Source organism: Notolepis coatsorum (assembly GCF_963971535.1).
Source record: "Notolepis coatsorum genome assembly, chromosome: 7".
Taxonomy (NCBI): domain Eukaryota; kingdom Metazoa; phylum Chordata; class Actinopteri; order Aulopiformes; family Paralepididae; genus Notolepis; species Notolepis coatsorum.
Window position 1 is genome coordinate 139,011,412 of NC_140171.1, and position 72,089 is coordinate 139,083,500.

The 72,089-nt window shown below is 44.0% G+C and overlaps 1 protein-coding gene across 1 annotated transcript; it reads right to left on the minus strand.

The window, feature by feature from the left end:
* Positions 1-4,700: 4,700 nt before the first annotated feature.
* On the minus strand, positions 4,701-35,433 carry tlr3 (toll-like receptor 3). The gene is made up of 5 exons (XM_084318580.1): positions 35,173-35,433; positions 11,714-12,212; positions 10,206-10,400; positions 8,194-10,043; positions 4,701-7,311 (listed from the first exon to the last, which is right to left on the minus strand). Exons 2-5 carry the CDS (start codon positions 12,179-12,181, stop codon positions 7,080-7,082), a joined length of 2,745 nt encoding a protein of 914 aa, XP_084174706.1. The 5' UTR covers positions 12,182-12,212; positions 35,173-35,433; the 3' UTR covers positions 4,701-7,079.
* Positions 35,434-72,089: the final 36,656 nt, after the last annotated feature.

Below are 72,089 nucleotides of genomic sequence, written 5' to 3' on the forward strand. Positions count from 1 at the left end.
AGAAGAATATCATCAAATACAAGCTATGACATTAAGTTTGTTCAAAACCTTTTTGTCACAGTCAAGAGGGGCAGAACTAACAACTGTGAGCTGCAAAGAACACGTGGGACAGATGTAGCAGATGTTACAAAAACAAATGGCTGCACACAACCTTGCAGAGGCCATACATCCAACTAATGGAATAGTTTAATTAACTTTAATTAACAGATTGCAGAATGGGTACAGTACAGTACAGCTCAATACACACAATTGTTAAGGGGATGCAGACCAGAGAAAGACTTTCGACTTGTTTACATCAGGGTCCCCCATTTTCAATTCGTAATGAAATTGCTATTATGTGTCTGCATGAACACACAACTGTAACTGTACTCAAAAATAACAAAATAAGGGTTGTCTCAGTTCACAACTATATTGGTCAAGTTTTGGGTGGGACTTGTTTGCGTCCCTACAGCTTCTTATTCAATTGAGCGAGATGCTCGGTTATGTCACACAGCCAGTTTGCATCTGACAGTTCAGACAATATTTCTTCAACCCTTTGTTACCTATTCCGCCTGGATCTTTTTTGTATTTTGGGCTGTAAAATTGTCAAAGAATGTCTGAGGAGTAAGTGCTTTTGGCTTTTTTCCTTTGTTACTTCATCAATACCTCAGATGTTCAACATACATGTATGTGTAAGAATGTGTAATAACTAAGGCTGTCAAAGTTAAAGCTTTATTAACGCATTAACCCACAATTATTTTAACACTGCTATTTTTTAACCCAATATTAATGTAAAAAAAAATAAAAATGTTTTACCTGAGCTCTTGGGGGGCCACATCAAATGACGTGGCGGGCCGCATTTGGCCCGCGGGCCGTGAGTTTGACACCTATGTGATACATGGTTTGAGCCAAAAAGTATACATTTAGTCTTTCCTACATTCAGAATCAATTTGTTTTTTATTACCCATTCCAGAATTAAGTCCAGATCCTTTTCCAATTGCACATTTAGCTCATCCATGTTGTTTGATGACATACACTGTAGAATCATCAGCAAACATAGCTACACTAGCCATACTGAGGACAAGTGGCATATCATTAGTAAAAATAGAGTAGAGCAACAGTAAAGTAGAACCATACCGTCAAGACTAGCTGTATTGCCATGTATTTTGCATTATGTTAAAGGAAAACTCCAACATTTTGGGAAATTCGCTTATTTGCCATAAACCCTGGAGTTAGACAAGAAGATACATACCCTTTTTCTTCTCTGTGCATGCAGTAGGAAGACACGCACCGTTAGCCTAGCTTAGCGTCAGTCACTGGAAGTAGGTTCCTCCATTAGCCTAGTTCCAAACGTCTTCCTACTCCTACTGCATGCACAGAGAAGAAAAAGGTATGCATCTTCTTGTCTAACTCCAGGGTTCCCAAAATGTTGGAGTGTTAAGATACATACCTTTTTCTTCTCTGTGCATGCAGTAGGAGTAGGAAGACGCGCACCGTTCGCCTAGCTTAGCGTCAGTCACTGGAAGTAGGTTCCTCCATTAGCCTAGTTCCCAACGTCTTCCTATACTCCTACTGCATGCACAGAGAAGAAAAAGGTATGCATCTTCTTGTCTAACTCCAGGGTAGATGGCAAATAAGCTAATTTCCCTAATTTAACTAGATGTGTGCTTGCAGCCTGCACAGTTACTTAAAACCCTTAAGAAATCATCATGGATGGTGATTTTGGTTTATTGTGCACAGCAGTCGCGGACTGGGACCATAATTCATAATAAAACAAACAAATTTCCTCTCCAACCTCTCCCAGAAGCAGTCGCATATCTACTCCTCTCCCACCCTCCACAGAACACCTCAAGGCCTTTCTCTTACCCGCCCGGAGACGTCCGTACCAGCCCTCTACAGCTCCTTTCCCCAGAGCCTGGATCTGCCCCTCGCTGGAGACGCTCGGCCGTTTTGACCTTTTTCTTTTTACAGCAGAATCAACTCGACTCGACTTTTGACCGTAATATGAATCTAATAAGCTGGGCTTTTACAGCGATTGATCGCATATTCTCGACGAGGAGGCAAAATGCGGATGACCCATTATGCCCTCTTGGGAGCTATCAGGCGGGATACACCATAAATTCATACGGGACCTGGCTCGCGATATGCTTTTTCCCGTTGGAGATAAACGACGTTGAAGACGTATATCTTCTAATTGACATGCTGCTCGGCTTGGGCTCCGTCAGCTGTTGGATCTGGTACTGTCTGAATCTAATTCGGAAGAAGTTGATTCCCATGGCCAGGGATATGGCCGGGATCAAAGACAACCAAATGGAACTGTATAAAAGGATCGCTGACCTTAATACCCTGCGGGGTGATGAACAACTGAGCTCCAAGACCATGTTGGAACGGGGCGAAATCTACCATGTAGATGAACAATCGTGCTTGAAGACAATTCTTGAGAGACTTGCTTCTAACCACACAGAGGAACTGTCGCGGTCTCAGGCCATTCTGGACATCACGTCGGAAATTAGAGACGTGAAAATAAAGATGCCACCGTACCGTGCTAATAGGGGGTATGATGATGGTGATGATGATTAAACTAAATTGACCCAATTTTGACCATATGGCAGCAATTTGCCTTAAGCTGCATGTATCATCTCCCCCCCCCCCCCCCCCCCCCATCCCATTCTGCTGTGAAACCAACCAAGGTCAAGGTCGGTGCGGGGGAGCGATTCCAGGGAGGCGATTCCGGGGAAGGAGGATCGAGCTGTGCTGTCTGGGGGAGATAAGATTGATGAGGCCCCCGCCCCTCCCTCCACCCCCATTCTCTACCCACTCCTCCCTCCGCGAGTATGTCTGGCGCCCACGCCTTATCTAGGACGGCTGCCTCCGACGCGCGTTGGTGGGGGCCCTAAGACTGTTTCATTACCCAATTCCTGTCCCCCAGTCTCCCCCATCCCTCCCCTCCCTCCATCCCTCCCTCCCTCCCGCCACCTGGCGCGACAATGCCTTGTTTTACTACTCGGTGTTGATGCTGCCAACTATCGCATACGGCGTCTCAGGCCTCCTGTAGATGACATGTGTTGAATTTATGCTGTGCCATTGTTACTGTAAAAATGTAATGATTGAGCTGTATGTGTGTGTCATGAATTTCCCCAAGGGGATTAATAAAGGAATATCTTATCTTATCTTAAATTTAAAAATAAAAAAAAAGCATTTGCCAGTCTGCCAGGGCAGCCAGGCCATCGGGAAAACTCCCGCTGCTCCCGATGGTCAGTCCGCTAGTGGTGCACAGGGCTGTAAAAAGGTTTGAAGGAACCTTTGTGGTGTTAGGGTCACCAGCGACCCGTTTCAACGTTATAATATGTAATAACTACCATGTAGTTGATTTGATTAGAACAAGGCTTTATGATATCCTCCACAACACATATATAAGCACAGCAAAACTATGTTTTCACCATTTTGAAGACTCTGAAGGTATCCGCAGAAAAAACGGTATGACTGTGGTGTTAGGGTCATTCTTGACCCGGCAAGGTAAAACTATACTATAAAAATACTAAATATAAATAAATTAAATAATAATAATAAATATAGTAAACTTTTTTTTTCAGAAGTTATATTCTAATATTGTTCTATTATAGTCAGAAAACATTATCTATGGCTTTCACATTTAGTATATTATGATTGAACAACCTCATTTTCATCTTAAAAATAAGGGACATAATGGGTCTCAAGGGCCATAAAATCCAATTACAATGGGATTATATGGTTATGAATGCATATAATGTTAGTTAGGATGTAGTATTAACTATATTGAGTGATACTCCTTTCTTTTTAGTAGTCAGGACTGAGTTAGACCCCGGGTCAACATTGACCCGCTAACAACGGTCAGTGGTGCCAATTCCTAACACAACATGAGGGTTAAGAAAGTGTCTAGTATTTATTTCGGGCCAAAGAAATCCCTGAATGCATGAAGCTACTTTCAAGGTCCTCTTGGTAACTTGCTACTTTGTTACGACTTGGAACAAACAAAATGCCCAAGCACTGACTGCCGTTGGTGAGTTTCTGTAGCCTACTTCAAACTACTTTATTTTCCTTTCGGAACTTCATTTGTGCAGTGGTTAAAAGACAAACATAGTCACAATACATAGACACTCACCACTATAAAAAACACCAACTACATTAAAACTACAGTAAATAACACCACTATAAAAAACACCAACTACATTAAAACTACGGTACTTAAAAGCATGATATATTCAAATCCATATGGAGCAATTCCATATGCATATTAATAATACAGATGATATGCGTCCATCAGGTGGAAGGGGACTCTATTGTTAAGTAGTCCAACATCCACGGGGGGGGCAGTCCGGCCTCCACCAGACCTAGGTGTTCAGCAGTCTGATGGAGGTTGGCACGAAGCTAACTAAGCCCCTTTTATTCAGTGTTGAAGCTCTGTTTCGGCGGCCTGAGGGCATTAGTTTGTAATGGGTGTGAAGGGTGTGTGTGTTGTCCTCAACTATTTGAGAGGCCTTCTTAACTGTCAGTTTCTTGTAGTGGCTCCTACTACATATTCATCTATGAACAATTATCAAAGGATATGGTATCACTGTGCCAAGGGTGTCTTGACCTTTTGGAAGGTAATGGATATTTGCGGAGTTTCTAATGTTTAATCTTTTAAAATGTTAAAAATGTAAACTTATAATAATGAAATTAAATCATGTACAATATAGGAATAGTGAAAATTCAAACCTTTATTGAAATGGATACAAAACTAAAATGATTCCTCTATGAAGACTAATAACACTTAAAGAACGAGTATAATGAAAGTATTTTTGCATTGTTTAACAGAAGGCATGTCAATATAAAGTTACCCAGAATATTATAGCTGTGAGTATTGTGGAAATATGACTAAATCCCCTTGAGAAACTAACAACCTGGTTGGCATCATAATCAAACTGTTTCAGAAAGACAATCTGCTTCCTGTAAAAGATTGAGTCATGTACTCTGTTACCCCGATTCGCCCGTCAAGTCACTCACACTGGTCCCATGAATTATTATTTGAAAGCTTCCTCTATTACTATGCTAACTTGCTAACTATCTCCTTTCAATGACCAGAGGGCCACTCCCCTTTACCATATTGACTGAGCTCAGAGAGGGTGCAGTATAACAGTTATGACAAATCAAATGATACATCTGAAGCTGAAAAAATTACCCTTGTATCATTAACATTCCACGATAAGCGTTTTCTGACTGAATTACAGTAACATAACTGTGGTTCTTTGAGACAAAGTACACCAAACCAAAGAAAAATGCAATGTGGTACAATAACCACTAGATGTCAGCAAACACAATATATAAAAAGACTTAAGATCCACAAATGTATTTATCCCAAGCTCTAACCAAAAACATCTGTCAACTACTTGACAGCAGTCCCATGTTTCAACTTCTGTTTAGGGGCTACCCTTTCATTTACACTAGATCTAAATTGTAATGAACTTACAAAATTTGAATTTGAATTTAAGGAAAGACAAGTGTATTGGTTTAAAGTCTGGTTGACCTATACATTTACATTTAGTCATTTAGCGGACGCTTTTATCCAAAGCGACTTACAAGTTCTCTACGACAAGTCAGCAGGAAGGGTACAACTCTTACAGCTGAGTAACAATGTTCATCAAACAGTACTGAAACGTGGGTGCTGCAGTGTTGAGTGCATAGTAGTAAAGACATATTACTGTAGTATAGTAGGAAGAGTGCATGATAGATATAGATATAGATTGAAGAAGTGTGTTTTTAGTCAACGCCGAAAGATTGGTCGGGTTTTGGCTGTCCTAACTGTGGTGGGAAGTTCGTTCCACCATTGTGGAGCGAGGAGTGAGAATAGACGGGGAAATACATTTTACTGTATTACCAAGAAGTGTAGAAAATGATAGTTTATTCTCCTCCAAGAGGAATTGATTGATTGATTGATTGAAAACCTTTATGCAACCCAGTAGGGAGATTCAGGTGTCCATCACAGCATCAACAGCAAGTATATGTTAAAAACAAAGGCAGACATAATAGAGCTAAAATAGAGCTCAAAAGTGGTGAAGGAGAGAAATAAAGTATATTTCAGCCGGTTGTTGTTATAGTCCACATATCAGATGCTCTAGTCCGCGGCAGGTCGCCCGTCCTGACCCTGTCTGGTTGTGGAGCGTGATTGGGACAAAGGACTGCCCGAAGCGTTTTGTGGTATGTCTGGGGAGGATGAGTCTGTGGCTAAACATGCTCTGCATTGCTGTCAGCTCATCATGGAAGGGGTGGCAGGGGTTCTCAAGGATAGCGTACAGCTTCCTCCTCGTCCTCCCCTCTGCCACCACCGCCAGACTGTCCAGGTCCGCTCCCACCACAGAGCTCTTTACCGGTTTGTTTAGTTTGTCTGTGTTGGTATTGCAGAAAGAAAAGAGGTATTGATTCACAGGTACCGGTATCGGTTCAAATTAGTGCCGTCAGGCGATTAAAACAATTTATCTAATTAATTACAGGATTTGTAATTAATTAATCTAATTCATCGCATTTTAATCGCATAACCATTTTAGGCCTGATATTCTATATTCTATAATCATATTTCAAATTGCATGTGTCCGGATGGTAGAATTCAGTACTGTATCTACAAAACCTTCTGTTTAATCATCTTCCATTTATTCATTTGCTTAGATTTTTCAGGTCTGGTCAATTTTAGTATGGTGTTATTCACAGTCAAAAAAAAAAAAAAAAAAAAATGTAATTGATATTCTCATTTGGTTCATTACAATTTACTCAAGCCTAGTAACAGACACAGTATTTCTGACACTGGGAATACATTCCCTGAGATCCATAGTCCCTAGAATCAGATACCGAGAACAAGCAAATGGACCATTTAAAAAAAGTCTGTAAATGTTTATTCCACGTTATTATAGAATGAATGATAAAAAAAAATACATTTTGAGTTCATTTTCATAACGCGATAATTTGCTGTGTAATTAATTCATCTAATTAACACGATAAACTGACAGCCCTAGTTCAAATGTGAAGGGTACCCAACCCTACATGCACACATCAAGCATTTCATTCAAAACAGTGACTCTTGATGCCAACTACTCCTGTACTCTGTTGGTCGTGCCGAGTGCTATGCAGAGCTTCTGGTGAAAGGCCGGCACCCTCTCCTGATGGACGGGCCAGTCGAGGACGCAGCGTGAACGCAGCATGCTCCGGCGCAGGAACAGGGAGCGGGACAACCTGTAGTCCTGGATGTCCTGTAAGAAGACCAGCAGCACAGAGTCCCTACTGGCCTCAATGACCTGGTGAAGGGCATGGTGGGCTTGAAACCTGGTTGTAGAGAGAGAGAGAGAGAGAGAGAGAGAGAGAGAGAGAGAGAGAGAGAGAGAGAGAGAGAGAGAGAGAGAGAGAGAGAGAGAGAGAGAGAGAGAGAGAGAGAGAGAGAAAGAGAGAAAGAGAGAAAGAGAGAAAGAGAGAAAGAGAGAGAGAGAGAGAGAGAGTGCACACATTGTGTAAGTGAGCGAGTTAGTGAGTGAGTGAGTGAGTGAGTGAGTGAGTGAGTGAGTGAGTGAGTGAGTGAGTGAGTGTGCACATTGTGTAAGTGAGCAAGTTAGTGAATGAGTGTGTGAGGGAGAGAGAGAGACTACTTTTAAAAATGATTGCGCTAAAATGCACCCAATTAACAAAATCCTTTTATAAAAGCACAATATAAAGCATGCAAGAATACCACCCATTTTAAGAATTCACATATGTCCCAGAACAGCTCAGTCAGTGTTTGTGAACACGCAGCGCTCTCTCCTAAAGCTAGAAATCAGAAAAGAGAACCCTCCAATCGATGATGTGACTGGAAAGTAAAATACGGGGCTGTTCCAAACAATTGTAAGACCTCTTACACCCAAATTAGATTTTTTATTCTGGTTCAGACCTTCTACCAATGCTATAATGTAAATCTAATTTGGGTGTAAGAGCTCACACAATTGATGGCCCTATAGAGTCAAAGCCCCCATTCATTGTCTCAGAAGCAGCCCCAGATTTCACATCCCAGATTGGAGGGCTCCGTCTCCAATTCCTAGCTTCAGGAGAGAGTGGTGTGCATGTTCACAAATACAGGGCATTGGAAGAACATAATGTAATTTTTTTTAATTGCTTGATGCTTTCTGACTACATAAATGTAAAATACTGTACATAATAGTAATGACTAACTTGACTTACCGTCTACACCAGGGGTCTTGAAGGAGACTTTCGGTGACGACGAACACGATTTTCCTGGATTTTCTCATATTATCCACAATGGATGTCAGACGCGACTCACCAGGAGCTGAATCTCGATCTTCTATACAGAACTTGTAGTTTTCATTCTCTAGGGGGAGCAAGCTTCTCTCCACCCAGTTACAGTCACTCTCTGCGTGGATGACGTAAGCGTCGTACTGAAACTCTCTGCCCTCTTCCGATCCGGCATCGCTCAAACCTAATGTGCGATTGACCAGAATGTTCCAGTAGAACTGAATCTTCCATCCGTGGAATCGTAGCAGAAACGCTCCCACGATCAATGTCATAACCGCAGTGGTGCTACATATATAGAGAGCCTGAAATGGGGTCATGTCTTTGCAGGAAAGCGGATCAAAGTCCATGACGGTATGGTTGAAGTAAGCGAGGGGAGTGTTGCACATATACTCGTTACTGAGAGCTGGTACGCTGGCGTTGGTTCTGTTCAGCCACGCTACAAACCAAAGCATGCTCCCGCAGGTACAATCAAAGGGATTTCGGTCCATCATCAGATGGCTGAGGTTAGCGAAAGCTGGCTTGAACACTTGTGGCCTCACAGCTGTGATCAGGTTCTTCTGCAAACCTAAAGATTCCAGTGAGTGCAGGTCATCAAAGACCGTGTCCTTGAGACTATTTAGAACATTGTTGCTGAGGCTTAGTTCACGAAGGTCACTCAACCCTCTCAAAGCCTTCACGGGGATCTCGTCCAGCCCGGTATAGTCCATGTCCAAGGCGGTCAAGCTACGCAGCCCCCTGAGAAACAACACTGGCCCACCCGGGTTGGCGCTCTTCCACAACCGGGCTAAGTTGTTGTGTTGGAGCTTCAACACCTTCAGATTCACCAGTCCATCGAACATATCCACGTTGATGTTAGCGATGTTGTTGTTGCTGAGGTCGAGGAGGGTAAGGTTGGACAGGTGGCGGAACGGAGACGGATACAGGTCCAGGCTGCCCGTTAAAGCTTTCCCCAACATCAGTGCCTGGAGGCTGGGCACGTGTGTGAACGATGTGGGGCTCAGGGTAACCGTCTGGTGGTTGTCGAAGAGGTCGATTTCCTGGACCAGGCTCAGGCCTCGGAACTCTTCTCCTGTCAGAGTTTGCCGGATGAAGTTGTGCCCCAGCAGAAGGGTAGAGAGGTTTCCAAAACTAGAAAAGGCCCCGGGACCTATGTGTGCGATAGCTGTGTATGCCAAGTTTAGCGTCCTGACAGGCGATGCCCTAAGTGAGACAAAGGTCCGGCCAGTGATGTTTTTAAGGGATGTGCATCTGCACCACCTCATTTGGAGGTCACAGAGACTCGTCAAACCTGTAAAGGTGTGCTCCGTGATCTCTCGGATTGCAGTTTTCACTAATATCAAACTCTCCAGTGAACTTAACGGCTGGAAGGAAAAGTCATCAATAATCGGGGTGGAGGAGGTGTGGCTTTTCACCAGAGCACTTGTCAGGTGGAGTTTTTTAAGGCCGCCTAGCCCCTGAAAGGTGAAAGTGGTCAGGTGCTTGAGATTGTTCTCATCTAGAATCAGAATCTCCAGTGTGGACAGCCATCGAAATGAACCTGGTTCGATTTTACCCATACCATTATTTGCTAAATCCAGAAAGGTGAGATTTGTCTTCTCTAGCCCCCTAAAGGTGGTATTTGTAAGCGTAACTAAGCCTGTCTTCTGGAGAGAAAGGCTACTAATGGCAGTCCCAGACAGCTGCAGGCAGAGGTTAGAAATGACCAGAGTTCCGAGTTTGCTCCGATCCATGGTTAAATGATGTATGCCTGCTATGGGCTTAAAGCAACCAGGCTCAAACTGAAGGGAGAAAAAAAACACAAGACAAAACTGGGGATTTAATACTGTGAATAGATATAACAATATGGGCTATAGCAAGGTGGAAAGGGGAACAGAGGAGATGCGCTACATATAATTTTGACAGCATCGTTTCATTTCCCATTTCTCAGGGAACTTTTGTACCTTTTTCAGTGGCAGAGATGACAGGTTGAGGAGTCGCAGGGAAGACGAGCGACTGAGGAAGGAGAAGTCATCTTTCTTCAGAATAGCGATGTCATTTTCAGACAGGTTAATGGTCACAAGGCTGGGAAGCTGGGGCTGAGAGCCCAGCCTCCCTGACACAAGGTTGTTTTGGGATACATCAAGAAAAGTCAGGCTCTGCGGGTAACACAGGGAAGAGTCGAGAGACAATGTGAGTTTATGTACTGCATGCCAGAAAAACACACAAGAGTAGTATTCTTTAGCTGTGACCAGCAGTTAACTCCCGCCTGTCGGTCATGTCCACAAAAATGTCCCCACCTTATAGCGGCCACAGTTTTGGGCAGGGAGGTCAAGTGAGGGTCATTATGTGTGTGTTCATGCCAATTGGCTAAAAGTGGGCATGGCAAAGGGAGTGGTGGCCTATCGCAAAAAGGTTGCAGCTATTGCACATTTTGAGCTTGTTTACAATACACTCAAAGCACTGAGGCACACACAATTTCATTGTCATCTGCATGATCATCATCATCACCACCACCACCATATGATCATCACAAAACTAATTATCTAATAATAATCACATAAGTCACTAATCAGGCTTCTATCAACACAACTACCAAAATTATTCTCTCTCCAATTATAATCTTCCCCATCCACAGCACCACATTTAAAGGAACACGCCAACTTTTTGGGACATTTACTTATTTGCATATAATATATCTACCCTGGAGTTAGACAAGCAGATACAAACCCTTTTCTTCTCTGTGCATGCAATAGGCTTAGGGAACAGACGCGCCGTTAACCTAGCTTAGCGTCATTCACTGGAAGTAGGTGTGCCAGTGTAGCCTAATTCCCACCAGTCAATCAATCAATCAATCAAATTTATTTGTATAGCACGTTTAAACATGACGCTTGTCAACCAAAGTGCTTCACATAGCTAAGCTAAGTACAAAGAAAAGTATAAAATAAACAGAAAAATTAAATAAAATCAACGGATAGACAAAGGAAAAACAGAACAACATGTCAACAAGTACGGCAAGAGTCAAAGTGAGTCAGGGAAGGCTAGGCGATATAGGTGGGTTTTGAGTTTTGATTTAATAGACCAGTCACGAAATACACTCCAAATCTTTCCTGTAAACATGTTGTGACCTGTGTATTTACCAAGTGGAGAAATAAAAAGATTTGACATTTTTGTTTTCTAAGCAGATATATACTCTGAATTTCTTTTTGACGAACCACTGCTGCCTGGGCGCAGTGATTTCATCACCTCAAAAGCCCTGCTGCTTTTTGAAAGACGGGGGTTTTGAGGTGATGAAATCACTGCGCCCAGGCAGCAGTGGATCGTCAAAAAAGAAATTCCGAGTATATATCTGCTTAGAAAACCAAAATATCGATTTATTTATTTTTTATCTGCTTGTCTAACTCCATGGTAGATGGCAAATAAGCTAATTTCCCAAAAGGTTGGCGTGTTCCTTTAAGGCACCCGTGTGTACCTGTAGAGCAGAGAAGGGCTCTCCCTGTAGCTTCAGCCTGTTGCTGGTCATATTCAGCTGTGTCAGATCGCCGCAGTGGATCAGATCCCTCTCCTTCAGCAGATGCAGCTGATTGTGTTCCACGTTCAGCCTCTGCAGCCTCCGCAGCGTCTGACACAGGCCCTCCTCCAGCCTGCTGATGCTGTTGTAGGCCACGTCCAGGTGGAGCAGCTCGGGGTAAGGCACCAGCGAGGCGGCGGGCAGCTTCACCAGCCTGTTGTGAGACATGTCCAGGCTAGTGATGTTTCCGGGGAGGTCGGGCGGGATCTCGCTGAGGCTGCGGTGGCTGCAGTTAGCCTTGTTGCCGTCGTGATCAATCAGGCAGACCGTGGTCTCCTTCGGGGAAGCCGTGCAATAGAAAGGCCCGGTGTTCAAATAACAAAAGGTGGTCAGCCATGGTAGGAGGGGGAGGATGTGAGGGAAGTGCATGGCTTCTTCAAATTACCTTTTGACCCATGAACTGTGAGGGGGAAAATACAGAGGAAAACAATGGAAAACATGATGATGATTAATTTTTGTCTCCTTCAGGTTGTCACTGACATTATTTTCAAAAGATGTTTTAATAATATTAGCTTGATATGCAAACCACTTGAATCTCAACGTGGTTGTACTCATCCAGCAGGTTGTTTAAGATTACGAAGGTTGCATTTTGCACCGCGATTTGGAAATGTTAAAATGATTAGGTATATCTTTACATTAGGAATTGTGGATTGTTCTCCTGTGGACGTGCCAGAGCACCACAATCAAATGCATCCTGGTTATAATAATAATAATAATAATAACTTTATTTGTATAGCACTTTTCATACAGAGGTTGCAGTTCAAAGTGCTTCACAACAGTAAAAAAAATACAGGCATAAGCGAGCATAAAAAGATAGACAGGTAGAATCACAGTGTTTCACATTAGGATCTAGCATCCCAATAGGCTCTCCGCTATGTACCGTTATGAAATGTAATGTCTGTCTGAGTTAGAGAACATAAAGTTGGGTGCTGCAAACCAGTGTGCTCCCCAATTAAAGCCGGCAATGCCTGGTAGGCCTGCCACGATAACAAATTTTGCTGGGCGATTAATTGCCCCCGAAAATATCGCGATAAGCGATATTATTGCGACCGGTTAAAAAAGAAATTTTGAGAAATTTATTTCCCAAAACTTTTATTTTGAAGCCCACCGCTCCGTCTTTTCCGGTTTAAGACTTTTATTTTGAAGCCCACCGACCGGACCGGAAGTATTGTTGCGATTATCCTAGCCGACAACTTGTCTCGTCTGGTTGTGTTTTTTAGTTTTAACGTTAGCTACTAACGTTAGATGCAGCTACTACAGGCAATCAACGATGAGGAGGACGCGTCAAAGCCGTATATAATAGAATAGCTGTGGTGCGTAGGCACTGCAGCACGACTCGAAAACGACCCGTTATAATAAATTAATTCATGTTTAACTTGTCCCCGTCTCCAGTGCTTTGACTAGCCCCACCCGTTCATTGTAAACAATGATGCATGTAATTGTATTAACGTTATTCTGTGTTATTCTAACGTTACACTACAAATAACGCTACTTGGTTAAAAGGAGCAACACTATTGAGAAATGTAGGTAAGCTAAATATGTGGCGTTGCTACTGCCCCACGGAGCAGTCCCGTGCTGTGCTCTGTAGTAACGCCAGCGGCCAACCCACACGGAGAGTGACTGAATGAATGAAAACTTTATTTAACAGATTGCAGAATGGGTACAATACAGTACGGCTCAATACATACAATTGTTAAGGGGATGCAGACCTGAGAAAGACGTTTGTCTTGTTTCCATCAGGGTCCCCCATTTTCAATTCATATAGACTGACAAGGGGCACTGGTTCCGCCTCATTAAAACAAACGCGCAAATAGCAATTAATCGCGCCCGTCAAAATCATTGCATTCATTTTAATTATCGCGGCAATTAATCGATTTATTGCTTATCGCGGCAGGCCTAATGCCTGGTATCTATGACACTATGTGTCACTGTGTGAATGTTAATAAAACATTTTAACAATTAAAGGTGCTATAGGGAGGGAGGTGTAGTCTGACGTTGCTTTGGACCGCCCGCGAGGTCCACCCGTATAGGGATTTATCATTGGGAAAATGGATTTACATTTAGTCATTTAGCTGACGCTTTTATCCAAAGCGACTTACAAGTTCTGTACGACAAGTCATCAGGAAGGGTACAACTCTATCAGCTGAGTAACAATGTACATCAAGGTGTTGAGTGCTACAATGTAGGTTAATATATGAATATATATATATATAAATGCATGACAGTACGGATAGTTAGGGTTAGATTTATTATTTAATTTTTTTCAGATAATGGTTGAAAAAAGAATCTTTCGACGGCGAAAGATTGGACGGGTTTCGGCTATTGTAACAATTCTGCCGCATGGAAATTGAAAAGCTTTCCATTTTTGGACAAAACGAGTTCCCTTCCATCACTAACATTATTGTTTAAGCATTTTTTTATTCTGAGATTTCTTTTTATTAAATATTATCTTTCTTCCCCTCCTTTTTCCCGATTTTTCTCCCATCCCACCCTTCCTGGTTGTTGCGTACTTTCCCCTACTGTTGGTCCGGGAGACCGGAGACTGTCACATGCTTTCCTCCGACGCATGTGCAGCCTGGGGCAGGCCAACCTGGCCGCGCAGGTTCTCACCGGGGAGAGTGTAGCGTGTGGGAGGCCACACTATCTCACCTCAGATCCAACCCTCGCTGAGCAGGCGCCCCGACCGAACTGTAGGGGTCGCTGTCCACAACGCCCAGGACCCACCCTTCAGCTTTCCCACCCTCTGATACGGCCAATTGTATCAGTGCGAGGGGCCAGCCAAGCTGATAGCAACGCCGGGAGCTGGATTCGAACAGGCGAATCCTAGTGTCTCCCGGTGTTGGTGACGAACGTAATCTCTGTGCGCCACCTGCCCCCCCGAGATTTCTTTTTATGAATAATTGTGAATATTTTCATGTTGAGCTATAGATTGTGGATGAATTCGCACAGAAAGGTACACCATGCAAATGTTAATGCTTTATTTGTTTTAAACGAGATGATTTAGAAATGGGCAATGGGGAAATACATTGTGATGGATAGAGGGTGGAACACAGAAAAACGGCAATGACGTGACCAGTACACCTCCCTATAGATAGATAACATTCAGCTACTGGATTTTGCACTATAGCACAATCATGTCATCAGGTGCTATGCGGACATGGGAAATAGGGAGGGGATACATGCACACAACATGCAAACAACATACATTTTGGACCTGCAACATTTTCTTTAATGATAAATTCATTACATAGTCAATAGTCTTTTTTGGGGAAAAGCAATACTTTTATTCCACACATTTCTAAAATATCTGTGGATGTATAAATATATATTTTTATTTTTTACAAATGATCATTCTACATTAACACTTTGAATGCCCGTCACGAGATATCTCGGGTTATCAGCCCGCGGGTTGAATGCCCATCACGAGAATTCTTGTTTTATTATTTTTATTAGCGATCTTAGTAAACCTGCCCGCCAGGCGCTCAGATGTGAAAAAAGCGCCCCCTATCGTCTCCCAGATGGTAATGCACCATTTTGGATTGGACTCAATGAAAATGAATGAGAAAAAAAAACTCCGGAATCCACATTTTACTTCTCACGCATGTAACCGGAGCCGATCAGATTCATTCTGGACCCTCAGCACAGCGTGTAATATGTGTTTTACAGTATACGTGTTGGATCAATAAAAGGATTGATTTTTGGAATGGCGATCAGGAATTGGAATAATCCATTTGGATACCATCTGATCTCAGGTAAGGAATCTATTTTACCAGTCTTAGGATAATCAGACCCGTTTTCACGGAGATATAAGCTTTTCCCCTATAATGTGATATGGCTGTTTGACTGTAAGAGCGATCAGGAACTGAGAGAATCGATTTTCAGCGCGCAGCACCAGCGCGCACACGTACACATATACTATCGATAATCTAGCGTTTATTTGAAAACTATTCATAAATAGGCCGAAAAATGACAACGTTCTAGAATATTACAGTACAGGGCGATTATCATGGAATCTTTTTTTCTTTTCGTGAAAACGAGGGCTTTTCAAAATGCTATAAAAAAACAATCCGCTTCAACAATGTTGACTGGAAATTAGTCATTGATAAGCGACGGGGAGATTAGACACATAATTTAAAACATAGATTAGGCGATATTAATGCTAACATTGAAGTGGATGGTGGGAATTCAAGCACTAAATGTGCGCCCCCTGCTGGGCACTGAAAGTGAAGATGGTATCTACAGTATAGCACCTTTAAATGTACAATTTTGTCAGATTATCATTGAATAAAAAATGCTGATCTTCGTAGTGTTCTGGATGGGTGTAGAATCAGGGGAGCCAGTCTAGACAATGTAGTCACTTCAGTATCACATTACAAGAGATCAAAGATACACAGGCTAGCCTACATCTTATTTAAAGCATATTGAATGAGTCGGGACTCTGGAACCTCTAGTGGTTGATAGGTAATTCAACAGCGTGGTATAATAACTAATAAGCATAGGACACAACCATCTTGTGTGTTTAATAAATTAGCTTATCTAAATGCGTATGGGTCATTATACGAATACATTTTGTGTTCCTAGAACAAAACTAGGGATGCACCGATATGAAAATTGGCCACCGATACCGATTGTTCAACTAACACAATTGGCCGATACCGATACCGATACTTGTGGCAAAAAATAAGTATTTGTAATTTTTTTTTTTTTTTAATGAAACTACTGTATATTTGTATGTGTATGTTTGTATTTGTAGGCCTCTTTACTTACTTAAAAAAAGGAAACATCAAGAAATATGTTTATGGTATTAATTCCACCATGCCATGTAGCACTATCCCTCTCCCAGTATCGTCTGGCGGCCTGCAGATGGATACTATTCTCTCAACCAGAGCTCTCAGCCAATGCAATAGAACCATTTTGATTGACAGTCGATTCGGCCAATTACGCCACACCGCTAGCACCCACCTCCTGCTGTTCTTACCACCAATCGGCAAGCGTTTATTCATTTTCTACTTCCGGGCATGCCGCCATTGATCTGCTTGCGAGAACCACAACAAGCTAATACGTTAGCTGCCCGCCGACCAGCGCTCCACAGCATGACCAAACGAGACACAATGATTTTACTGCAACAAATGTTATAATAAAACAAAGCCTTTCTATACATTTGTCTGGTTGAAAACTTTATTAACAGATTGCAGAATGGTACGGAATGAGCAACGGAATGGAACTGAGCTTTAAACGGAGTAATGCCTTGCTTACTTGCTATCTTCGGGTAAATAATATGCTGATGTTATTGAACGTGTAACACTAACTATATAACGTTAATGCCACAAAACGAATGTTTGTGTCATTTTAACAGCAGATACTTTCTTAAATGCCATCTTCCCGAGAGAGGGGTGTTGACGGGGAGCTGTGATGGGTTCGCTTGGTTGTGTTATTAATAGCATTGAACAGCTAACCGAAAGCTAGCGTTAACTAACGTTAAAGGTTTAGCCATAACGTTACCTTGGCTAAAGTTGGGGCTATTCATAATCCAGCAATAATGGCTGCAGTACAGCAAGTTGGCAAAGGAGTATTCCAACGTAAATCACATTTTCACCAGTAACGTTAGTCTTCCATCTGCCGGTAGCTCATGCTAGCTAACCTAGCTCATGTTAACGTAGTCACTGAGCGACCACCTTGCGTACACAATTAATGACATGTTGCGGACAGCCATATCGGTGACAATGTTTAGCTTTTAGTGCCAAATGATAAGAGTCTGAAGCGGAGTCTCAAAAGAGAATGTTGAATATTTAGTAGTAACTTTGATGCAGTAGCTTGTGTGTGTGGGGGACTGGGGCCGGCGTTGTGCAGGATGCGACTGAACTATCGGCTACTGCCATCGGCACATTCGAGCTTATCGGCCGATTGCAGTCAACAAGGCACTTATCGGCCGATACCGATACCCGACCGATACATCGGTGCACCCCTAAACAAAACTGTTCTGTAAATCTGAATAAACAATTAAAAGAAAAACGTTTTAATTTCCCTTTAGTTTCCATGATAGGCATAAAAAACACATTCATATTTTCTTTAATTTAGTTTTAACAGTTTTTTGTGCAAAGCATCTAGCAAAGATGTTAAACATGGCCTGTCCCTCAGTGTGATCTTTCTATTTTCACTATTTAATTAATACTATTATATTTAGCTATATTGAGGCCCAAAAAAGTTAAACATAAAACCTCAGGTGTTGTTTCATTACTCATGAATGGGTTTATTCTTTATATGTGTAAAATGTAAAGAAGATTAAGAAAATATAAAAATATGTAGTTGTGTCCCCATGTTGTCGTCAATTATGTTACCTTTGAATGAAAACACCCCTTCAGAGATAATGAACTGTTCCAAAAGTCCAGATTTCCAAGAAGTTGATGGTGAAATCATCTTCTTTTAATACATTTTCTTTGAGTTATGTAATGTCTGACAAGCTCATTGGGTCAACCCTGTCACCACAAAAGCATACGTTAAAAGTAGGGATGCTCGATATTGGCTTTTCTACCGATATCGATATACCGATATTGTCCAACTCTTAATTTCCGATACCGATATCAACCGATACCGATATATGCAGGGTTTGCCCCCCAAAAAACGGAATAATTTCAGGTAATTAACATTACATATCTCTTGTTGTGGAATAAACACAACATTATGCATACTTTTGACAATAAATAAAATAAGAATTTGTTCTTACTTGCTTGCCTGGGTAAATAAAGTTTAAATAAATGTAAAGAAATATATATGTTTTCTTTTTTGAAAACCGATACCGATATTTTCCGATATCACATTTTAATGCCAATATCGGCCGATAATATCGGTAGGCCGATAATATCGGTAGGCCGATAATATCGGACATCCCTAGTTAAAAGGTTATTTGTTAATTTTTAAATGTACATATATAAAATATAACCCTTTCACTACCACACTACCAAAGGGTTAACCCTTTCACGGTGATAATACAGAAGGTTAACCCTTTCACTGCCACACTGCAGAAGGTTAACCCTTTCACTACCACACTACAGAACCGTGTGGTAGTGAAAGGTTAACCTTCTGTAGTGTGGTAGTGAAAGGTTAACCTTCTGTAGTGTGGTAGTGAAAGGGTTAACCTTCTGTAATGTGGTAGTGAAAGGTTAACCTTCTGTAGTGTGGTAGTGAAAGGGTTAAGCCTCTCATGGATGCACATCGTGTGATGTCATGACCTTCACCACATGGCTAATAATGGCTGCCAATACATTTCTGGGAGGGACTTAGTGGCAAGTGAACCTACATTTAGCAGAGGCATGTTTATCATAGGTGTATTTAGAGGTGGAATATGACTCGGTATTGTAGAGATATTTGTTGAGTTTCTGGTGTTACCGTTTTTGGCTCCGCTTTTCAGTGTATGCTGGGTAGAGATCAAAGTAGGGCTGGGCGATAAAACGATAACGATAACTATCGCGATAAATTATTTCCTCGAAATAAACATGAAACGTGGTCGCAAAGTTTCGATATATCGATTTTCCAAGCTTGGATATGAGCACACGCACTAACAACCAATCAGTGAAGGAGATGGCCGACAGCGGAAGGAGACCCGGAAGTAGACCCGGAGGTAGGACTCAGTAAACAAGGCTGGCTAGGCTAATTAGCTTGCACGGCGCTATTTTACAGTTTACCTGCCGAGTTGGTGTGTGTTTTGAATTCTGAGGGTAACTGTTATAGTAGTGTGGGGTAGGGGTGGACGGTATAAACGGTATACGGTATAAACGGTATTAATTTGCTCTACGGTATGGATTTTGACTATACCGTGTAACCGGTAGAGTAGCTCTAAAATAGTAATGACGTCATGTAACCACAGCGCAACTATTTCAATCGCATTTACCCCTAAAAATAGATAGAATTAGTCATAGATAATAGATATGTGCAAACTGGAAAAAGTTATTTAGGAGGCTTCGCGCAGTGGGCGTGTCAACACGCAATTGTCATTTCATAATAAACACATATCACCGCGGCGCACAGCAAGTTTCAATTTCAGTTCCTGGCATTTTTAACCAGTGGAGAAAGGTAAGAGATGTCCCTATCGTTTTTCTTATATGAATTATTCTACGTTAATAAAACATACCTGGTGATCAACTACAGTTTGCTGTAAACATTATGATATGCGTGTAGTGTTATGATAACGACGGCTGCAGCGGGAGGCAGCCGGGAGGACGGTGGCAGCAGTGGATTTGCGAATAGCATGCAGCTGCAGAGCCGCAGAGCCAGCTGCGCTTTCAGGTCAGGTCCGCTCAACAGCGCCCGCCCACCCAACGGCTGAAAGCTGTGACCAGACCTGAAAGCGCCGCTGGCTCTGCGGCTCTGCAGCTACATATGCTTCTAGCAAAATCCAGCATCCAGCCCGGCTGTTTGCAATGGGAGCAGCACGGACTCGGGACTTATTTTATTTGGAATATAATGACTTTATACGCAAAAGTAGCCTAGTTTTAAGTTAAAATATTATAAATCTACATGCCTTGAGGATGTCATTCTTTATATAGCCTGCCTATCAGGCAAAAAAAATTATTCTAACGGAAACACTGATACCGTGATATATACCGTTACCGTCTATGCTTCAAATTATACCGTGATATAAATTTTAGACCATACCGTCCACCCCTAGTGTGGGGTATACGGTGGACGTCGTTGCAATGTATTGGGGCAGAACAGAGTATTTTATGGTCATATTTAGTACATTGTCATGGAATACACCGCTCGGAAACGAGGCTGGCTAGGCTAATTAGCTTGCACGGCGCTATTTTACAGTTTACCTGCCGAGTTGGTGTGTGTTTTGAATTCTGAGGGTAACTGTTATAGTAGTGTGGGGTATACGGTGGACGTCGTTGCAATGTATTGGGGCGGAACAGAATATTTTATGGTCATATTTAGTACATTGTCATGAGATACTCCGCTTGCTTTGGCTAACTGCTAACGTGCGCGGACTGATGACGACATCAACTCGACTCTCGAGACATTCGCAGCAGCAAAACAAGTATATTAATAGCCCGTCCATCGGCGCCGGGCATAATAAGTTAATTAAACTTGACAGACATTATATCGACGATAATTATCGATATCGAGTTACCGGTATATGAAAATAATTTTATAATTTTATCGCGATAACGTTTTTGGCCATATCGCCCAGCCCTAGATCAAAGTCTGGATTAGGGCTGACCTCGACTAGTCGAATAGTCGACTAATTGATCGAAAGGAGCCATAGTCGACTGCCAACCTTAGTCGAATGCAATGGAATTCTTTCCAAAAGCAAAGAGGCCTAGAAGCGTGGCTAACGCTAATGGCGCGCATACCAGCGAGACTAACTGCCTAAGAAAACGGGCACAGAGGCCTGAAAGAGGATTTCACCTGTCTAATGAACACACTAGACAAATATCAAGATGTATCCATCAGTGGACCAATTGCATGCTTTCGCAGAGGACAATAAGCCTTCAGTCGACTCCTTCAGACCAGGGTTAGAAATTAACGGGGGCTTGGGGCAAAATGCCCTCGAAAATTGACCAATGTCCTCGAAAATCAGTTAAGGGGGGCAAGAAAAGCCCCAGACAGTTTACTAATTATATATATAATTATATGTATATGCTCTACAGTGTGAGCATTTCACTCGTATTTGCCCCTAATAATATGTGTGTGCGAACCGGAAAAATCATTTACTCGCAGTGTGCGAGACGAGATTACAAAACAGCTCCGCATTACACAAGGCGCATAAACGTCCAATCACAGTAGAGTTTCCCTCGGTGGCGCGGCTGATTTCATGCGAGTGAAAGGAAATTAGAACACAGTACGCGCTGGAAAACAAAGTCACGGTACCAGCATAGGCAAGTTATACATGATTCAATATCAGACAACGCAAAACATTCAGCCAGCCATGAAGCCCATTCATTTTTATGTTGAGCAAAAGAGAGACGAGGAGAAAGAGGAATCCGGCGAGGCAGCTAATGTTACTGAGGCAGATAACGTTAGCGAAGTTAGCACACGCACATACACGCACACTGTGGGCCAGCCAGTGACTTTGGTGGTGTGTGCGCACAGATGTGTGTCCTGTTCCTGTTTGCACACGCATATCCACACACACATTGTATGCCATCACTGGGAACGCTCAGAGAGGAAAGGGGGGCTGAGAATATCTGTGTCTATCTGTGTGTGTGTGTCTCGCTATCTCTCCCTCTCCCTCTCTATATCTCTCTCTCCTGAACCTATTTAATTCAAAAGGAAGACATTGATGGACAGTAGAGCAGTATAAATTATAGCTCAGTTGTAGCTGTAACAGAATAATTGTATTAACTATTAATGAACTATTATTCAATAGCGTTTCAATTATAATGAATTAAATAATTGTATAGAGAATTTTCAATGTTCTGTCATCTAATAATATATTCCATTGCCTTTCCTATCTGTATCAAAGTCAAAATGTTAGGGCTGACCTTCGAAGCTTTTTTTGGCAATCGAAGCTTCGGGGCCGAGCTTCGATTTTAATTCGAAACTTCGAGAAAAAAAAATAAAATGTATCTTATGTTGTGGGACTTGTACAGCACTTTCGTAAACGTTGTTGTTTTTAAATGTGCTCTATAAATAAAGTGGGTTGGATTAATTAATTAAGTAGCCCCTTTCGTGACTGACGCATCCAACAAGGTTTCACTCGGCTGTGTGATTTAATTCAAGGTGGATCGCTGTTGTCGTTTGAACAACTTCAGATTTCATGGGAACTACCAATCCCCCAAATCAAGAGTGTTTAAGATGAATGAAGTAAGATTTTGATTATTTGAAATATGGCCTGTGTAGACTAAACTATGCACAGAATTATGTCAGTCTACAAGGTCCGGATTCTACATGGTCCGGCAATGTAGACCTTGTAGACTCCACTACAGACCAATTATCAGTGAATGTTCATGCATTTTTAAGAAGGGCAACTTCCACAAAAAAACAAAGAACTCACCAAAACATCTCAGTAGCACCTTATCTAAATGTTATATTTCATATATGGAGATTCATATTTATTTATGTATTGCATGCATTTCTACATTTTATTTCCTATTTTGTTTATTCATCCCAGTATCTTTCTTTCTTATGTGTGGAATTCTACAAGGTGCGCGCACACACACACACACACCTACACACACACACACACACACACACACACACACACACACACACTTACATTTAGTCATTTAGCTGACGCTTTTATCCAAAGCGACTTACAAGTTCTGTACGACAAGACAGCAAGAAGGGTACAACTCTATCAGCTGAGTAACAATGTTCATCAAAGTGTTGCGTGTTACAGTGTAGGTTAGTTTATTAGGACAAGTGCATGACAGTAAGGTTAGTCACGGTTAGATTTTATTTTTTATTTTTTTATCATTTCAGATAATGGTTGAAGAAGTGAGTCTTTAGTCGACGGCGAAAGATTGGACGGGATTCGGCTGTCCTAACTGGGATGGGTAGTTCACACACACACACACACACACACACACACACACAAATCGAAGTAAAAAAAAAAAATTGAAATTTTTTTTTGAAATGTTTTTATTTTTTTTTAGCTTCGATTTTTTTTTTAATGTTCGAAGCTTGTGCCATCGAATCGAACGTTCGAAGCTTCGAAGCATTTAAGACAGCCCTACAAAATGTTGGTATCATAACAACACTACAAAAGCAGCTTGACAATCGATATCCTTTGTGTCTAGTAGGCATGGGCCAATTTGTGATTTTGGTGGTATGTGCTATGTTTAGCCCTTGAATGAATGAATTAATGAAAACTTTATTTAACAGATTGCAGAATGGGTACAATACAGTACGGCTCAATACACACAATTGTTAAGGGGATGCAGACCAGAGAAAGACATTTTCAATTCATCATAACATATGACATACATGACATACAGATAGACAGTATTCAGTATACCTTCACACTCTATTATCCGTGATAGTCGTTAGATGCTTCATGTAGTATGGGTGATATATTGATCAGAGCAGTTTGTATCGAAAATGATAAACAAAAACGCTGAAACTCACGTCAGTCTCCTCGTACCGTTGGGCGATGAGAGTGGAGCAAACAGATCCCAGTTATGTGATGGGGATCTAGGCGATCCATTTCTGGTTTGTATATTACTAATACACGCCCAAATAATGTAGATTATTGAATTATGGCAAAGATCCATATCCACGGTGTGTGTATTGAGTCCCGGGACGCTAAAATGAGTGGCCGGACGGAATTAGGGGACGGACCGAGCTGCAACGGGCATTTCCGGTTTGGCAACTCGCCGATCAGCCACCAGGTGGCAGTATTGAAGCGTTGCAGAGTTGTGCTGAGTCCATCAGCATCTGACAAGGCTCCATGAGTGGAATATGAATACCATGGCGAAAATATGAAATTATGATCAGAATCACGTCGTACGCCGTTATTGGCAGAATTCGCATGAACTTGAAACCCGTCGTACGACGTTATTGGCGGGAAAAGGGTTAGGGGGGGCAAAAAAAGCCCTGGAAAGAAAATGTTAATTTCTAACCCTGCTTCAGACATTAAGCACCCCCCACAGCCCAAATGGAATGATACAAAAATATCTATGTATTATTATTATTATTATTATTATTGTTTTATTTTTTTGCATTTGGGGGGGTAGTCGACTATCAGCTAATTTTGGCCAATCAAAGTCGATTATACAAATCCTTAGTCGGGGACAGGCCTAGTCTGGATACTGTAGGACTTGGAGTCTATTATATATTTAAACCAGAGACATAGGTACTATTACACAGCAGGCACATGGGGTTCCAGACTTCCAGCACAGGACATTTATGACCTGTCACAACACATTTAACACATTCATGAGCGGTCAACTAAAAACACACTTCAATCAATATCTGAAATTTAAAAAATATTATCAAATGAAAACTAACCTCCATACTGTCTTTTACTATCATGCACTTTGCTACTAAATTATCTCCCTTGCCTATATTACTACTTACTACCGGTATGCTAATGTCTTTACTACTATGCACTCATCACTGCAGCACCCAAGTTTCAGCACTGTTTGATAAACATTGTTACAGAACAGGGCTGTACGCTAAGCTTTTTCACTAGGGGCACACTTGCCCCTAAATGAGAAATTTAGGGGCAAAGAATATTTTTTAGGGGCACATTTTTAAATAACTATTTTACCATTATAGTAGGGCTGGGCGATATGGCCTCTAAATGATATCGCGATATTTTTTGGCCATATCATTCACGATACACGATATATATCGCAATATTTTGACATTTCCTATAAAGCACTTAAAAATGCTTGATTTAACCCTTTGATGCATACAGTCACGCCAATATGATGATTATAATAAGTCCCTGCAACATATGTTTGCATTATTAAACCATGAAGATGCTTTAAAAAATAATTTAATTAATGTACTAAGAGTAGTCTACTGACACACTAATAAAAGATTTATTTACATCTAAGACCATTTATATAAAAACTTTTGGGTGCCTTTTTTTTGCACAGTACTGTGTTTTCTATCCACTTTAGCCAAACACACACATATATATATATATATTAGAGCTGGGCCGTTAACGGCGTTAACGTGCTGCGTTAACGCTATACTAGTATCGCGCGATAATATAATTAACGCATTAATCTAAAAAAAAAAAAAAAAAAAAAAAGATTTAAATTTCTTTTTTTTTTACCTTTATTTACCCAGGGTAGGTTCGCTGAGCACAGATGCTCTTTTTCAGGAATGCCCTGCTTCACATTCACACAGTTCCATTCACACCTGGGAGCTGCCCAGTACAACCACAGTTGACACCATTGGCCACTGAGCAACTCCACTGGAGCAGTTGATTCAAGCCATGTCACATACCGTAATTCCTCTAATAGTAACCGGGTCTCAAATACAAGCCGGGTCTCTATTAATGGCCGGGTGCGCTCTTGAGCTAAGCAATTATAAGCCGGCCTCCTAATACAAGCCGGGTTACTAATATACTGAGCTGCATACTGAGCTAGTTACTTGATTTCACTTTGAAAACGTTGAAATGACCAGTGACCAATTGCACTGTTTACTATTTCATACAGTACTTGGTTTCAATAAATGAACCCAGTACATTTTACTGGGTTCAAACTGACACAAAATGTTGATTTAATCATTATGATCCGTTTGAAAATTTGAAATATAGGCCTCCCTCTTATACAGGCCTCCTCCTAATACAAGCCTGGTACCCGCTACAGTTGAAACAAATACAAGCCGGGGTTACTATTAGAGGAATTACGGTAGTTCAAGTTTGAAATGATTCTTCTGTTTTGCTCCTGAGAGTGTGCTAGATACTGTACTGTACTGGTAATATTATTTATTTGTGTTAACTTCTGAATAAAACAACTTATTAAACACAAGTACATCTTATTGAACATTATTTTGATATTTCATTACCAATTATCAAAGCAAAACAGCTTTTTCAAACAGTCTGTAATGCATTTTGGAAATGGGAGATGGGCTCATGGTGTAATGGGCCACCTGGCCTGAGAAACATAAGGAGGAAAGAAAAAGTAAGTACTTACTTCTGGTCATTATTTGGGTAGAACACACATATTTTGAATGCTTCGGCAGGTTTTTTTTTTATTTTTTTTTGCCATTTTAATCTAGATTAAATCCAGGATTGCAGATAGATTAATCTAGATTAAAAAAATGTATCTATGCCCACCTCTAATATATATATACACACACACTACTGTGAGAAAATAATAATCACACACACAAAGGGATAATGGCTTATACAGGGCAGTACAGTGCGATATATATGTCGCACGTGCGACACTGACGTCAGTCTGTGCGATGAAAGGATTGACTTCAATAGCACTGGTGCGATGGCCCGCTATCCACTTGGTACTTGTAGTCTTGTGCGATTAAATACAATGTCCCTTCTGCGTAAAACTCCATATATCAAACACCAAATCCCATAATCCCTAGCGAACAATATCCCTGCGAGTTGCGAGCAGTGACTCATATCCGCTCGGCTCAGCTCACAACACAGCAGGTGACTGCAGGACTCGTCTCAGCAGCGTTTGGAACGCGGACATTGAAACAGAGCTAGTAGATAGTGTTGTCGCGACCCAAAACAAATCCCTGCTGTTTTATTCGGCAACAGGTCAAATGCATATAACATGCTTTGCAATCCTCGCGTCATAAAGTCCGAAATTAACGTTACGTTAGCATGAGCTAACAACAAGCTGTTCATAGCCATATTTATATAGAGAGAACAGCAGACAGGCAGATAGAGTGAGGAGGAGGGGGCAGACATTCTCCCTTCTGTGTGTGTGTGCGCGTTTGGAAAGATCACATGAAGTCAGACGAGTATATTATATTGATAGTAAATGTACTGAGGGTGGACATATAATGTTGATATTTAAACATAAAAAATACAATACAAAATAAATGTATTCATGATCATGCAACATAACGCTGCTGTCGGGACAAAACCTCATAACTCCATTTTTTGAATTTTTTTATTTATTATATAAATCAACTCCGTAGATCATCCTCCATATGTGTGTGTGGGTTTTACAAAGTTTAAACAATGGGAAAGCATTAAACCGATCATCTGTCTAAACCTCCTAACTCTATTCACCCTCAAATCTGTGTTAGTTTTTTTCATCTGCTGAAAAGTTGGGTTTTTGGAGTTATGAGGTTTTGTCCCGACAGCAGCGATAAAATGGTTGCGTGTTGCGAGTTCCAAAACATTTAACTTAAAGTTTAAAGCTCAATATATCAAAACGTGGCATTTACAGTTTTTCCTTTAAAAGTCTGGAAGAGGTCAAAAATAAAAATGTCAAATGATATTTCCGTTGCCTTTTTTGAGTTGATCTAAATGTTACTGATTGTGTTAAATGGGCTTATGTTATGATATCGTCTCATATCGATTGCAGGCACCTGCATCGTATCATATCGTGGCATATATCAGCAAATATCGTATTGTTGTCCAAAGAATCTATATCGTATCGTATCGTGATGAAACTGGTGATTCCCACCCCTAGTAGAGTCCATACACCCAACACCAAATCCCATAATTCCTTACACGTAGCGTGTCTGGCTGTGTGACGTCAACTTGTCAGCATAAAATGACAGCCAAACATGGCACTGCAACTAAATAACACAAATACAATAGGCACATTTGTGACTGTTACAAATATAACACATTTTATACTTGTGCTACAAGATTTTGGCCTGTGCTACAAAACGATCAACCTCTGTAGCACCAGTGCTATGTGCAAAAAAAGTTAACGTACAGCCCTGGCTTATAGCAGACTTAATGATTTTAGAATATTTCAGATAATGAAATTAAATGTTTATATCATCAACTATCCAGTTAGTATTTATACTGTCTGTAACGTTTGGCTACTTTAAATCATTGAATGTAGAGAGAGCTGTACTGTATTGTACCCATTCTGCAATCTGTTAATAAAGTTTTCAATCAATCAGAGCGAGAGAGAGAGAGAGAGAGAGAGGGGGGGCGAGAACGAATGAGAGCCAGCCCCCCCCCCCCCCCCCCCGGGTTTTGTTCTAGTTTCGCGTTTTGATCGTCTAAGCTGCCGTAGGTGATGACGTCACACTCGAATGTAAACAGGAAGCGTTTAACAGACGGAGATGGAAAGTGGATGATATACAGTAACAGAAACGAATAACCAATAAATATGAAGTTATGTTTAAACTTCTGTTGTCAAGCGTTGTCAATATAACTCACCCCCTTTCCTCCCGAATGGAACTAGTGTTGTGGAGTCCGCTTTGACTGGTGTCCAGGGTTAGCAGCAGCTAACGCTAGTTAGCTTAGCATAATCCTAATGGGTACCGTGGATAGCAGCTAACGTTAGCCCATTGCTCGTGTCAATCAAATTGCATGGTATTAAAGGTCCGCGCTGGTCTGTCTAATGAAATTACAACCGCAACATTATGCCCGGGTTGTAGGCTAATGTTTTATCCAATTTGTATGGATTAATTTAGGAGTGAAATGTGAATGAAGGGTTGCAATCACTACTCGCAAGCTTGCCCCCAGATGATATTTTCCACTCGCACCGGCCAGATTAGGGGGCAATTTGCGACGAGATGCTCGCAGTGTACAGCCCTCTGTAAGAGTTGTACCCTTCCTGCTGACATGACAGAACTTGTAAGTCGCTTTGGATAAAAGTGTCAGCTAAATGACTAAATGTAAATGTTATATTATAATGTTATATTCCCTCTGCTGGCGCCTGCCACTCTAAGAATCTATTCTGGTCGCTTCTTTCGCATCCTTGTCCCCTTCTTTTCCTGACTTCCTTAAAGTGACTTCCTTAAACAAACCCTCTGAACTTTGGAAATGACTCAACAACCAACTAGGCTGCAGTAAAAAACTAAAAACCAGATTTACAAACATCAACATAAAGACAGAAAACACACTCATCACAGACAAGCTGGATGTGGCCAATACTTAAACATTTTCTTTACAAACATACCCACAACACTGGTTAATAAACGACCCTCCCACTCAGGGCATTTTGGGGTAGAACACATCGTAGCCTTCTACAAAAATCTAGGGGTAAGCACAGACGACTTCAAACTCGAAATGGTAACAACAGATGAGGTGCTCAAAAAAACTGAGCGCCCTCCAACCTAACAAGGCCACTGGCCATGACAATATCCTCTCCAAATTCCTCAGAGACTCAGGAGCCGTCATAACCCCAGTCATCACACACATAATAAACCTCTCCATAAAACAGGGATACGTCCCCAAAGACATCAAAATTGCGAGAGTGACTCCCCTGCACAAAAAAGGCAGCAAATTAGACCCAGGCAACTACCGCCCTGTGTCCATTCTTACCTCCATCTCGAAAGTCATGGAAAAAATAGTCTACGAACAGGTCAAAAAGTACCTTGCAGAGCAAAAAAAGCGAATCTACTAATTCCAATCTGGCTTCAGAACATCCCCCTCCACTGACACATGCCTTCTCTATTTGAATGACCACATCAAACAAGAGGTGGACGCGGGCAAATACTGCGGCATGGTCATTGGTCATGCTGGACCTCCAAAAGGCTTTCGACACTGTCAATCACTCCATTCTGATTGACAAGCTAAAAGCAATTGGTTTTGATAGTTCATCAGTGAGCTGGATGCAACCCTACCTGGAGGGGAGAGAACAGATGGTGGCGGTAAACGGTACACTATTCCCCCCATCCCAGTGAGCTGTGGTGTTCCACAAGGAAGCATACTAGGACCGTTACTGTTCCTAATTTATGCAAATGACATGTCATCGGGCGCCCAAGTGGCGCACCGCATACAGCACTCCGGTGCAACACGGCCGACCCGGGTTCGACTCCCGGACCCGGTGATCTTTGCCGAATGTCTTCCCCGGTCTGGCTCCCATTCCTCCTCTCTCTCTCTCTACCGGACTGCCCGGTAGCAAAAATCAATAAAAACCTACAAAAACATAACTTGTCCGGAAGGACAAGTAACATTTAAAAATGACATGTCATCTTGTGACTGCAACTTGTTCCTGTTCGCGGACGACTGCTGGTCTCTGACAGGGACAAGTTGCAGGTTGAAAAAGCCTTCAGCTCTAAACTCGGCAGAATCTGCACCTGGCTCACTGATAACAAACTATCATTACACCTGGGTAAAACAGAGTCCATTCTCTTCGGATCAAATAACAAACTCAGCAAGGCCGACGGTAGAGCCATATGAAATCCGTTTTATTATTTTCCAAATTCCATTTAATTTTTTCCCAAATTCCGTTTTTTCCGTTTTAATATTTCAGAATTCTGTATTTTGCTTTTTATGCTCATTTTACCATCAGAAATAGTGTCTAATAAGTGGGAATGAATAAATGTCTACAATTGAATATGATATAACAGTCCATTTAATGTTTTTAAGTGCTGCAACTCAGAAATACAGTTACATTTTACACAATACTTTTCAAATAATATTGTGACAAAATAAAAATACACATTTCAAGTGTAAACAATGGATACAGCTAGCTACTACTGACATTATCACAATGTCAGTAGCCTAGCTAGATCTATTTTATTGTGATGAAATATAGTAATGCATAATTTAGGCACCTTTAGTTTAGTTTATTTCGTTTATAAAGGACAGTGTATAATGACAATCGTTTGCATTAAACAAATGGATTGCACCAGATTTAGCAAGAAGCTATCATTTCCATCTATAGTCCTATGTACTGTAAAACGTTTCATAGCTATTTAAGTTTATTTCGATTATAAAGGGCAGTGTATAATGACTCGTTTGCATTAAACAAATGGATGGGTGCACTAGATTTAGCAAGAAGCGATCATGTCCTAACGTCTATATGAATTGAAAATGGGGGACCCTGATGGAAACAAGACAAACGTCTTTCTCAGGTCTGCATCCCCTTAACAATTGTATGTATTGAGCCGTACTGTATTGTACCCATTCTGCAATCTGTTAAATAAAGTTTTCATTCATTCATTCATAGCTATTTAATCACAATAGTGTCGCAAGTGTTTTTGCGGGTCCAGTCCACGGAACGTTGACAGAATTAGCAAAACACCTTATCGCCGGAGGCATAAAAGTCATTAGGATACTGCTCTGCTCTGAATTGAGGGCTTATTGGGGAATTTATTAGCTTCTTGACGATGTAAACACCGAAGCAGCGAGACGCTTGGGAGACTGCCTGTGTTGTGTGTAACCCGCTCTAGCGTCCGCCTCCCCGGTCGCGTGTGCACCAAGCGTTCCACCCAAAAACGGAATTTCAGTCCAGATTAGGCCAAATTCTGCAATATTCCACGTTTTGCAGTTGATTCCATTTTTATTGGTCAATTCCGCGATTCCGTCCGCGATTCCGTGAACGCGGATTTCATATGGCTCTAGCCGACGGCTTCTCAGTTACAGTGGGTGACAATTTTGTCACAAGGAAAGATGAAATTACATACCTAGGTTCCATCCAGGGGAGGAAATTAGGCCACTTTACTCGCCAAATGCGAGTATTTTTTACGTTTGGCGAGTGATTCATGAAGACCACTCGCCAGTCTGGCGAGTTGACAGTGCCACGAGAGCACTGCACAAGACCCGCGGACATATATAATGTTTAATAAAAGTTCCCGCAGTACTGGCCAACCCGCGGACATATATAATGTTTAATAAAAGTTCCCGCAGTACTGGCCAAACGACCGCGGACATATATAATGTTTAATAAAAGTTCCCGCAGTACTGGCCAACCCGCGGACATATATAATGTTTAATAAAAGTTCCCGCAGTACTGGCCAACCCGCGGACATATATAATGTTTAATAAAAGTTCCCGCAGTACTGGCCAACCCGCGGACATATATAATGTTTAATAAAAGTTCCCGCAGTACTGGCCAACCCGCGGACATATATAATGTTTAATAAAAGTTCCTGCAGTACTGGCCAACCCGCGGAAATATAGAATGTTGAATAAAAGTCCCGTGGTACTGGCCATCAGTCAAGGAAGCACTCGCAAACAGATAACGTTAAACACAGAAGATGGAAAACAGACAGACTGAGCAACGGGGAACTGCATCCAACCCTAGTACAACTCTCGAGTCCAAGGCAAGGACACATTTAAATTACAGAGGTGTATGTTAGTCTATTGCGCACCGGACTACGACGTAAGGTTAGACATTTTATTTCATGCTCAAAAGCCCCTGGCTTGCACATCGCAGTCACGAAAGGGGCTAGCTCAACCAGTGCACAACAGCAGACCAACCCAACTGACGATACCACAACACTGACGGTATTTCACAGCACTGTCGTAAGGCCACCGTGCCGTCTTAAAGGCACAGTGAACACTCGGATGCATACACAACATTGACGTGGCTTGACAACCGAGGTTCAAAGTTAACTTGATTGACTGATTGAAAACTTTATTAACAGATTGCAGAATGGGTACAATACAGTACGGCTCAATACACACAATTGTTAAGGGGATGCAGACCAGAGAAAGACTTTGGTCTTGTTTACATCAGGGTCCCCCATTTTCAATTCATCATAACATATGACATACACGACATACAGATAGACAGTACTGCTACATCTATACATTTCACATCTATCTATCTATACACTTCACAACATACTTCGGTTTTTTTCTTTCACTGCCCAACCCAGTCCAACCCAGCATCTTTCACTGCCCAGTTCAGCCCAACCCAGTCCAGAATAGATCCCTCTTTCGTGTTAATATGTGTTATGCTAATATTGTGAAGAGTAGAGACTGTTATTAATGTTTTATGCTAATAAATATTTTAAATAGTAGAGACACGGTGTGATTATTACTATGATTGAAAATCAATTTAGACGAAGACATACAAAGAAGTAATTATCACAATTAGCGATTTTTTTTGGCTGGTAAAAAATCAGTTTGTCTGGTAAAAAAAATCAGATACTCGCCAGTTGGCTGGTAAGCCAAAAAGTTAGTTTCCTCCCCTGGTTCCATCCTATAGGCAAATCTTTCCTGTGACAAAATGGCATCAAATGTAATAAAAAATTCAACCAACAAACAAGATTCTTGTACAGGATCTCCTCTCTGATAAACAAGAATACCCTGAAGACTAACAGGAGCACTCATTCAAGGGTACTACGACTATGCTTGCACCTCATGGTACCAAAGCACCTCAAAGGCCCTAAAAACAAGACTACAAACATTTTAAAACAAACTGGTCAGACTACTGCTTGACCTTACTCCTAAAACCCAGTTCACCCCTGCCCACTTTGAAAACCTAGGATGGCTTAGAGTAGACAACAGAGTACAGCAACTTGCAATGGGCCTGGTCTACAAGATACACTACACCACTAAGGTACCCATACCCATGTAGGCAGTGATGCAGTGGTGGTCCCACTCGGTACCACGCCGTCCTAGCAGTTTTTTCTGAGCAGAAGTATGCGCAGTTTGCGCACACAAAAATGCGTTCACAATTTTCACTGGACTTGTCGCGCCGTGCGCCAAGTACCCGGCACTTATCTAACACTTTGCATAATAATAGGATACCGATAGCATAGAGAAGAGCCAAACCAAAATGCAAGCCCTGTGGGGGTTTGCTTGATCTGTGGAACCTCTCACTATGTGACAAATGGTCCCGACTGGAAGGATGGGGCATTAAGTTGTGCTTCAGAAGGAAACGGTCCTTCTGTAAACTAAGTTACATTGTTAATTTAGTTTGTATTTACTTTTCTAGTTTAAGTTAATTCAATTAAAGAAATTGTAACTACAATTACATTTAAAACATTGTTTGTTTTTCAACCATATCTGTTGACAATATAATTTCTTTATATATTGAAGGCTACATCCTGCTACCTTTTTCAGCTTCTCTATTTCAAGGCAATATTTACAAAAACTAAACTAAAACTAGTAATTTCCTATACAAACATGTTTCCTACTATTTATGCATAATAATCATCTGTTCTGTGCGCATGCGAGGGAACATGTATGGGCGTGCGCGGGAGCACGCGTGCACGTGGCGTCCAGGCAGTTCTGATATTACGACTGCACCCCTGCATGTAGGCTACATGTCTACATACTTCCCAAAGGTCAGTGAATACCACGACCACAACACCAGAGGGAGCTCCACAAATCATGTTAAACTCAGATTCGGCTCAAACAAGGGACTAAACACTTTTAACACACCCACCCACCCACCCTACCCCCTCCAATGTACACTTTCTTCCCCCTCGAATGTATATATTTTATTTTATGATCTGTCTCTTAAACACTACTGTATATTTGTAAATCGTGTATGTCATAAATGTCTGGATGTAACAGTACTGTATGTCGTATATGTCATAAATGTCATGATGAATTGAAATTGGGGGACCCTGATGTAAACAAGACGAAAGTCTTTTTCTGGTCTGCATCCCCTTAACAATTGTATGTATTGAGCTGTACTGTACTATACCCATTCTGCAATCTGTTAATAAAGTTTTCATTCAATCAATCAATCAAGAATGGGTACAATACAGTACAGCTCAATACACACAATTGTTAAGGGAATGCAGACCAGAGAAAGACTTTCAGGGTCCCCCATTTTCAATTCATCAAGACATTTATGACATATACAGATATACAGTACTGTTTCATCAAGACATTTATGCATTAATAGTACAGCAGCCATTACTCTTGTCAACACAATGACAACATAGTTAGTTACTTGTGCAACCGGTTGCTCTGCGATTCCCATAAAGTTAACCCACAAGCAGTTAGAGTATGGTAGAAAAACCACTAAAGATGATACATTAATATAATGAGAACAATACAACAAGATTACATTATACTATTAGCTATGCACATTCGTTAGTGTTCTTCTAACCTTTTGTCTTGCTGAGCCTCTGGGTCACTTTCTACTGAGAGACAGGCGCAGCTGCAGACAGTGGTGTGTGGCAGAACAACAACACTGCCAAGCCTACAGACAGACAAGCGTCAACTCTCGATACCAGACACAGACACAGGCCGACTTTACTTCCTCAGAAAAAAAGCAACAAGGGGATTTGAAACTAGATAGACTATGCTATATCTGTGTGGATATTGAAGAACTGATCAACAACATGCATAATAATAACACGCGCGACTCACATTTCACTTTCAGTTTCGCCAACACACAGTGCAATCTTCTTCTTCTAATAGATTTACGACAGTCTGGGCAAGGTGCATTACTGCCCTCTACCGGACAGACACGTGCAGTATCTACTCCATGTGAACAAAATGCCCTGACGCAAATGAATGAATGAATCAAGATTAATCAAGAATGAATGAATGATAGAATGAAAACTTTATTTAACAGATTGCAGAATGGGTACAATACAGTACGGCTCAATACACACAATTGTTATCCTCCAGTATATTCAGACATCTACTACAGACATCCTATACGATGAATTGAAAATGGGGGACCCTGATGTAAACAAGACGAAAGTCTTTCTCTGGTCTGCATCCCCTTAACAATTGTATGTATTGAGCTGTACTGTACTGTACCCATTCTGCAATCTGTTAATAAAGTTTTCATTCATTCATTCATTCATTACATCTCTCCTTCTCCCAGGAATAAACCTAACATCCTCAAGTATATGTTGAAATACTCTAAAGAGAACCCTAATGATGTAACATTACATAACATTCCTGCACAGATAATACAGGTAAGGAGGTGAAGCACTCCTTTTTTTTCTCTTTTTTTTTTTTTTTTTTTATTGAACGTAGTCCTTGAGCCATTCTGGCGGCTTTATCTGCCGTCTTGGAACGTCTCTCACTTTAGTCTCTGTACTCTCTCAAGTCAAGTCAAGTCAAGTCAAGAGTTTTAATTGTCACGGCATACAGGTATACAATGAAATCTCTCTCTCTAGTCAGGGCGCTTGGTGCTATTTCCTCCTCCGTTGTTTGCTCCTCCTGTGGAGTCGGTGTCTCTTGTGGCTCAGGGAGAGCTTGCAGATGAGCCCTGTTCCTCCTCACCACCTCTTCTCCTGCCCGGACCACATAGGAGCGTGGCGTGTCAGCCTTCCTCCGTAGCTGGCCGTTTTGAGGTGGAGATCCACACCGATTGACCCGGTCTCAGTTCCGGCCTCTGTGTGGCCCGGTGTCTCTCATTAAAGTTCTGTGTCTGTCTCAGTTTCAGTTGGTAGTCCTTTTCCTGAAAGGCCTTCGTTTTGGGCCATTGTGGTTTCAGGTGGGCCGGCGCCTGTGGCAGTGGGGAGCGGAGCTTCCTGCCCATCAGGAGCTCAGCAGGTGATGGTCCATGCTGCAATGGTGTGACTCTGTACGCTAACAGTGCCCTGTGTGGGTCTTCATTCTTACTCAACAGCGACTTAGCCGTCTTGACAGCCCTCTCTGCCTCTCCATTGCTCTGGGCAAAGTACGGGCTACTTGTCACATGAGCAAAGTCATAATCTGTGGCAAAGGCGGCAAACTCCGCTGATGCAAACTGTGGACCATTATCACTCCGCAGGACCTCTGGGACCCCGTGTCTGGAGTACATGGCCTTTAACGCCTCGATCACTCCTTTAGTTGTGGTAATGGGGGTTTTCTCTATTTCAATGTACCTTGAATAGTAGTCTACTGCTAACAGGTAGGTGGTGCCCTTTAGATAAAACATATCCACCCCTACCTTTTGCCACGGCCGCTGAGGCAATGCCGATGGCATCATTGGCTCTGGATGCCGTGTCTGACTCTTCACACATGTTTCACACTGTGTTACTACCTTAGCGATCTGACTACTTAAGCCCATCCACCACACTGACTGCTCTGCTCTCGCTCTGCACTTAGATATCCCCATGTGTCCCTCATGTAAATGTAAATGTGCCAGCATTTCTGTTTGCAAAGTCTCTGGTACTACTATCCTCCGTCCTTTCATTAAAAGGCCTCCTGCACAGTATAGCTCACTCTGGTAGATCCAGTAGGGCTTTAGCTGCTGTGGCAGTTCCTCCTGTCTTGGCCACCCCTTTTTGCACTGCTGTATAAGCTGTCTGCAGACAGAGTCCCTTTGCTGTTCCTCAGCAATCTGTTGCAGCTTTGCCTTAGACGCTGGTAGGCCCTGTTGTACTGCCTCAACAAACACCTGTGCTTCTCCTTCCAGCTCTCTTTCCTCCTCTGTCAGTGTGCGCACGATTGGGGCCCTTGATAATGCATCTGCCGTTATCAACGCTTTCCCTGGGACATATACTATGTGGTATGTATATCTCAGTAGTCTAAGCCTAAAGCGCTGGATTCTTGGGGGTAAGTCATCTAGTGCCTTCGTACCTAACAGAGCCAACAGTGGCTTGTGGTCGGTCTCTATGGTAAATTGAAGGCCTATTATATACGAGCTGAGCCTTTCGCATGCCCATGTTACTGCCAGCGCCTCCTTCTCCACCTTGGCATATCTCTGCTCTGTGTCAGAGAGACTGCGTGAGATATAGGCTATTGGGCGCCACTCCTTGTTGTCCTGCATTTGGGTGAGGACTGCTCCCACTCCAAAAGATGATGCATCTGTGTTGAGCACCGGTCGTAAACCGAGGTCAGATTGATTATCCCATAACTCTTTAGTCCGAATCCCAGCTTCAAGCAGCGTCCCGCGAAGCGTGAGACCTCTAGGACTCAATTTGTCTATAACGTTCAGGGCTTAAACTCAGCAGACCTCGGCTCACACACAGGAACCCCCCGTCCCCTCCAGTAATACAGTTGATTAAATGGAGTTGCGGGGTATAATTTTTATTCTATTTGCACTGGGAAGGACTCTCTTTACTTATATGAGGTCCATTTTCCCTATCCTATGTACACGTATTATCATTATATGGCTTTACTTGATAATCCCATTATACAGAATTCACCTTTAGTCCTTAATGCATAATCATAAGTCTCCTTTTACTCCGTAGGGATAAAGCCTATAGTCATAGTTATATCCCCATTATACAGAATGCACCTTTAGTCCTTAATGCATAATCATAAGTCTCCTTTTACTCCGTAGGGATAAAGCCTATAGTTATAGTTATATCCCCATTATACCGAATGCACCTTTAGTCCTTAATGCATAATCATAAGTCTCCTTTTACTCCGTAGGGATAAAGCCTATAGTTATAGTTATATCCCCATTATAGCTAGGGATAAAGCCACTTACACATCTTATCACTATATGGCATTACTTGATAAAACCAGGCTTGCCGAACCCACCTTTCTCCTCCTCCTCCGTCTGGGGAAAAAGTTCTTTTTTATATCATATATTAGGCACAATACAGGCACATTGGTGCACATTATCATTATTATTATTATTATTATTATTATTACTGGTAAAGTTACAATGCAAAAATACATCTCCATCCTTACCCGTCTTTTTGGGAAAAATAGAAGCAAAACGTGGTTTCCAAAAGAGGATTGTTTTTATTTTTTAACAGTAGAAAATTACATTTAAGGGTTCAGTTTCATTTATAAAAGTACACAGGTTTTTCAGCTTACTATATATCAGGTGTCAGTCCTCTCCTCAAAATCTCTCAAAAAAGTCTGGCTCTTGCCTCCGCAACAGTCTCTTTTATTTGACATTATACCATATTCCTGATTGGTCGAAGAACATTGATGTCACAGGATCGTCATTTAGTTTAGCAAACCAACATACAGTACATAATTCGTTATGAACTCCTCCTTCTTTGAAATATGATATTTCTGTTACTGTTATCTAACAGTAACAGAAAGTCCCTTTTCCCTTCAAAACGTACAACGGCTTTGTCTGGGGGAACCACGTGACTGGGGCCCTTCATAGGATCTTCTTAAAGAATCCCTCCAGACAAATCCCTCCTTTTTTAAACATAATTCTTTTAGTATTTTTCTTTACTGACAGTCAATTATAAGCATGCCATTTTGAAAACTCTTACTGTACACATTTTAAACATTTAATTGTTATATAGTTTCTTTTCTTTCTTTAAGATCTCCCCACTAGTTCCCGGACTCTGTCTTTCAACCCTCAACCCTTAATCCCCTGGTCGTCTGAAAGGGTTAAGCTCTTACAGCTCTCTCTCTCCCATCTTCCAGAGGCCCACATTCCTCAGGGTTCCTCCCTTCTCACAGACACCCGGGACCTTGTCTGCAGATATTAAAGGCTCATTTCCATTTTTTATAAGTAGAGCCAGCTATCCTCCAGAGTTCAGTTTAAAGATTATACTGGTCACATAGGAACGACTCAGGATGTCATTGTCCAAAAGTGTCGCTTGTTTTGTGACACTTCTCACCCACTCTGCCATCCTGTGAGGTCTTTGTCCATTGTTAATTGAATAATTGAAAAATAAAGCATATGATTACATGTGAAAAATAGGTATATAGGGCTGTATTGGAACGACTCAGGATGTCTATTTCAAAATGTGTCATTTGTTTTGTGACACTTTACACCCACTCTGCCATCCTGTGAGGTCTTTGTCCATTGTCAATTGAATAATTGAAAAAATGAAGCATATGATTACATGTGAAAAATAGGTAAATAGGGCTATATTGTTACATAAACAACAAAAAAAAATTCAAAATAGAAATCACTGTTCTTCTTTAGAGAACAGGGCTTTTGCTTTTAAAAATAGTAATCACTGTTCTTTCTCAGAGAACAGGGCTCTTGCTTCTTTTTTGATTATATTTCTACCAACATTTTTATGTCATTGGTAAGGTGATTTTGATGACTTTCGTGCTTTCTTCGGCCTCTCGTAGTCCGCCCAGCCTCTGGAAGATGGTGGCGATGTACTTGTACCGGGGACTTCTTGTCTTGACCCCCCGGATCGAGAGGCCAGGGATCTTGGGTCTGGCAGGCCTTGACCTTTTTCACCTCCCCTGACTTCTTGACCGACCACACTACTGTGCTCGGTGGAGGGCAGGACAGGATAAATCTTCGGATCCCTCCGCGCATAACGGATTCCAGATTGAACTTTGATGTTGGACGTGCTCATCTTAGGGTAAAAGATCAAATCCATTCTATAATATTCGCAGCTGTTTCCCCAGCTCTTGACGGTCGCCCATGTCTTGCCGAAATTTGTGTCACCCTCTCGGGTAACCATGTAGATCTTCACCCAGGCCGGGAGGATACCGGCCCAGTTACCTCCCACCAGAACATGGGCGACACTGGATCTCTCTTCTGACGCAGCGTCCAAGTAGAAGAAGTCCTCGTACTGCATCCTGGTGAAAGGGTCAGAATAAGGTCTTCTCCCGGGTTTTATTCCCACTATGTCAGGCCAACTGGCAGGGGACTTAAGTTCTTCATTTGTCATCATTCTGCCAGTTCCTGTATATAACTGAGATCGTTGGCCGTCATCTACAACGTCCCATTTCCCTCTCTGGAGCGTTATTTTCTTCATCCAGGTTACTCCTAGGCCCAGAGACAATTTATCCTCCGGTGTTGTCATCGCAGTTGCTGTCTGTCCCTGGTCAGGCATTTTTGGTGAAACCAGACTTGGTGATGATGACACGAGGGCCGCTCTCAATCTATCAAGGGGGTCTTGATCCAAAATACTCAATACGCTATCACCATGTAACATAAGTTCGTCTGAGATGGTATATCCCTTAACCGCCATTCTCCGGTGGTGTCTGTTCGTTCCAGCGTTTACATACGACGTAGTAGATTTATTGTAATAATGACCCCTATTATCACAATGCAGGGGAGGGCCCATCTCACTATCCCCATCACCACCGCCCTGGCTGTCTGTACCATGGAAGTGGCAAAATTCCAAACATCACCTACTCCATCTGCCACGGCCCCCCCTATATCTTCAGCTGCACGCCCGATAATGGTACCGAGTACTATCGCAAATTGAGTTATGTCTCTCCTCCTGCTCCATTCGTCCACATGCGGTGCCCGATCCTGTGAACAGGACCCGTTTGTCATGTTGTTAGCATGCGAAATGGGAAAAACACCATCCAGGTAGAATCCTCTTGTTGTCCAGCCAAACCCCGGACCCAGCCCTCCTCCCGTTTCCAAATAATCAGATATGGGTTTCCATGGGGATACAAAGTCAAACAGGGCCTTGTTGCATCCCGTACAGGTGTTAAACAGATGGTGATTGTTTCCCCGTCTGTTATTGCAGTACTGGGTATTGATGAAATTCCATCGGTTCAACAGGTATGCCTCCGGTGGCCAATAGTAGGGGAATCCTCTATCCAGGGTGTGTTCAAACAGCGTTGCTAGGGGTCCGCATTTTGAAGTTTTTGCCTGCCATGTGGCTTCATTCTGTCTATCTCCCCATTTCGCAGTGGGAGAAGAGCGGTAGCAGTTAGCCACTATCAAGGGGATGCTCACCTGCCGGGGGAATTTTGAGTCATAATACAGTGTTCCACCCTCCCCCGAAACTGCCCTCCATCTCATTAGGTCACTGGTGTCCCGTGAGGTTGGAGAGTCAAACCAGTGCATATTACTCCATGCATGTTCCTGCGGCGGAGGGTTACGCACAATGTAGTACCTTTCTACCATTCTTCGAGGGTCGCATCCTATCTCCTGAGCCTTAGCCAGAGGGAGAGTGCCCCAATGGATCCACGTACTGTTAATCCCATCCCGGGATCTCCCCCTAGTCAGGGTCCTAGTAGAAGCTAGGTCCACCATAGCTGAGGTAGCTTCCTCCACATGTAGGTGCGGATAAGTATCCTTCTCTGTACACAGACTCTGATCATTCTGCGTACAATACTGTTTCCCCCATTTACCATAAGTTGTTCCGGGGTAGGCCCCGAGCTGGGCCCCCGTCGCTCTGAAGCTTGGTTCCAGACCCCACCTCATTATGTAGCCACTAGAGGTCTTTCTAGTGAGAATAAGAGGTGGGGGTATTAGGATTTCGCCTAATTGTCTCTCTTTAATGTTTACCATAGTGAATGGTAGCTGTGGATCTTTTTCCTTCCAATCCTGTACCCACTCCAATATATCCTCTTTTTCTGATCCATCGGGATTAAGGTTTGGATTAGGTTTGCTTTCTTTTGGGGGATCTTTGTTATTGCTCCCCACCGCCACTACCAATGCTCCGGGGTATGGGGTGCTGGAATTTGGGTCTATATGCCTACCCACATTTAGTTGGAACCCCAAAACCTGAGCAGCTAACTGTTGGTGGATGAACAGGGTCAACTTGGTCTCTTCCGTATCTGGCTCCTTCTGCCAGCATGCCGCCACCAGGTTGACCTCCTCATCCGTGAGGCCTATTCCTGCATAGGCCCTCCATTCATTGAGGGGCCGTTTTGCCCACCTGCTGTGGTATCTGTCGAATTTTGAGGGTTCTGGGTATACTCTATACCTCCTCAAATAATTCCTGAAATTCACACGACAGGTGGCTTCCTGGCCCAGAGTTCCATTCGAGTATGGGCGTGGGACCCCCATATTCCGTGCTTCTCGGCATATAGGGACTAATTCACCCGCTTCTCTCATCATTCTTTTTCCCACTTCAATGGTGGTAAGACCCCTCCATACCTCGTCAGTTTTTGCCAGGTTATCAGATAGGCAATCGAGGAGAGAGTCTAGTATTTGCGTGCCCCACTTTCCCTCGAGTTTCTCCACCTGGCTCGGGGTCAAGGTTGGGACGTCTGTGTACCATAAGGTCCTCCCCCCTGCCAGGGGGAGACCGCGCACCCATGGAAGTGTAGGTGGGTATGGTTTGATTTTTACCCGTCCTGGGTTGGTTACCGCCACAGTCCATTTGAACCATGTAGCGGTAGTCTGAAAAGGACATCCTCCTGCTTGGTCAGTAGCTGTGAGAGGTATATCCTGTTCAGGCCGTTCCTGGACCTGAGCCTCCGGCAGAGTGTCCTGTCTGGGGGTCAAGAACCCAAAAAAGGCCTCAACCTCTCGTTCCCATGCCGGGGGCCATTTTGTATACAGGGTCACCTTGGTCAAGGTAGATTCTCCTGTGTCATCACTGGGTTTCCTGCCCGGGGTCACTTCTACTGCTCGGGTCCCATTCAGTCTGGTAGTAGAACAGTTAGATAATTCCTCCCAAGGCCCCCACTCCGGGTCACCCTGATACCTGGAGTGTGCTCTGACCCTGATGCAGGGGTATATCCGTGCCTCTCCCTTGGCTAGTTTCAATTTGGTTGAGATTTCGCCTCTAGGGCTAGAAGGGTATACTGCTGTCACCTCCGCTCCTGCCGCACCCAGGCATATCTCGTCCCTCTGAGCGGCCAAATCTTTCCATGTCATGTATGGATTACATCCCTCCTCTGGGTTTAGTAACCAGCATTGTGGTTCCGGATCAGGCAGTGAGCAGTCAGGGAATTGTTCCTTGGCCTGACCTGTGTCACTAAAAGAGGTAGATATATAGTCCGACCAGGCCTCCCATCTCTCTGATGCGTTTCTTGGTTCACACGGGACCTGAGTGACCATCCTATAGTGGGTCACTGGTATTCCTCTATGGTCCTTAATCGTTGGTTCTTCAAACTCCCATTCAGTACGAGTCCTGGGATAATCAATTGCCCTTATTAATCCCAGGGTCAGTGTGATGACAAGTACTACCAGAGTCACTCTGATTATCCATTTACTGGCCACAGCCTTGGCGGATTTCTTGGGTTGAGTCGCCAGGCTTGGCGATATCTCTTCTATGTTGGGAGCGGCCCTGTTCTCGGATTCATTGTCAGAATCTGACTGCTCCCATTCCCGATCTATATCCATTGTCAAGCAGGTCATGATCTCTCTTCGAGCAGATTCATCATTTGGGCTGGGCACCGCATATGCCCCTTTGTTTAGACAGGTCATGTGCTCATATATATAGTCCCTGCCCATATGCGTTGGTTGTCTGCTTATGACTGGCAGGTCATGGTATTTTGGGTTGGGTGGTGCCCAATATTCTGATGTCTGGGTACTGGGCCCCAGTGTGTCTTCGGGACTAGGCCCACTGCGCATGGGTATGGGTTGTTCCCCGTACTCCGGGGCTACCAGGTTATAGGTGTTTGTGGGGTTCTTCAGGTAGGCCATATTCCTCCCTCTCGCCTTTCCTTCGCTGCCTGAGAAGAAAAGGTGAGACGGTTATCGCCCGTGCGCATCGAGCATGTACTACTTGGTCAAGGCTTCTGATCTTCGCCTGATGCGATCCCATATACTGGGCGCCCTCGAGCCTGGTCCCATTCCGTCGGGGTAGTGTACCCTCTTTGGTTTGATCATGGACCCCTTCCTAATGCTTCCGATCACAGGAGTGTCTTTCCCCGGGGCAATCTCCACAGAGAGGCCTCTGATAGGATGTGGCATATGCCCCACACTCAGCGTGACAGAGAGTATCACCCATTGGTATTCTTTTCCATTCACGGGTCTCTCTGTATCTCCTGGGGATATAGACTTCCCTTTCGTGCCCGTTTTAGTTACTCCAGGCCCGTCCCTCACCAGTAGTTCTAGTGATAGGGTTTCACGGAACCCTTCTCTGAGCTCTCCACTTATAGTCGTCAACCAATCGAATTCACCACCGTGTCTGTGTCCAGAGCTGGGGAAGGGCAAGGAGATCAGTCCCGAGGTTAGTAGCACAGCCCTTTTAGCCAACATCATGCGCACCAGGCTGGCTACATCTAGTAGAAGGTCATTTCCTTTTAGTCTATCATTGGTCATGACCTCCTGTCCCTTGGTGAACAGTCTTGACCTCTCCTCCGTATCCTTCACCCAGAATGTGTCTGGTCCTTTCACCAGGAACATCTTATCCCCCCTTGAAGGCATTGCCCTGGGGAAACAGGTGTTTATGGTTTTCTCAAGATAGGTTTCCATCAGGCTGGCCAGGTTTTCCGTGCTGCCCTTGAAGGCTATACCTCCTCGACCCGCGGCCCCTTTGCGGACTGGAGCATCCCCATCTTGCAGGTATCCACTGCCCTTTGTCAGGTATATTCCTGACCCTAGTTTCACTTCCGTATGGTCTTGGCATTTGGCTAGAGCATAACCCAGCCATGAGCACCCGCACTTGGATGCTAACTGTGGGGTCATAGGAGGGTACGCTGCCAGTACTATACGGGGTCCATATTCCATATAACATGCTTGGCAGACAATTATTCTGCATCCCCTCGGGCCCTCTTTTGGCCCAAAGGTGTAGGTATCATCGCCTGGGCGATATAGAGGTTTGTGATCCGTGGGGACCTGTTCTGGACGATTCCGTGAGGGTCCTTGCCATAGTAGGTTAGTCACCTGGACGAGGCACAAGGTGCATTTATCCAGGTTGTGTCCCCATTTCGTCCATCTGATTATACTTCCTCCTGGTCCCTCCACAGGTTCTGCGTCCGGGGTGTCGGGGTGACGTATTAGTGATCTGTTATCCGACAGATACCCCTTTTTCGCCGCCTTAACTGCTCCATCAGCCACACCCATAAAAACGCTGGCGCCTCGTATGTTTCCAGTGTCCCCGTTCAAAGGGGACAATCCTGGCGCCATACAGATCAATATTTTGTGCCTGGCGCACTCCAAGGCGAAAGGCATGGATTCTCTAAGTCCCGGTACACCCCTTTGGGCCATCTTACTTCCCGTTTTCTGTGGCGTAGAGCTTGAGATTCCAGCCATCTTTCCCTTTCTTCACCCGGTCTTGCGGACTTGATTTACGTGCACTATACCTAGGTTCTGTAATCTAAATCGCCTGGGACTAAGTATTTCAACAATGGTATCTTTGCTTTCACACTTCTTGCTGGGATTTCCTGCCAGGGGTTTTCGGAGCACCCACACGGCTTCACCTAAGGAGAAGGGAGAAGAGACAGCCGTGTTATCTTCTGAAACACATCTCTTATCCTCTCTTCCCAAGTTCACAGCTTGGTGTATCCTAAGGAGAGAGATTGGTTCATCCCAGGATCGCAACATATCCTCCTTGATTATCTGCTCTTTTATAGAGCGCACAGCCCTCTCTGCCACTCCGTTCGTATTGGGCTGGTAGGGCACCGAGTATTGGGCCATTACACCCGCTTCCTCCAGTAGTGTCTTCACTGTTCCGTGAGTGAAGTAGGTGGCATTATCCATCCTGAGCGATGTAGCCCTTGGCTCTTCCCTTAGGAACTGTGATATGCAGTTGCATATTACTGCAGCCGTTGGAGTGGGGATAGGGTACATTCTGAGTCTACCTGGCCCATTGTCCACTATCACCAGTCCCTGCCTGTGTTTTTTTTTCGTCCCCTCCGACATGGGTCCAAACACGTCGGCGGAAAAATGCAGCCCTGCTTCCGATACTGCTATTTGTCCCAGTGGCACAGGCTCAGGTTTCGTCCCTCTCACCAGCGCACATTGTTCACAGGCCTTCCGGATTGTTATCGCTCTTTGTTTCGCTTTAGGTATGTGAATGTGGTTGGTTCTTAGGTATACCAACATCCTCTTACTTCCAACATGTCCAAGGTTATCATGTACCAGTCGGATCATGTGAGTAGCCTCGTCCTCCGGTACTCTCACTGTGCCGTTGTCTTCCCAGGCAGTGGGCGTGACTAAGGCCAGTCTTTTGAGTTTTAGCCCGCTGACCTCAGGGCGGTTTTGGGCCAGGGTGTCGACTTCTTTGTTTCCCTGGTAGTGGACCCCGGTTTCCTCCGTATGGCTTTTTAGCCATTTCCAAGCTATTTTCATGCCTCGGAATTGTTCCACTATGAGGGCCCAGAGGTCACCATGGGCCATTGGTCTGCCTGTGCTGGTTTCATATCCTTTCGCTTTCCAGTACTCCAGGTTCTCTGTTCCTCCGTTGTAACAGTATTGGCTATCGGTTACAATAAGTAGTTTCGGTATGTGCTTCCCTTTGGCCATTATTATGCCCTCCAGTATAGCTGTTACCTCTGCCGTTTGGGCTGATCCCTCGGTCCAGCCACTCGCTGTTTTGATGTTCTCATTGTTGTGTTTTAGAACATAGGCCCACTTGGCCTTTGTTCCGTCCTGTTTGTGCTGACTTCCGTCTGTGTAGAGTACCCAGTTGGGTTCGGCCTCAGGCTCGGTGAGCTTGGTTTTCGTTTCTAGGGGACACTTGGTTCCTGTTGTGATAAATCTCATTTTAGGATCTGTTAACATCATTGACCAATGTCCCCATCGTGAGGTCATGGCCCTCGAGCCTGTAATAGTTCCCTTCGAGGCACTCTGCAGGGCAGGAAATTCGGTGGTTACTATTATATCTTTGTCTTGAGCCAAGTCCTTCAGGGCATTCCAGAATCTAAATACTCCACATAGGATTCGTTCTTCTTCTGTATACCGCTCCTCCGTATTGGTGAACTGCATGGATAAAAGTAGACAAGGGGTCTTCCCCTTTCTATTCTGACATTTCAGAGTTATCCCTTGCGTACCCTCCACTTGTGGGAATACTTCTAGATGTTTGGTGGGGTCTCTTTTTTCCAGATCTTTGCAGTTTTCCAGCACATGGGTTTTGAACACCGTCCAGCCTGGCTCCACTTCCTCTATGGGGATGTTCCTATTCCTAGGGTTTTTTCCCTCGAGGGCTTTGCCTTTCAGTTTGTGGAGCGGGGATGCCTTTGTCGCATAGCCAGGCACATGGGTCATAATGTGGCCGCATTTTCCCATGGCAGAGTCCAGCTGACTCAGGGACACAGGCTTCTCAATGGCCGCTACCTGATCCAGGTATTCCCTGCTGACTGACTTTCCGGTGTCCGTTATGTTGAAACCCAGATACCTCAGGGTATGTTTCGCGATCTCGCACTTCTTGAGGCCTATCTTTAACCCGGCCCTGGAGAGGCGGGTCACTACCTGGTCCAGTAGTTCCAAGTGTTCTTGTTCCGAGTCATTGGTCCAATACACATCGTCGATGTATATGGTGACATCCAGGCCTCTCAGGATGTCCTCTATGACTCCTTGGAACACATTCGGGGAGTTTTTATACCCCTGTGGTAAAACTGTCCATCCATAGGACAGCCCGTTCCAGGTGAACGCCGTCTTCTGGGTGGATAGGGGGTCGATAGGTACTGACCAGAATCCATTAGCCAGGTCAATGCTAGACTTCCAACGTTTGTTGGGCAGATTCCTGGTTGTCTGTGCTATGTTTATCATTGTCCTGGTATCTGAGCATGTTCTAGCATTCAGGGCAATTAAGTTGTGCACTAATCTCCATGACCCATCAGGTTTGGGGACTCCCATTACAGGGGTATTTGTTAGAGCAGAGTCCAACATAGTCAACACGCCCATTTCTTCCAATTCCGCGATGGTTTCTGTCAGCTCCTTTTTGCACCTCGGGTCCACCCTGTGCTGTGCTTGTCTCGGTGGTATGGTCCCCTTTATAGTGTGTGTATACTTGGGGTCCACCCTTCCCACGTCGTTCTTGTGGGCAGCATATAAGCCTCTCTTGAGTATTTCTCGTATGAGGATTTTCTCGTGGCTTTCGGACTCTTCCACAACCTTTTCCATTTCGCCCCGTATGTCCACTGGCTTCATATATTTGACACGGACTCCGTGCTGTGTCCTTTGCGGGTCACCCTTGGGTATGAATTTTTCCTTTTCGTACAGTAGTATCAAGTCTTTTGGGGATAACAGGGGTTCCGAATTAGGTGGTCCTACCACTCCTGATATCCCATGCTTCTCCCCTGTTCCCATGAGGGCTCTGGTCCCATTACCTAATTCCACTTCTATGGATCCGGTAATGGGTGTATTTACATGCAGGGAAATTTCCGCTCCGGTGTCTACTAGGTATTGGTCGTTTCCCACTTGACACGTTAACTTCCCATCCGTCTCCTGTGTCTTGAGTGCAATAGCATTCAGTAGGGGCCTCTCCTGGGGATCTATATTGAGGGTTAATAGACTCTCTGTCACTCTGTCTTCTTCCCATGTTCGAGTGTCATGTGTCACATCACCAGGAGGCCAGGATTCTATTCTCTCTCCTTCCGGGATTTGAATTCCTCCCTTGTTGCCCTCCTTTCTGCTTGCTTTTCTGGGGTTAATGCGGCCCACTCGTCGGGAGGTAGGTACATGTAATTCTTCTTCTCTTCCTTGTCCTTGGTTATCCTCGGGGGGAACTCCTTGGAGCCCCCCCTTTTGTCGTTTTTTGAGTAGATAGGTTTAACGTTAGCCGCTGGCTGTTGCTGGGCTCTGGGAGGCCGAATTTGAGCCTTCCCCTCTCGTGGGTTCTCCCCTTTCCTTTCACTGTTATTGTATTTGGTTTGAGAAAGCATTTTGACTTGGTCATACAGCATGCATTCCGTCCGTAACTGATCTCGGGACCATGCTGCGCATTTGGCTGCAAGACGGTTACCCCCTGGTACTCCTATGAACAATTTTTCAAGTAGTAAGCCTGATCCTTGCACAGGTCCTCCACGTATGACTGATTCCGCTGCAACAGTGAGAGACACACTCCCGTCTCTCACCTGTGGGATTAGTTTCTCCACCATATTTTCCCCTGGATCTTGACCGGGGGTTCTCACTTCTATTTCCATCATTTGGGCCATAGACGCCCCTTCGGGGATCTCCAGTCCTTTGAGGTGTCGCAAAATGCGAGCGGCATCCGGGTCATCGTAGAGAGGGGACCCATGAAAAATCTGAGCAATCCTATGGATATAAGCAGCCTGGGTCTCCCCATGATTCATTTCTGGGGCCAGTTTCTTGAGCACTTGGGTTTTGCTCAATAATTCTTGTGCTTTGTTGCTTTCTCCATATTGGGCACTGTCATACAGACTCCTGTCGGTATGTAAACTCTTTCCTCTTGGTCGGTATATGTCTCCGGGAGATTGGGCCAGTATGGAGTGAGGGCTTACCTCCGGGCGGTGTTCCCCTGTGCCGTGTCCCAGGGCTCGGATTGGGCTTATGGACGGGGCTTTGTTCAACCAGTGTCTTTCTCTCCTGGCTATTTCGGCCATGGCCCTGTCCCGTTTGTACACTTGTTTGCGCAGTACGTCATAGCCAGCATGTAAATATGCATGCTTGTATGGTTCCGTTATTCCCGCGTGAGACAACACTTTCTCTGCCTCAGGTGACCGTGCTAAGGCCCGAGCCTTCCTCCATGTCACGGGATATGCTGGCATAATATCCCCTGTTTCTTCTCCTGCCAATTCTCCTTCACTTTCGTCGGAGACGTCCTCCAATCCTGAGCTCCAGGTCAAGCCTGAAGGTGACTGGAAGGCGGTGCCCTTCAGGGGGGGCCCGGGGCCTATAGGTCTCAGTTTGACCGGTTTGGCTCTCTTGTTCCGAGGCCTAGGAGGTTCGCCCCTTGGGTACCGAACTCTCTCCCTAGATCTTGACCTAGATGAGGACATTGAGGAGGCTCTGGAGCTTGACCGATCCAGGTCTCCCTCTTCTCCTGAGTCCTGATCTGAATCAGTATACTCCGGTCCGCTATCTGTCGGGTCGTCCCCTGACTCCTGGGGACAGCCTAGTCGTCTAAGAATACTCTTAGCCCGGGATTTGACAAGTCCATCCCTTTCTGGTTCAAACTGTACTGTTGGTTTCCGGGGAGTGGATGATCTCCCTCTTTCTGTTGTTCGGGAGGAGCTCTGGGAATTGGACTTTTCCTTCCTGGGTCCAATTCCCGACCCCTCAGTGTCTGGAGGGGGATTGAGGGGTACCGATGCCGGTTCACTGTCCTCATCCTCCTCACTCTCTCCTGCTTCAGTCAAGGCCTGGGTTATTCCCTCATGGTCCTTGGGTTCTACCATGAGGCAGATTTCCGTGTGTTTTGCACTTCTTATGGTTGAGATTGCGTGGACTACTGCCTCCCCCAACCATATGCCTCTTTGGCCATATACTCGAGACCTGCCCCACATCAGGTTTATAGCTAGTCGGTAGGGCATGTCCTTGGTACCATGGCCAGCATAGATTTCTCTTCTCTGCAGTAGATCCTTCATCCGGGACACCAGATTGTCCCAGTTCTTTTGTGAGGACTGTATTTTATTGTACCTGTTTTGGCTCAGTGTCACATGGACAACTTTCTCCGCGTGAAACACATTATAATCACACTCAGTGATTACTGCCTTGCCCGGTTTTAGGGGTTCTTTGGTCCTTATTTCCATCACCTGTTTCCTCAGGTTCCGGTAATAAGCGCCTCCTGCCGCTACCATGCTCGTTTCCCATCTACCATAGCTCGTCAAAGATGGTCCAGTGAAGGTGAGAATTGACCATGGTGCGTCACTCTCGTCCCGGAGTGTTCACCACGGCGAGAGGTGTAGGCTGCTCTCGCTTGTTTCACTTCCTCGTGAACACGTGGTCCTGGGCTTAAGTACCCCAGGGAGTAATCTCGCCCTGGGGTTGATGTAGCCATTGGTGTAGCTGATCCCCCCAGCGTCTGTAGTTGTCCCCCGCTAGTAACTTCCCTCATTTCACATCCAGAGGGGTCACTAATGGAGCGGGGATCCCTCTGGCTGATGTACTTGTGAGGGGGTACAGGCCGTGCTTGGTCCGCGTCTGCTCCTGAGTCCTGACTACGTTCCTGCGTCACCCCCTCCTGGGTGTGCCTCGCACCGGAAAACTGGAGTGCAGGGCTTCCAGGGTTAGTGAAACCCCCTGAGCCTTCTCTCTCAGTGCTGGGAGGCCGAGTGTCTGGTATTTCCTCATACATCCTCCCGGGTCCAGACGGGGGCCACGTGATTTGGGCCCTCTGTTCTGAGTGACTCGCTTCCCGTGGTGTTCCCTGAGGACCAGACCATGTCTGGTTTCTGTATGCCACCTCGTTCATGACCTGTGTGAGGTCTCCGACCATAGTGGGCTCAATTTCTTCGAACAGATTTCCCCAGCCATTTCGGTAATGTGATGGCCATGCCTCCATTTGAGCTCTGCGCACTGTGTTTGCTTGGTATTTGTCCGGGACTAGCAAGACCACTGCCATGGATGCAGCCGGTATTTCTTGGTAGGCTTCCAAGAAGCACCATATGCTCGTGTTGACGTCATAGTGCCAAATCCCTGTTCCGAACAGTGTCATGACTAGGCTTGTTATGCCTACTCTCTGGGCTTGTCTGAAAATGCTCCTGTAATATGCCAGGAGTACTCGGGTTTGGCTTTCAAGGTCTGTTCCGGGCAGTATGTCTTGCATGGCAATTGTCAGTATCCCCTCGTAACCCTTATTTTTAAGTAGGTAGGGGACTCCTACCAGCACTGTGCCATCCTTAAGGAGGTTATGAGGTTGTCTGGCCACTTCTCTTGCACACCAGTCGGCGTAGCCGGGTCCTGCCATGTCTTGTATGGCTTTTGCCATTCCCCCCCCATTACGTAGGCCTCTGTTGGCTGGGTTAACCACAAATGTGTGGTTTCCTTTTGGTACAAAATGTTGTAACCATATGGAGCAGACCCATAGGTGCTGTATATGCTTAGGGTTTCCTGGTTGAGATCTGGGTTTGATAGTACATGAGATTTCATTCAACCTTGACATGCCAGGGGGCATGGTCTGCTCCTCTGGCGTAGAGTGTGTTGTAGGGACTTGGGGCAGGGGGCTCCACTGTCCCTGAAGTCCCAGGCCTTCGGGCCAGTATGCAGGGGCCGTAGCCTTCAGAACGGTTCGTGTTCCAATTACGGCCTGCTGTACAGCTGGCAGCTCTGGATATAGGGGTTCGCTTGGTTCTGTGAATTCCTCACTTCCCGCAAACGTATCAGGGGACTCAGGGCGGTCCTCCCGTTCTCCTGGGTAGTCCAGACCCAGGTCGGGTATAAACACCCCCAATCTCTCCTCCGAGGGTAATTCCTCCTCTATGGTGTGGGAATGATTGTGAGACATCGTGTTAGCACTGGTCTGTTAGCCGATGGTGAGCTAGTTAGCTTCCGTCTGGCTTCGTGTCACGTAGCCTCGGGCTAGGTAGCCATCCAGTTAGCATTCAGTACACTCCTGGCTTGTTGGCGGATGGCGAGCTAGTTAGCTTCCAGTTCTGTGAACGGCCGTTTTGGCTTCGCTCCACATCCAGTCTCCCCTTACAAACAGTGTCTTTGGGCTAGGGAGCCCTCGCCTTTCTGTGAACGGCCGTTTTGGCTTCGCTTCACATCCAGTCTCCCCTTACAAACAGTGTCTTTGGGCTAGGGAGCCCTCGCCTTTCTGTGAACGGCCGTTTTGGCTTCGCTTCACATCCAGTCTCCCCTTACAAACAGTGTCTTTGGGCTAGGGAGCCCTCGCCTTTCTGTGAACGGCCATTTTGGCTTCGCTTCACATCCAGTCTCCCCTTACAAACAGTGTCTTTGGGCTAGGGAGCCCTCGCCTTTCTGTGAACGGCCGTTTTGGCTTCGCTTCACATCCAGTCTCCCCTTACAAACAGTGTCTTTGGGCTAGGGAGCCCTCGCCTTTCTGTGAACGGCCGTTTTGGCTTCGCTTCACATCCAGTCTCCCCTTACAAACAGTGTCTTTGGGCTAGGGAGCCCTCGCCTTTCTGTGAACGGCCGTTTTGGCTTCGCTTCACATCCAGTCTCCCCTTACAAACAGTGTCTTTGGGCTAGGGAGCCCTCGCCTTTCTGTGAACGGCCGTTTTGGCTTCGCTTCACATCCAGTCTCCCCTTACAAACAGTGTCTTTGGGCTAGGGAGCCCTCGCCTTTCTGTGAACGGCCGTTTTGGCTTCGCTTCACATCCAGTCTCCCCTTACAAACAGTGTCTTTGGGCTAGGGAGCCCTCGCCTTTCTGTGAACAGCCGTTTTGGCTTCGCTTCACATCCAGTCTCCCCTTACAAACAGTGTCTTTGGGCTAGGGAGCCCTCGCCTTTCTGTGAACGGCCGTTTTGGCTTCGCTTCACATCCAGTCTCCCCTTACAAACAGTGTCTTTGGGCTAGGGAGCCCTCGCCTTTCTGTGAACGGCCGTTTTGGCTTCGCTTCACATCCAGTCTCCCCTTACAAACAGTGTCTTTGGGCTAGGGAGCCCTCGCCTTTCTGTGAACGGCCGTTTTGGCTTCGCTTCACATCCAGTCTCCCCTTACAAACAGTGTCTTTGGGCTAGGAAGCCCTCGCTTTTCTGTGAACAAAGCATGAAAGTGATTTTTGCATTGCAACTTCACCCAGCAGAATTTTCACAGTAATCACAAAAATATACTTTAAGCGTGATCCTTTGTTTAAGTAGAACCTCCTACTTTTTTTTTGACTGTAAGAAAACATTACGTAACTTTTTAGTCATGAGTAAACCTTTTTACCGCAATCACAAAAATATACTTTAAGCGTGATCCTTTGTTTAAGTAGAACCTCCTACTTTTTTTTTTTTGACTGTAAGAAAACATTACGTAACTTTTTAGTCATGAGTAAACCTTTTTACCGCAATCACAAAAATATACTTTAAGCGTGATCCTTTGTTTAAGTAGAACCTCCTACTTTTTTTTTTTTTTTTTGACTGTAAGAAAACATTACGTAACTTTTTAGTCATGAGTAAACCTTTTTACCGCAATCACAAAAATATACTTTAAGCGTGATCCTTTGTTTAAGTAGAACCTCCTACTTTTTTGATTTTGCCAAATCTGTAATTTAATTTTACTCCAGAGGATTTTGACAGTAGTCCTGTCTTCTTCGGCCGTTTTAGCACCTATTTTGGTTAGTATAAATGCACATCGCCAGGGACGCCATGTTGAGCACCGGTCGTAAACCGAGGTCAGATTGATTATCCCATAACTCTTTAGTCCGAATCCCAGCTTCAAGCAGCGTCCCGCGAAGCGTGAGACCTCTAGGACTCAATTTGTCTATAACGTTCAGGGCTTAAACTCAGCAGACCTCGGCTCACACACAGGAACCCCCCGTCCCCTCCAGTAATACAGTTGATTAAATGGAGTTGCGGGGTATAATTTTTATTCTATTTGCACTGGGAAGGACTCTCTTTACTTATATGAGGTCCATTTTCCCTATCCTATGTACACGTATTATCATTATATGGCTTTACTTGATAATCCCATTATACAGAATTCACCTTTAGTCCTTAATGCATAATCATAAGTCTCCTTTTACTCCGTAGGGATAAAGCCTATAGTCATAGTTATATCCCCATTATACAGAATGCACCTTTAGTCCTTAATGCATAATCATAAGTCTCCTTTTACTCCGTAGGGATAAAGCCTATAGTTATAGTTATATCCCCATTATACCGAATGCACCTTTAGTCCTTAATGCATAATCATAAGTCTCCTTTTACTCCGTAGGGATAAAGCCTATAGTTATAGTTATATCCCCATTATAGCTAGGGATAAAGCCACTTACACATCTTATCACTATATGGCATTACTTGATAAAACCAGGCTTGCCGAACCCACCTTTCTCCTCCTCCTCCGTCTGGGGAAAAAGTTCTTTTTTATATCATATATTAGGCACAATACAGGCACATTGGTGCACATTATCATTATTATTATTATTATTATTATTATTACTGGTAAAGTTACAATGCAAAAATACATCTCCATCCTTACCCGTCTTTTTGGGAAAAATAGAAGCAAAACGTGGTTTCCAAAAGAGGATTGTTTTTATTTTTTAACAGTAGAAAATTACATTTAAGGGTTCAGTTTCATTTATAAAAGTACACAGGTTTTTCAGCTTACTATATATCAGGTTTCAGTCCTCTCCTCAAAATCTCTCAAAAAAGTCTGGCTCTTGCCTCCGCAACAGTCTCTTTTATTTGACATTATACCATATTCCTGATTGGTCGAAGAACATTGATGTCACAGGATCGTCATTTAGTTTAGCAAACCAACATACAGTACATAATTCGTTATGAACTCCTCCTTCTTTGAAATATGATATTTCTGTTACTGTTATCTAACAGTAACAGAAAGTCCCTTTTCCCTTCAAAACGTACAACGGCTTTGTCTGGGGGAACCACGTGACTGGGGCCCTTCATAGGATCTTCTTAAAGAATCCCTCCAGACAAATCCCTCCTTTTTTAAACATAATTCTTTTAGTATTTTTCTTTACTGACAGTCAATTATAAGCATGCCATTTTGAAAACTCTTACTGTACACATTTTAAACATTTAATTGTTATATAGTTTCTTTTCTTTCTTTAAGATCTCCCCACTAGTTCCCGGACTCTGTCTTTCAACCCTCAACCCTTAATCCCCTGGTCGTCTGAAAGGGTTAAGCTCTTACAGCTCTCTCTCTCCCATCTTCCAGAGGCCCACATTCCTCAGGGTTCCTCCCTTCTCACAGACACCCGGGACCTTGTCTGCAGATATTAAAGGCTCATTTCCATTTTTATAAGTAGAGCCAGCTATCCTCCAGAGTTCAGTTTAAAGATTATACTGGTCACATAGGAACGACTCAGGATGTCATTGTCCAAAAGTGTCGCTTGTTTTGTGACACTTCTCAATCTGCAGACACTCTTGTCTTAGCATTTGGCCTGTACTGTGCCAGCACCCTATCTGAGGCCAGATCAGACTTCACCTTTTCAAAGGCTGTCTGCTGCACCTCTCCCCACACCCAGGCATTCTCTTTCACCAGTAAATTCCGTAGTGGTTTGGTAGTGTCGGTGAAAAGAGGTACAAACTTTCCCATGTATGTGGCCATGCCCAGGAACCGTCTCACGTCTGCGACATTTTGTGGAGCGGGCATGTCTACGATTGCCCTCACTTTCTCTGGGTCTGGTGCTATGCCCCCTGCACTGACTTTGTGGCCCACGAACACCAACTCTGTCTGTGCGAACACGCACTTTTCATTTAGGGTCAGACCGGCTTCATGAAGCCTGGACAGGACCGCAGTGAGCCTCTCATCATGCTGGGCCTTATCTACGCCACATACCAGCACGTCATCTGCGTGGCATATTATGCCCGTCAGCCCGTCCAAGAGCTGCGACATGCACCTCTGAAAATGTTCTGGACCAGAGCTGATCCCGAACGGCAGGACATTGAAACAGAAGCGGCCACATGGAGTAACAAATGTGGTGAGCTCTCTGCATTCTTCTGATAGGGGGATCTGCCAGAACCCTGAGCGTGCGTCTAGCTTAGTGAAGATCTTTGCCCCATTCAATTGAGCCAATGACTGCTCTACCGATGGTAGTATGTGTCGTTCTCTACATACCGCCTCATTGAGTCTAGTCAGATCCACGCAGACCCTGATTTTCCAAGTGGTGGGCTTTATCACAGGTACCATACCCGCACACCACGGCGTTGGCCTTTCTATCCTTGAAATTACTCCCATCTTTTCCATTCTCTCCAACTCCTCCTTGACTTTGTCTGCTAGTGGTATAGGCACTCTGCGTGGAGTAGTGAGTGCGTATGGTACTGCATCCTCCTTCAGGCGAATGCAGTAATCCCCCTCTAGCCTCCCCAGGCCTGCGAACACTGTGGGGAATTTACGCCTGAAAATGTCCCCTGGGTCCTCCAGTTCATCAACCCGCTCTACCAGTCGCAAGGCTTCAACTGCTGGCAGACCTAATAAGGGTCTGACTAAAGAATCTACTACAAATACCGGCTGGGCAACCGTTCCATTTTTGCTCTTGAGCTGGCATATGACTTGCCCTGCTACCTGCAGCACTGTGTTATTGGGCCCATATAGCTTCTTATCTGTTGCCCTCAAGGGGCCATCTCTGCTATATTTATATAGCCTGGTGGGGATAGCAGTGACTGCTGCTCCTGTGTCTATTTTAAAAGAGATAACTTCTCCATTGAGTTCTATGTCTGTGTGCCAGCCAGAGACATGATCCTTCACTTCTCCTAGAAAAAGGGTGTCCTGTTGTAACTCTCCCTCCTCTAGCATCTCATACACTGGCTGTGCGAAACAGCACACTGCAGCAAAATGCCCTGTTTTGTGGCACTGCCTACATTCTGCATTGCTAGCTGGACATTCTCTCCAGCTATGGGGGGAAAATCTACCACATTTCTGACATTTCTCTGTGTTTTTGACTGTCTCTGTCTGTCTTGTTCTGGTATACCCTGTTTGTTTGTGACCATATGCCTCTTTCTTTTTGAATGGACGAGAGATTGCATCCACCTCTCTTCTTTCCTCTGTGTTTGTAGCCCCGCCCCGCATCACAGTCTGTTGCTGCTTCACCGTTTCCTGCTGTTTCACTTGACTGATGGCCTTGTTCAATGTCATGTCAGCGTCTAGCTGCAGTTTCTCTGAAAGGGCCAGGTCTTTTATCCCGACAATAATGCAATCCCGGATTAACTCCTCCCTCAACACCCCAAAGTTACAGTGTGCTGCAAGCTTATGCACTGCCGTTATGAAGCTATCCGCGGCTTCCCCTGGCTCTTGTTTACGTACGTTAAACTGCGCACGCTCGAATATGACGTTATGTCGCCCTACGAAATGTTCTTCCAAACACGTAACCACAGTTGCATATACGAGCCTTTCCTGTGCACTCAGCTGAGTAGCATTTAGAATGTCCTCCGCTTCATCTCCCATGAAGTATATCAGCGTATTGACTTGGAAAGCCTCTCCTTTTCTATCCAGTCCCGATGCGACGCGATATCTGTCAAACCTCCGGATCCATCTCGGCCAGTTCTTGCCGTCTGTGCAGTCAAACTTCTCCGGTGCGCTGACATGGAAACTGTCCGTCTGCGCGCGACCTGCTGCCGGTGCTGGTGGCGCCGCCCTTGCTGGCGCTGGTGCCCCTTCGCCTTCCGACATAGTTAGCTAACGTTAGCTGTTGTGCTATCTCTTGTAATAGCCTGTAATATCTCTCTCGCCGCTTGACCAGTCTCTTCTCTTCGTCTCCTAGGTAACGGGTTAACCCTTCTGACATGGGTTGAACACTTCTGACACCATGTGGTAAAGCTTAGGTGGTGTTTCATATAAGGACTCGGACAGCATGGCCATTTCAAGTAACGTCTTTATTCATCTAACACAACTGCGCCTGCGCCACGCCTTACAGCAACAGCTATGGATGCCCGTAAGGGACATCCACTACAGTTACTACAAACATCACAAAACAAACTGGTCAGACTACTGCTTGGCCTTACTCCTAAAACCCACCTCACCCCTGCCCACTTTGACAACCTAGGATGGTTTAGAGTAGACAACAGAGTACAGCAACTTGCAATGGGCCTGGTCTACAAGATACACTACACCACTAAGGTACCCATGTACATGTCTAAATACTTCCCAAAGGTCAGTGAATACCACGACCATAACACCAGAGGGAGCTCCACAAATCATGTTAAACCCAGATTCGGCTCAAACAAGGGACTAAACACGTTTAAACACACCCACCCACCCTACCCCCTCCAATGTACACTTTCTTCCCCCTCGAATGTATATATTTTATTTTATGATCTCTGTCTCTTAAACACTACTGTATATTTGTAAATCGTGTATGTCATAAATGTCTGGATGTAACAGTACTGTATATCTGTATGTCGTATATGTGTAACGGATGGTATCGTGAAGCGCAGTCAAGAAGGGCTGGGGTGAGTAGCGGTGCTATGGGTTAAACTCACTCTCACATCCTTAAAGACAGATAGACACGTTGCGAAGTAGTGAATTCACCTCTTGGTATAGCGGTCTGTGTTGTTGCCTGCTATGTGGGAGACCGGGGTTCGACTCCCACTCGGGGCATCGAAGTTTAAGGTGACGTTGTCACAATCGTTACATATGTCATAAATGTCATGATGAATTGAAAATGGGGGGCCCTGATGTAAACAAGACGAAAGACGTTTGTCTTGTTTACATCAGGGTCCCCCATTTTCAATTCATAGTGAGTCTCTCTCTCCCCCTCTTTACAAACAGACTCGCAAGGGGCATAAATAAACTACTACTACTACTACTTCTGTTCCACCCTAGTTGTAGGATCATGTACACATAGCCTACTATGAAAATTATTTAAGCATTACATCACGCGCAGGAGTGGTTTGTGAACAATAAACCATGCCTAGGGGTGGTCGTTAGACCCCCCTAGGCATGGTTTATTGTTCACAAATCACGACTGCAAGTGGTGTAAAGCTTTTATACAACTGCCACATTCATCCAACCTTATTGCTATACAATAAACACACATTAATCGAAGATTTATAGAAAAAACCATCCGCCAGACAAAGTAGTTCCCACAACTACAAAAAATACAATTTGCCTCCATGTGGAAGCAGCTCGGAAGTGCATCCAACCAACTAACACATCCAACTGTGTATTATTGGAATGATTGAGAGAAGTTGCCTCATGTGGAAGCAGCTCGGAAGTGCATCCAACCAACTAACACATCCAACTGTGTATTATTGGAATGATAGATTGAACATTTTATTACCAGATGCAGAATGGGTACAATACAGTATGGCTCAATACACACAATTGTTAAGGGGATGCAGACCTACTTTCTATAGAACTTCATTCTTAGATGCTTCTAGAGAAAGTAGGTAAAACAAATTAAAACGTTTTCTTTGCCCTATAGGAAAAAAAAGTTTTCTTCGCCCTATTTTTTTATTTATTTTTTTAGCCTAAACTTAACCAGTTGGAAACCAGGCGTACAGTAATAAAATTAGCAATCAACCAATCAATCAATTCAATAGACCATGCTCACTTAAAACAGCGCAGCACTCAGCTGCTCCTCTCTCAGTCTGACTTTCCCCCGCTGTTGCAGACAGGAGTGTGTGTGTGTGTCTGTGTGTGTGTGTGTGTGTGTGTGTGTGTGTGTGTGTGTGTGTGTGTGTGTGTGTGTGTGTGTGTGTGTGTGTGTGTGTGTGTGTGTGAATGTGTGTGTGTGTGTGTGTGTGTGGGGGGGGGGGGTGTGGTGGTGGGTGGAGACTAGAGCCAGCGCTGCAGTCAGAGGGAAGGAAAAAGAAATTGAAAAAAAAATGCAAATTAATCAATCAATCAATCCGCGATTTTTCTTTTGTTACACAATGATTCATGACCCATAGATTACACAATCCAACATTGTGTAAGAGACTAAGACATTCGCTGTGACAGAATCACTTGATATTTAGTCGTTTAGTCGTTATCAACATATCCATTTGTTAAAGATTATTGTCCGCCATCTTGTGATCCGGCGGAGTGATGTGATGTGATTCGGTTGTGGGCGGGTCCTGGGCCAGCAGCGTGGAGTGTTCCCAATACATACGTGTAAATGGACTGTTTCAGCCAATCAGAATCGAGAAATTTGCATGCCGTTGTATAAGTAAGCCTACATTTCATTCCTGTCATGAATAATGGAGTAAGACTTCAGAATGTAGCTCCGCTCCTCTTGCCTGTGGATGTCTGATTGATTGATTGATTGAACATTTTATTAACAGATTGCAGAATGGGTACAATACAGTACGGCTCAATACACACAATTGTTATTAAGGGGATGCAGACTAGAGAAAGACTTTGGTCTTGTTTACATCAGGGTCCCCCATTTGAGAGGTACGTCTCCGTTTATACTAACTAGAGTGGTAGGGTGGATAAACATATTAAAGATGTCCATACTACCAAAGTTCCTATACTTATTTCAAAACATCCTTTTGGCACCACCGGTAGGAATTAGGGGCGCACCGATGTATCGGTCGGGTATCGGTATCGGCCGATAAGTGCCTTGTTGACTGCAATCGGCCTATCGGCCAATAAGCTTGAATGTGCCGATGGCAGTAGCCGATAAATATCCATCAATTTGTGTAGCGCCAAAAGACAAAAAAAAGTTCACTCGCGACCTGCACAACGCCGTCCCCAGTCCCCCACACACACACACACACAAGCTACTGCATCAAAGTTACTACTTATGATTAACAAGGCATTCGTTTTGTAGCATTAACGTCCCTTTGCTGTTCCTCAGCAATCTGTTGCAGCTTTGCCTTAGACGCTGGTAGGCCCTGTTGTACTGCCTCAACAAACACCTGTGCTTCTCCTTCCAGCTCTCTTTCCTCCTCTGTCAGTGTGCGCACGATTGGGGCCCTTGATAATGCATCTGCCGTTTTCAACGCTTTCCCTGGGACATATACTATGTGGTATGTATATCTCAGTAGTCTAAGCCTAAAGCGCTGGATTCTTGGGGGTAAGTCATCTAGTGCCTTCGTACCTAACAGAGCCAACAGTGGCTTGTGGTCGGTCTCTATGGTAAATTGAAGGCCTATTATATACGAGCTGAGCCTTTCGCATGCCCATGTTACTGCCAGCGCCTCCTTCTCCACCTTGGCATATCTCTGCTCTGTGTCAGAGAGACTGCGTGAGATATAGGCTATTGGGCGCCACTCCTTGTTGTCCTGCATTTGGGTGAGGACTGCTCCCACTCCAAAAGATGATGCATCTGCAGACACTCTTGTCTTAGCATTTGGCCTGTACTGTGCCAGCACCCTATCTGAGGCCAGATCAGACTTCACCTTTTCAAAGGCTGTCTGCTGCACCTCTCCCCACACCCAGGCATTCTCTTTCACCAGTAAATTCCGTAGTGGTTTGGTAGTGTCGGTGAAAAGAGGTACAAACTTTCCCATGTATGTGGCCATGCCCAGGAACCGTCTCACGTCTGCGACATTTTGTGGAGCGGGCATGTCTACGATTGCCCTCACTTTCTCTGGGTCTGGTGCTATGCCCCCTGCACTGACTTTGTGGCCCACGAACACCAACTCTGTCTGTGCGAACACGCACTTTTCATTTAGGGTCAGACCGGCTTCATGAAGCCTGGACAGGACCGCAGTGAGCCTCTCATCATGCTGGGCCTTATCTACGCCACATACCAGCACGTCATCTGCGTGGCATATTATGCCCGTCAGCCCGTCCAAGAGCTGCGACATGCACCTCTGAAAATGTTCTGGACCAGAGCTGATCCCGAACGGCAGGACATTGAAACAGAAGCGGCCACATGGAGTAACAAATGTGGTGAGCTCTCTGCATTCTTCTGATAGGGGGATCTGCCAGAACCCTGAGCGTGCGTCTAGCTTAGTGAAGATCTTTGCCCCATTCAATTGAGCCAATGACTGCTCTACCGATGGTAGTATGTGTCGTTCTCTACATACCGCCTCATTGAGTCTAGTCAGATCCACGCAGACCCTGATTTTCCAAGTGGTGGGCTTTATCACAGGTACCATACCCGCACACCACGGCGTTGGCCTTTCTATCCTTGAAATTACTCCCATCTTTTCCATTCTCTCCAACTCCTCCTTGACTTTGTCTGCTAGTGGTATAGGCACTCTGCGTGGAGTAGTGAGTGCGTATGGTACTGCATCCTCCTTCAGGCGAATGCAGTAATCCCCCTCTAGCCTCCCCAGGCCTGCGAACACTGTGGGGAATTTACGCCTGAAAATGTCCCCTGGGTCCTCCAGTTCATCAACCCGCTCTACCAGTCGCAAGGCTTCAACTGCTGGCAGACCTAATAAGGGTCTGACTAAAGAATCTACTACAAATACCGGCTGGGCAACCGTTCCATTTTTGCTCTTGAGCTGGCATATGACTTGCCCTGCTACCTGCAGCACCGTGTTATTGGGCCCATATAGCTTCTTATCTGTTGCCCTCAAGGGGCCATCTCTGCTATATTTATATAGCCTGGTGGGGATAGCAGTGACTGCTGCTCCTGTGTCTATTTTAAAAGAGATAACTTCTCCATTGAGTTCTATGTCTGTGTGCCAGCCAGAGACATGATCCTTCACTTCTCCTAGAAAAAGGGTGTCCTGTTGTAACTCTCCCTCCTCTAGCATCTCATACACTGGCTGTGCGAAACAGCACACTGCAGCAAAATGCCCTGTTTTGTGGCACTGCCTACATTCTGCATTGCTAGCTGGACATTCTCTCCAGCTATGGGGGGAAAATCTACCACATTTCTGACATTTCTCTGTGTTTTTGACTGTCTCTGTCTGTCTTGTTCTGGTATACCCTGTTTGTTTGTGACCATATGCCTCTTTCTTTTTGAATGGACGAGAGATTGCATCCACCTCTCTTCTTTCCTCTGTGTTTGTAGCCCCGCCCCGCATCACAGTCTGTTGCTGCTTCACCGTTTCCTGCTGTTTCACTTGACTGATGGCCTTGTTCAATGTCATGTCAGCGTCTAGCTGCAGTTTCTCTGAAAGGGCCAGGTCTTTTATCCCGACAATAATGCAATCCCGGATTAACTCCTCCCTCAACACCCCAAAGTTACAGTGTGCTGCAAGCTTATGCACTGCCGTTATGAAGCTATCCGCGGCTTCCCCTGGCTCTTGTTTACGTACGTTAAACTGCGCACGCTCGAATATGACGTTATGTCGCCCTACGAAATGTTCTTCCAAACACGTAACCACAGTTGCATATACGAGCCTTTCCTGTGCACTCAGCTGAGTAGCATTTAGAATGTCCTCCGCTTCATCTCCCATGAAGTATATCAGCGTATTGACTTGGAAAGCCTCTCCTTTTCTATCCAGTCCCGATGCGACGCGATATCTGTCAAACCTCCGGATCCATCTCGGCCAGTTCTTGCCGTCTGTGCAGTCAAACTTCTCCGGTGCGCTGACATGGAAACTGTCCGTCTGCGCGCGACCTGCTGCCGGTGCTGGTGGCGCCGCCCTTGCTGGCGCTGGTGCCCCTTCGCCTTCCGACATAGTTAGCTAACGTTAGCTGTTGTGCTATCTCTTGTAATAGCCTGTAATATCTCTCTCGCCGCTTGACCAGTCTCTTCTCTTCGTCTCCTAGGTAACGGGTTAACCCTTCTGACATGGGTTGAACACTTCTGACACCATGTGGTAAAGCTTAGGTGGTGTTTCATATAAGGACTCGGACAGCGTGGCCATTTCAAGTAACGTCTTTATTCATCTAACACAACTGCGCCTGCGCCACGCCTTACAGCAACAGCTATGGATGCCCGTAAGGGACATCCACTACAGTTACTACAAACATCACAAAACAAACTGGTCAGACTACTGCTTGGCCTTACTCCTAAAACCCACCTCACCCCTGCCCACTTTGACAACCTAGGATGGTTTAGAGTAGACAACAGAGTACAGCAACTTGCAATGGGCCTGGTCTACAAGATACACTACACCACTAAGGTACCCATGTACATGTCTAAATACTTCCCAAAGGTCAGTGAATACCACGACCATAACACCAGAGGGAGCTCCACAAATCATGTTAAACCCAGATTCGGCTCAAACAAGGGACTAAACACGTTTAAACACACCCACCCACCCTACCCCCTCCAATGTACACTTTCTTCCCCCTCGAATGTATATATTTTATTTTATGATCTCTGTCTCTTAAACACTACTGTATATTTGTAAATCGTGTATGTCATAAATGTCTGGATGTAACAGTACTGTATATCTGTATGTCGTATATGTGTAACGGATGGTATCGTGAAGCGCAGTCAAGAAGGGCTGGGGTGAGTAGCGGTGCTATGGGTTAAACTCACTCTCACATCCTTAAAGACAGATAGACACGTTGCGAAGTAGTGAATTCACCTCTTGGTATAGCAGATTGCAGAATGGGTACAATACAGTACGGCTCAATACACACAATTGTTATTAAGGGGATGCAGACTAGAGAAAGACTTTGGTCTTGTTTACATCAGGGTCCCCCATTTGAGAGGTACGTCTCCGTTTATACTAACTAGAGTGGTAGGGTGGATAAACATATTAAAGATGTCCATACTACCAAAGTTCCTATACTTATTTCAAAACATCCTTTTGGCACCACCGGTAGGAATTAGGGGCGCACCGATGTATCGGTCGGGTATCGGTATCGGCCGATAAGTGCCTTGTTGACTGCAATCGGCCTATCGGCCAATAAGCTTGAATGTGCCGATGGCAGTAGCCGATAAATATCCATCAATTTGTGTAGCGCCAAAAGACAAAAAAAAGTTCACTCGCGACCTGCACAACGCCGTCCCCAGTCCCCCACACACACACACACACAAGCTACTGCATCAAAGTTACTACTTATGATTAACAAGGCATTCGTTTTGTAGCATTAACGTTATATAGTTAGTGTTACACGTTCAATAACATCAGCATATTATTTACCCGAACGTAGCAATCATACTCATTCATACTAGCTCAGTTCCTTCCGTTGCTCATAGAGCCCTGAGTTTTACCCATTCTGCAATCTGTTAATACAGTTTTCAGACACATGTATAGAAAGGCTTTGTTTTATTATAACATTCGTTGCAGTAAAATCATTATGCCTCATTTAGTCATCCTGCGGAGCTAAAAGCTAAACGCCGGCCGCGCCGCCGTTTGTGGTTGTTGTAGAATACCTCTCGTCAAAATCAATGGCGGACAAAAGCGGAAGTAAAGAATGTATACGCGCTTGCCGATTGGTGGTAACAGCAGAGGCAGGTGCAAGCGGTGTGTGACGTAATTGGCAGAATCGACTGTCAATCAAAATGTCATTGGTTGAGAGCTGCAGAGCTTTCATAGTATCCAGCTGCAGCCCGGTACCATACTGGTAGAACTAGTATCTAGCTGCAGCCCGACAGACCATACTGGGAGAGAGATAGTGCTATTTCTTGATGTTTCCTTTTTTTAAGTAAGTAAAGAGGCCTATGTTCATATTGGTGAGCACAATTTGTAACACAAATATACAGTAGTTTCATAAAAAAATATATATATATTACAAAAAAAGAATTGCCACAAATATCGGTATCGGTATCGGCCAATTGTGTTAGTTGAACAATCGGTATCGGTGGCAAATTTTCATATCGGTGCATCCCTAGTAGGAATGTTCGGAATCTCGATCCAATGATACCCCATGTGGGGATGTGTGAATCAGAGATCTAGGTGAACAACTAAATTCTTTAACAGGAAGCCAAATGAATTGAAGTGTATGAGAAAACTGAGTTCACTCCTAATCACTCATTTCAAGTTCAACAATGTGTGCTTTTATTAGAGAGGTTGGTCATGCTGACATGGTAGAGGAGGATCATCAGTATATAGAGAGGTTGGTAATGCTGACATAGTAGAGGAGGATCATCAGTATATAGAGAGGTTGGTCATGCTGACATAGTAGAGGAGGATCATCAGTATATGGAGAGGTTGGTCATTCTGACATGGTAGAGGAGGATCATAGAGAGGTTGGTCATGCTGACATGGTAGAGGAGGATCATCAGTATATGGAGAGGTTGGTCATTCTGACATGGTAGAGGAGGATCATCAGTATATAGAGAGGTTGGTAATGCTGACATAGTAGAGGAGGATCATCAGTATATGGAGAGGTTGGTCATTCTGACATGGTAGAGGATCATCAGTATATGGAGAGGTTGGTCATTCTGACATGGTAGAGGAGGATCATAGAGAGGTTGGTCATGCTGACATGGTAGAGGAGGATCATCAGTATATGGAGAGGTTGGTCATTCTGACATGGTAGAGGAGGATCATCAGTATATGGAGAGGTTGGTAATGCTGACATGGTAGAGGAGGATCATCAGTATATAGAGGTTAGTCATGCTGGTAGAGGAGGATCATCAGTATATAGAGGTTGGTCATGCTGACATGGTAGAGGAGGATCATCAGTATATGGAGAGGTTGGTCAATGACAACATCTATATACTGATGATCCTCCTCTACCAGCATGACCAATGGTCATGCTGGTAGAGGAGGATCATCATTGTTTGTCTTGGCAAAAAAGCCATCGGGAGAGTCAAGTGCATGAGGCGAGAGGGGGTAATGCATGAGTTCTTGGAGGTTGATGGACATATCCAGATCCAAAGTAGAGCTTAAACGCCTGCCTCCTCCCAAGGTCTGTCTCATCCGACATGTACAGCGAGTCAACTTCAGAGTTGCCTGCTACAAAAGAGCAGACCAGCCAATATTTGAGAGGCCCAAACCTATGATCAGGATATGGGCTGGGAGAAGATGATAGATGAGGGGGTGTTAGACCCTGTCTTGGACCCATCCTCCCTCCTTCTCTTGTTGTGGTACTGGCCCAGAAAGCGGAGTCAGAAGAACAAGAAGCTCTTAATAAGGAGGCAGATTATGTAACGTAACGTGGATGAAGAGGATGGAGAATACGAGTGTGATGAAGAGGAGGAAGAGATTGGAGAGATAGACTTTGACAATCTCTTTGGCGATGATGATCATGATGATGATTATTAGTTTAGAGAAGATGTACTGTAATAGTACTTTGTTTGAACCTTAACAAAACATATTTCACTGGATTTCAAAAATGTGTTCATTTTTGTCTATGTAGGACAAATTAGTCTTTTCACATTTGTCTTCCACTTTTGGCCATGTTTACACAAAATCTACAAAATTTAGGGCATAACGGCATGGAGACAATATTTATTACAATATTATTTCCAATATTAACCTAAATCGATCTTGTCCAATGCACTACATTTTAGTAAAAATGGAAAATAGAGATGTGATATATGTTTTTTCAGCGTTTCTTTGCTTTTTCTGTCCTGAAATTTAACCAAGATGTGTTTGAATCTTAAAAATAACAATTGTACTGAATTCCTTGGGTCAAACTTGTTTGGGAAAATGTTTTAATTTGTCTTTACTCTTTATATGTTGTTAACTTCAAAAGTTATGCTGTTTTCTTTTTCTTCTTTTTCAGGTTTTCGTTCAGGATATGTGTAATAAAGGGTTAAAAAATAAACCCTATGGGACATTATTTCAACCTGTTACCTGTCAGTATCTTAAAATAGACACTTCAAGGATTAAGAAAAAACAGGCGGCGAAAAAAAATCCACCCTATTCAGGTGGACCTATGTTTCCATCAGATCAGACTAAAGGATTAAACTGCAGTTTAGCACTCAACACTTTGATGAACATTGTTACTCAGCTGATAGAGTTGTATCCTTCCTGATGACTTGTCGTACAGAACTTGTAAGTCGCTTTGGATAAAAGTGTCAGCTAAATGACTAAATGTAAATGTTTAGTGAGGCTGCACATTAGATCTAGCATATTTCTGTGAGTGTTTGAATTTTCCACTAGAGGGCAGTAGCGTACAGTATTATTTGTCGATCCAGTCGGCCTTCAGTATAAACCATGTTCAAGTCAAGTCAAGTCAAGTCAAATCAAGAGATTTATTTGTCACGACTCACGGCATACAAGTATACAATGAAATGCGGGTGGTTCCGAGACATGTCTCATACTTCAGAAAAGAACAATCAATAAATAAATAAACCTGAACTGTAACTCTTTTAATTTGCCATAGGTGTGTCCATACAGCATCCGGGAGCATCCATAGTATTCTGCAGTATCTGAGATTATGAATGTATAGGCCAATGTGACAATGTCCTTCTATCGCCCTCAAGAGCCCAGTTGAATCATATTAACAGTATGAGGACTGCAATGTGGCCGTGGTTCATTATAAGTCGGTGTACTTGTCTGACATAATGAGTTTCTTGTCCCGTGGGGATTAATTATACAAATGTTCAGAAATTAGTTCGAAGGTGCTGATTGCTTAGCCTTAGAGATCAAGGAGATAATGGGTTCATATAATTTAGATGTCAGACGTGTTTATTACTTTTATTCAGTCATCTCTCCTCATCATCTTTCTTTATATTGATTATTTGGCCTTCGCACTAAATAGTTCTATTATATAGCAGATAGTACTTAGCACTAATATATTGCTTGCTATAATCTGATAACCAGAGGCATGCGGGGTACTTTCTAAAATGATATGATCTATTTTTTCATGGATAGTAGTATTACATTTCCATCTTCATATTTGAAATAAATAAAAGAAGGGCTCAAGCCTGTGCACGCCACTGCAGTAACATAACATAGCATAACTCCATAATTACAGTACAAATGGTGTGTGAAAAGTTTACCCTTATGGAGCTACAAGGTTCTCACCCGACGACAGCAGTGATATATTATGCTCATATATTTGTATTGCCTTGTCCATGAAAAACATTCACTTTGTGCCATCATTCACTTTTGCGCCTGTTGTGCCACCGTGCCAACAGGCCGCACGGTGGTGTAGTGGTTAACACTGTCGCCTCACAGCAAGAAGGTCCAGGGTTTGGCGTTGCCAGGTACCCAGGTGGGGTATCTCCCGGGCCTTTCTGTGTGGAGTTTGCATGTTCTCCCTGTGCTCCGATAAGAGAAACCCAATGGAAAAACATGCACAACAGATCGCTAACGCTGTCACGTCCTTGACGAAGACGGGCAGGAGCACTTGGATTGGTCCCCGGGCGCGGTACCTCGCCGACGCCCTGTCTGCTCCCGGCTGCCCTTGGGGGGAAGGACGACGGGATGGGTTAAGCGCAGAGCTCAATCGCATTGGCGACCCTGAGAAAGACAATGCATGTGTGTGTGTGTGCCGTCCATTGCATGTCCCATGTCGTTGCATGCCAAATAAAGATGTCTCTAAAGAGGTCCTGCATTATTATTATTATTATTGTTGATGAAGCTGAATTTCTTGTAAACACTGTCACATCGGCAGCATTCAGATTTTATTTGCCATATTATGCAACAAAGTATGATGGAATTGTTACTCTCCCATCGCTCCACAGCATCAAGGCATTGAATGGTCTGGTGGCCCCTCAGTACCTGAGCTGAACTTCTCCATGTTTGCATCCCAGCTAGAGCACTGAGGTCATTCAATAAATGACTTCAAGATTCAAGAGGTTTATTTGTCACATACATACAGGGCATACAGTGAAATGCGGGTGGTCATGCCTGCATCGATTGTGCAATAATACTAATAATAAAATAGACATACAAAAAAAAACAGGTAATAAGAAGACATAAGATGTGCATGATAAAAATAGACATGCTAAATTCCTGAGAAGGCACACTGGGTCCTATGTACACTACTATACAATATACAGTTTTAACTATGTCATTATGCTATACTTACTATATCTAAACTATACAAGAACCACATCGGTTCTTTCCTTAAAGTGACCTTTATATTCCTCATTCCCAGTGACCTTTTAGATGTCCCAAGGTTAAAAACAAAAGGCGTCCGAGGTTTTGCGGTGGAACAGCCTTCCACTGCAAATTAGGTCTGCCCAGACCCTAGAGATTTTCAAAGCACAGCTTTTTATTATTATTTTTGCATGTCAACTAATAAAGAAACTTGAACTTGTTTTCATTGGCTTTGTGAGGCTTGTTAAGCCATACATCCCCCGGTCGTGTCGTGATTGTATCTTTTGAATTTTGTGTAATAGGCCTACTGTATTTTGTATATATTCTTTCTCTCTCTCTGTTTTTATATTGTAAAGCACTTTGGTGCAACTTTGGTTGGTTTTAAATGTGCTATGTAAATAAAGTTGACCTTGACCTCCGTTTGCTCCACAGCGTCAAGGAATAAAAGCATGAGGGAAATAAAGGCAACCTCTGCTTTAAGCCACCATGTTGGCTATACTTAACCCTTTCACTTGGCCCTACTTAACCCTTTCACTACCACACTACAGAAGGTTTGTTTGTTATTTGTTTGCTGTTTGTTGTTTGTTGTTTGCGTAAATCAGCACCCGTCTTCAAGGCCTTCAGTAGGTTTTCTGATCTGCACGGTTTCAGCCAGCTAATCACCCAACCCACAAGGGTATGCGATTCGACACAAACCACCATTGACCTCATTTTGACCACTGACAAGTCAATGATCTCCAATAAAGGGGTGATAACATGCGGGTTAAGTGATCATTATATGATTTTCTGTACCCGCAAAAAGCTAAAACAGAAGGCCGGCTGTCACAAAACAGTCACATCTAGAGACCTCAAAACTTACTCTAGAGAGGCCTTTAACCTAGAACTGGGGAGCTTGGACTGGTCAGATGAACTCAGTGGTACACAGGTTGAAGAAACATGGCTTGGATTCAAAACCAAATTCACAGCAATACTCAACAACATGGCACCGATAAGAACCACCAGGGTTAAAAATCGCGCTGAGGCATGGATGCACACTGAAATACTGGCCGCTATGAAAACCAGAGACAAAAAATGCTCTGAACTTCATAAAAGTCAGACAAAGCTTTCCAAAAGCTCAAACAGTGAACTCCAAGCCCACGTGGTTGAACTAAAAATCCAAAGAAACAGACTAAGAAATGACGTAAACACCATGATCAGAACCGCAAAAAGAATTTTCATCAACGACAAAACTGAAGAAAACAAAAACAAACCCCGCAAACTTTGGAAATTACTCAATAATCAACTAGGCTGCAGTAAAAAACTTAAAACCAGATTCTCAAACATAAACATAAAGACGGACAACACGCTCA

Excerpts from the sequence above, each read along its gene's own strand:
- tlr3 (XM_084318580.1), bottom strand. The coding sequence starts at position 12,181 with ATGCACTTCCCTCACATCCTCCCCCTCCTACCATGGCTGACCACCTTT. Across the intron at positions 10,401-11,713 it reads AGCCCTTCTCTGCTCTACAG|AGCCTGACTTTTCTTGATGT; the intron begins GTACACACGGGT and ends TGTTACCCGCAG. Across the intron at positions 10,044-10,205 it reads CATCTCTGCCACTGAAAAAG|TTTGAGCCTGGTTGCTTTAA; the intron begins GTACAAAAGTTC and ends TTCTCCCTTCAG.